Here is a 72089-nt window from a genome sequence, read left to right as displayed (position 1 = left end):
TCTGTAGCAAAATCCCTATGGATAATTAGAGAAATCTTGATAGTCTGTCTCAATATATCTTTAATAGAATAAGACCCTTTATGAGTAGTTAGAAATGGAAACTTTCTCTATGTTGCAATTTGATATAACTCCAAACTGAGTCTCTTTCTAAATTATGATCACATTATATAACTTCACCCTACTATTAGAGTTTACTTTGTACTTTAATGTGTTTTGCATATCAAGATTCTCCTTAAAGAGAAAGTAATTACTTTAGGACACATCATATTTTATGTCTGCCATTAGCGAATACAGGAATGCAGATTGGTTTATAACTGAAACTTGCAAGACAGAACATAATATACACATAGGGCTAGAGCCTTGCTTTTAAGGAAGGGAAGGGGATGAAAGAAGTAAAGAACAATTCCTAGCTGCTAATCTATTTGGTATACTAAATAGATTACATATGCCAAGGATTAATGTGGTTATGAGACGACTTGAATTTTAACTACATGAGGTAAACAATAATTGAAGGGAGATTTAATTTGAAGGGAAAAAATAGTAGAAAATGGAGCCTGATTTCTTTAAATATTAGAATAACTATAGTGGGATTGAGAGAGTAATATCTAAGAATTGTAACCAATACAAATGGGTAGAAATTACAGGAGGAAATTACAATGAAATGTTGGCATAAACTTCTTTATATTTGTAGTTATTTGAAGACAGAATCCTGTGTTTATAGAGATAACAGTGTCTTCATTCTTGGAAATTTTATATAAACTTTGAAATGTCTTGGTCAGAAATTTTTGTAGACAAGATGCTTGCCCAAAATGAACATTTAGATTAGTATTTTGTAAAAATAGTTTTTAACCTGGTTCAAACTAATCATAACCTTTATTGGAGTGTGATGTGGCAATTATAATATAACATACTTTTATCTTTTATTTATAGTATTTTTTTCTAAACCACATCTCATAAATGAATGCCTAGCTTACCTATATGAAATATTGACTTTACCTTCATAGAAAGTTAAATTTAGTACAACCTTGTCAGGAAAGCAATGTTCCTATTATAAATACATATAAACTCTACTTGAATTATAGCAATTAATTCTTGTAACAAACATGAGGATGTACTGTCATTGTCATTTTACAGATGAGAAAACATAACATCAGAATTGAAATAACTTATCCAAGACTATAAATTTAGAAAACAGTAATAGCCCAGTCTTCTATGACTTCAGAATAGAAGTCTGAAAATTCTTACCATTGTCTGAAAATTCTTACATTTCTTTCCTTATGATGTCAAATATGCATGGTGTTTCTTCAGCAAGCTTTCAAGCAAAGATCTTTAAAAATAGAATAGACAACAAGCTATCTAAATGATTCAGTTACTTTCTTATATGAAAACACTGGAGTGGATAAATTATCCCTGAAATTTCTTTCTGCCTTTATGATGGTAGAGATAAACTGAAAAAAATTTAAATACAGTGAAGAAATTTGCACACTGTCATTAGATAAAAAGGTTCTTGCAGTAACTTGTTACAGAAGTCTGTGAAAAGAAGAATTGATTTTTATCAGTCTGATATTGCTCAGAGGAAATAGTCACTGCTTAACACAGAAGAATGAGCTGAATTGCCTCTAAGCTGCCTTCATCTATATGAATATAGAAGCCAAATTTTAACTACTTTTCCTGGAAAGGATACATATGATGAACATTAAAATAAAATACACATGGTCTTTCAGAAATTTTAACAATTTTCTTCAAGCCAGCAACTCTGCCAATTTGCTAAGAAACAAGAATTTTAAGAAATGTTAAGTTCTAAAAACAAGGCTAAGAAAAAAAAGTCTAGCATTATCATACATATCTCAAGATGATTTTGGATTATTTTAATTTTTTGAAATAGCCAACAGCTTGTTGAGAGATAACCTAAATTAAGAGTTGCTGCTATTAGAATAATTGCATTTTCCCACTCATTGACATTGTCTAACATTAAACTTGCATTCATTGTGGACGAGTGAGATATGCAGTTTTAGTTATTTTTTTCCCATTGTAGAAAATAGTACAAACTATTAAATGTAGACAGAAAAATTCTACCCTCAATGGAATGAAGCACTAATAAATCATAGAGTAACAGTGTAGACTTAGTCTTATCCACTTTTCAAATTTTTGTTCTTTTATTAGTAGCTATTTCATATAAACCTTATGCTGAAATCACATTCAATGGAGTTTGAGGGACTATCAGATTAACTCAAGCTGTCTTTTCCAAAAAGTAAAACATAAAAATGTAGTGTCAATGTTTTTAAATAATTATGCGGTCAGAATCCAAAAATGAGGCCACTAATTTCTCTTTTATTGACTGATTAATTTTCTTTTGTTTTCCTTTATGTTATTGGAGAAAAGCTTATCTTCACTTATAAATATAAATAGCAGGCACTGTAAAGCTCTTCAGTTAATTAAGGATTTCTGGTAAAATGCTCATGACTTATGCTTGAAACCCATCATGTTGCTTCTTTCTGCTACCTGAGCTCATGGAGATGTTCTGAGAGCATGGCATATACTTTCTGAACACTCCTAAGTGAAAGCTGCCTAATTACCCTGAAGAAATATTTCCAAAATATTGTTTTTGTATGCTCTTCTTTCCTTCATTACTTTGTCTTGCATATCAGAAATAGAACCAGTATGTTGGAGGAGGAGAAAAAATTGGAGCAAACAATTTATATCACTCCTCCTTAAACTATGTAATGTGAATATTTAATATTTCCAGAATTCCTTAAAGTTTGAAACAATTAACTAGGCAATTATATTATTGATAAATCAGACATCTTCTTCCATCCTACTTTAGTTACATTCAATAAGAACTGAATACTTTCTTTTTCAAAATCTGCAGTTTAATCTGAGATATTAATTCATTTAGGGAGTCAAGTCTGCAGTCAGCCATGATCGTGCCACTGAACTCCAACTTGGGCAACAGAACAAGACTCTGTCTCAAAAAAAAAATAATTATAAACAACATTTTAATATTTAATACATATTTGAATATACCTTAGTGGGTTTTTTTTAGAATAAATATCAAATGATAATGCATAGTCTATAAATACATGACTGAATGATTGCAGACAGTGATAGTAATATCTTGATGGAGAAGAAATCAGATTTTCTTTAAGGTTAACATTTAAAAAACACAATTGTTTACACAAAATTTAGAGAAAATACAAAACTAGCTAAATGTGCACCATCTAGAAGCTAAAGTCACTCATTGGCTACTTAAAACAATGCCATAGATTCCAATAGCTGGACACATGTCAACAGAGACAAGGAACAGCTGATAATAGATGAATCTTTCTTTCTTTTTTCCTTTTTCTTTTTTTTTAGGTTTTCAGCATGTTAAATGAGAGCCATTTCATGTTAGGAATAATGTCTCTTGTTTATGCCATTCCTTCTTTCCTTTCTCCCTCAGTATTTTTCTCACTTCTTTCCCTCCCTCCCTTCCTCTCTCCCTCCCTTCCCTCTTCATTGATGATAGCTATTTCATTGCTAGGCTTTATACTAAGAAGCAAGATACAGCAGAGAATACAACAGTTGTGTCTCTGTTCTTCACAGAATTTAGAGTCTAAAGTGGGAGGCAAACAACTATCAAATTTGCATACAAAGAACTTTACAATTTTGTACATTGTAAATTATATAATATTATGATAAGTATGATGGAGCCAATAGTCAAATATTTTTAAATAGATTAACAGTAGTAGCAACTACAGCAACAGAATTTGATAGGATAATTGAAGAAGGCTTCTCTAAGAAAGCACTTAAATTGACACTTGAATGATGATGAGGAGACATCCATGAAAAAGAATGACTGTGGGTATGGGAGAGAATGATTCATTCAAGAGAACAGCGTAAATAAACAGAACCAAAGACTCCAATATGTGAAAGATTAGCAGTGTGGATAGATGGTAGTCAGTAAGTAGAAGAGTGAATTGGCTTGAAGTTGGAGAAATAAGCATAGGCCATATCAGGCAGGTCTTGCAATTTAAATTAAAGCATTTGAATTCTGGTCTAAGTGCAATGGAGAACAACTAAAAGGCTAGGCAAAGGAATTATATGATCTATTTTATATTCATTTTAAATGTCTCTAATTTTTGTAAGAAAAGTGAGCAATAATGAAAGAGAGAACTACCTAGTGGCCTAGTCAACTCATCCAGGTCGGTGTTGGTGGCTAAGACTAGTGAAACAGAGAGGCAGGAAACTGTAAAGAATGCAAGCTCCATTTTAGAGGCACTTTGGCAGGATTAGCGATAAATGATATGGGCATTTTTTGAGAGGAAAGAGTAGATTCTTCAGTACGTAGCTTGTGTAACTTAGCAAAGCCATTCACTAAAATGAGGATGACTAGCTGGGAGAGAGGCAAGTTGAAATGGGAAAATGAAAAATCTGTTGTTGGGTATGTCTAATTTTAAAATAGTTTTTTGTTTTTTGGATTGTCTGTACATAAAAGAAAGACTTAGTTGATGAAATACATTTAATGGAAATATAGTCTTGGGAAGGAAATGTGTATCTGATAGCTTCCTTGGACTGCCACAATAAATTATTATAAACTAGGGGACTCTGAAAAACAGAAGTTTATACTCTCACATCTTTGGAGACTACATGTCCAAATTTGAGGAAATAGCAAGGCCTTGCTTCCTCTGAAGCCTCAAGAAGAGAATCCTTGCTTTTTTCTTCCAGCTTCTGGAGGACTTGGTGTCCCTTGGTTTGTTGAAGCATAATTACAATTTATGCCTCCATTCTTACATGGCCTGTGCGTTTCTGTGTCTTCATGTGACATTCTGCCCTATGTGTATGTGTGTCTCTCCTTTTCTTGTAAGGATAACACTTATATTGGATTAAGAGCCCACTTTATCCAGTACGACCTCATCTTAACTATTAACATCTGCAGTGACACTACAGTGATGTTTCACTTAGTAATAGAGATACAATCTGAGAAATGCATTATTAGGTGATTTTGTCATTGCATAAACATCATCGCATGTACTTACATAGTTAGTATAGCCTGCTGCACACCTAGGATATATGGTATATCCTATTGCTCCTAGGCTACAAATTTGTCGAGAGTGTTATTGTGCTGAATATTTTAAGCGATTATAACACAATGGTATCTGTGTCTCTAAACATATCTGAACATAGAAAACATACAGTAAAAACATGGTATAATCTTAATGGATCACTGTTCTATAGGAGATCTGTCATTGACTAAAATGTTGTTATGTGGTACAAGATTTTATTTCCAAATAAGGTCACATTTTGAGGTATTGAGAGTCAGGGCTTCAATATATCTTTTTGTGAGACACAATTCAACTCATAATTGTCATCTATCAAGAGAACATAGAAAAGAAACAAAGACTGGAGAGGCATATTTGTGGAATTTCAACATGGAGAATTCTTTTGGTGGAGACAGTGATAAAGGTTGTGGAGTGTTAGCTAGAAGGAAGTCAGCCTGTATTTCCACCACATTAAAATAAGAGAATGATTTAAGGTAGGAATGGTGAAGACCTTCAAGTCTATTGTGAGGAGTAAGAGGAAGGCAGAAATAGTCCTCAGTGAAAAATGTAATCACTGATGTTTATAATTATTATCCTGGTCATTAGTAAAATATTAAATCACGTCAACTCAGCATTATTTAATAAAGCAAGAAAATGTGATGTATCTTAAAAGGATTAACAGATAAATTATTATTAATAATATTGTTATGTAATTTATGTGTTGGTGTGCTCTGGACACTTAATAATGAATAATTGCCAATTTCTAAAATTAAAGGGATTGTCTCTGGCTAATTAGCCTTCTGTTCTCTATGTATATGTTGAAATGGGGAAACTCTCCATCCAGCTAACTCTGTAAGAAAATGAATTTTGACTTTGATTTTAAAGTATGAACAAAAATAAATTCTATCTTCCCTGGTGATATAAATGTAGAAGATAAGGCAAATAAAAATGTGACAAGATAATATAAAAGCTTATCTGTATGATCTAGAAATTGAGGGGTTTTAAAAATAATTATGAAATGTTGAAAAGAATGTAAGAAAATATAGAAATACTTGGATATGTAAAAAAATCTAAAATATGGCAAGAGATGTAAGCAGCCTCAATAGTAAAAAAATTTGCCCTAGTATTTCCAATGCTAAAACTTACAATACATAAGAATTTCTACTAAATTAATTTTATAATAACAAAATATGAAAGGCTTGGGATAGGTATAAGGCAGAGAAAATAATTTAAGACAAATATGTGTATTATAAAAGTAAAATCACATCATCTTATTTAAGTAAAATCATATGTGTAGTATATATGTACATATAAAGAGAAGCATACAACTATATGAATATTACTTAATTTAGGGAGATAAGAACAAGTTTACCTTTTTAACATATTAATACATGAAATTTGAACATAAAGCAGAGAAAAGTAAAAAATATTTGTTGTGAAAAACTAAGCAGATCCAGCTTTCCCAGGTATTTTTTGGGGTGTTCAGTTCACTTTATCTTGTACAAGTTTTTTAAATCTACCAAACTCTTATGATCCTTCTCTGAGCTAGGGTTTAAAAATGAAAACTATACTTGCTCTCATGGGACTGGTATTGTGATGGGTCAAATAGATCTGAAAACAAGTGCATTCTTTTCTACTGTAATAAGCACCACAATGGGAATCAAGAACTTAATAAAGATTTTTTTATAACTCTCTTTTCTTTCTTTTGTCAACTCACACATATCTTGGCTCTAGACAATGTTTATTCCTAAACTGCAAATCTTGTCTTAAAATTAATGAAATAAGGAAATATACAGGATATTTAAAGGTTGTATTAATAAATGAAAGCAGTAATAAAAATTAACTTTCATAGACATGTAAATAAAACATGGAGATCACAGGAAGGTATGTATTTTAATTAATATATGCATTTTCATTGTATTAAAAATGTAACTCCATGTTTCTCATGATATTGCATAAATATGGCTCAATTCAGTAATGGTAAGATGTAATTCATTATGACAGGTTAATACAAGGTTCTACTGAAACCAAGTTACAGTGTATGTCATTTATGTGCCATTGTTTAGGAAAGGAAAAGGTCAAATTAGTTCCTAAGCAAATTGGGTAATTTCTCTAGCTCTCCAAAACAACCAAATGAAGAACAACATTCTACAGCATTGCTTTCTCTGTATTACAAGCAATGAAATAAGCAGAAAAGTAATAAAAACCATGACAAATACGGTTTCACATTTATTCAGTATAGTTCTAAAATACTCCACAAGAAGATCTATAGAACTGAGGAAGTGGAAAATATTCTCCCATCACGTTCTTGTACTCTCTACATAAAACTGGTTTTAAGGAGGAACTGCTCAGTTAATAGTTTCTATAGAAGCAGTTTAACCAGTTTCCTAGGGAGCATAGTTGCTTAGGAAACTCAGATACACTATGGTGCAGAGGCTGTGACTAGACACCTGCTGGTTCACACAGTTTCGCGCTGCCACTTTTATCCATTTCTTCTCTCTCTCCTGGCTGTGCTCTCATATGGCAGAAGTGCAAAGTTGGGAAATCAGTGCACTTCTTGGCGCTGGGTGGAGAAAATAAAATTGCTCATTGGTTTACTATAAAGACTGCCTTTGGTAGATAAATTGTTTTGAGGGCAAATTAGGCAACATTTTTTCTACCCTGCAAACACCTTCTATTGATCATTGGAATAATCTCTGAGGATTTACCATAATTACATTCTTTGGAAGCTCTGGCACATTAAGAAATGGTAATTGAATTTCATGAGAGCCATTTTCAAATCTCTGCCCATTTGAGAAAATAAAATCAAGGGCATAGGTATACGAGGCATACTATAAATGTCAGGTTAGTTTCCTAAAAAAATCACGTGTTTTCTTTGAAATAAATAATTCATAAATATAAAATATAGGTTAGGGTACCCCTTTGAGATATTTGAGACAATAAGTAATTCTGGTGTTATATAACTTTTTTATTTTTATACAAAATAAAAGTTGTTTGAACATCAAGTTTTATATGTGTTTATCTTTCTATCTATTTATATAAATGGGTTTTATAAATGGCTTTTGTAGATTGGCACCTAATTTTCAGTTGATATCCTTTTAAAGTGTGAAATAATGATGGTAATGTGGGAACATGTTCTGGAAACGTGACTTGTGGTCTCTGCACACCAGGCTGCCACATTTAGCAGCTGTTCAGTAGACATGAGGAACTAAGCAACAGAACACAATCCATTAGACTGGGGACCCCTAGATGACACAGCATTATAAAAAGAGACAAAAAAATAAACTTTGCAATTAACCAAGGGCAATCCCTTAGGTCTGAGGCTCAGCATTATCCATGGCTTCTGCATTCTGTCTGTGAAGCTTTTAGACACAGGCAATCACACCTTTCTCTTACAAACATTCTATTGTAGCAGATGGCAGTAAAATTACCGATATTTTAGCAGTCAACAATCTCAGATATTGAGAGAGTAGGAGAAAGAGTGGCCTAAATACTGAATTCACATTACTGCAGAGTTAAAGTGGAGTTTAAATAGTTTTACCTAATGTTTAACTTTCCAATTAATTTTGTGTGCCTTGAAAGTTAATGGAATCCTGAGACCCTATTGTTACCCCACTGCTTGCTTAGAATCCCAATCACACTTCTGATTAGCATCTTCTTTTAGTGTCAAGATTTCCCTGGGCATAAAACACGCATGGGTATTTCCATCTTTCTAAGGAAAAAAAAGTAAAGGTCTTACAGTGGCCTGCATGCCCCTAGGCAATCTGGCCTCTCTTTCCTGCCTCCCCTTTGCACCCTGCCCTGGCCTTCACATTCTTTCCTTAGGTACTCTGCATGTTCCTGCCTCAGATCCTTTGACTTTTTATTCTTTCTGTCTTGAAAACTCATCCCCAAATAGTTGATGGTTCACTTCCTGAGTTCCTTCAGGAGGCTGTTGAAATGTCATCTTAAGAATGCCTTTTTCTATTCCCTTGTCTAGATGCCAATTCTCAGCCCTCTTTATCCCTTTTATCTCCCTTTACCTTTCTAATCATTTTCTTCTTAGCATGCATCACTACATGACATATACATTTATTATTTTGTTCCATTTACCAAATAGAATGTAAGTTGCAAGAAGTCAGAGACTCTTTATCTTATTCACTGCTGTACTCTAAACATCCAGAAAACGTCCTGGAACCTAGTAGATGATCAACATAATAGGGATGAATGAAGAGATCTCTAAAAGTAACAAGCAGGATATTGTTCATAATCCTCTGGAGTTACCTTAGATAACCTAATTACTTTCTCAGATTTTCTGGTTGTCTCTTTTCGTGAAAGAGAGCAGAGAACAAGCTTACAAGTATTTCTCAATAACAGATATTCATCTTTCAAGTGACTGCAATGGGGGATTGAGAGCTGGGATATTAGTGATAAAGGGAGGAAAAACGCACCCTGCACTCAATCCATATGCACCCTGCATTAAATCTTGTCAGTTACTTAGCCTTCACAGTCTCTCCAAATGGCTTAATATGCAATTTTTGCTAGCAAAATAAGCTACAGAAGCTATAGTCATCTTTACTGCAACTGATCCCCAGATTTTTAGTGATATTTTTCGTCTCACATTTCCACCACCAATTCTAGATATGCCACCCCTTCAAGCAGTATTTCATCTACTCTTTGTTGCTTGCCTCATGGAGTTACCCAGACCTTCATCTCTGAGAAGTCTAAACCCTTGAGATTCTTAACCCTAGCTTCAATTGCTCCAATTGTCTTTTCACCATTACACCACGCATGGAAGACCACCAGAGGCCCAAGAGGATGTTCTGATGTCAACATAGTCTCCCTGACACTGTTATGTAATACAGAGCCCTGTTCTACTTTGTCCCCATGACAAATGTTTCTAAACCTTTGAGATACTTAACCCTAGCTTCAATTGTTCCAATTGTCTTTTCACCATCATACTAGGCATGGAAGACCACCAGAGGCCCAAGAGGATGTTCTGATGTCAACACAGACTCCCTGACACTATTATGTAATACAGAGCCCTGTTCTACTTTGTCCCCTATTACAAATGTTCTCACTTCTCATGCCTCAGAAACCAAGATGTCTAATCCAGCAGAGCCTAAGATTTCAGAAGAAGGAAGAATAAATTCCTCACAGGTGACTGGCAGTGGTAGTGAAAAAGGTCAGTCTTCTTTCATCACTAAACTTGTATGTTCTACTACTGGATTCAAAGTTCGTATTTCAAGAAATCATTTCAATGCAGAAACTGTATTCTTGTAGACAACACTGCAACCCTGAGGAGTGTTTTGTTAGACATCCCATTATACCATTAGCCAGGTAGTTCTGGATAATATTACATAGGACAGAATCAGTGGATCTTACAGTCATGTTCTCATTGTCACCCTATCTCTCTTCTATAAAATGGAACTTTTAAACTGAAGTGCTGTCACATATAAGTCTTAAATGTTGGTGTTGTCAGTAAAACTATGGGCAGGGAAGACAAATCAGTTCTAAACTAAGAGCTAATTCTGTTTTGGATGAAACGTTTCCCTCCAGGATACAAGGTCTGGAAATAATTACCTTGCCATGAGTGACTGAATTAGTTTCCTTGGAACCATCAGCACCATTTCATGGGCTCAAGCATTGTTATCTGTTTTGTAAACTTTAAACTTTCAAACATCAGTAGAAGGTAGATCTGGTTTTTTGGAAAGAAACCTAAGCCATTGGGCCCATGCATAGCTTGCCTTCCTGCTACCGCATTTACTGTATTCATGGCTTCTTCCACAAACACTGGGTGGTCAAGAACATAAGCTGGCTGATGTCCACTGAATGAGTCATCCTGTCTATATGGTTTTTGAACATGTCCTATGTGATGTATGAACTGTAGTGGTCAACTTGAGACAGAAAAATATTTTTTTTTCTTTTGAGATGGCGTCTCACTCTGCCACCCAGACTGGAGTGCAGTGAAGTGACCTAGGCTCACTGCAACTTCTGCCTCCTAGGTTCAAGCAATTCTCCTGCCTCAGTTTTCCATGTTGCTGTGACTACAGGCATGTGCCATCATGCCTGGCTAATTTTTGTACTTTTAGTAGAGACAGAGTTTGGCTATGCTGGCCAGGCTGGTCTCAAACATCTGACTTCAGGTGATCCACCTATCTTAGCCTCCCAAAGTGCTAGGATAACAGGCATGAGCCACCATTCCCAGCCTTGAGGCACAAAAATCTTAGCTACCATAAATCTGAGTACCCCTCCTCCAATCCTCTCTGATTCTGAACTCTTACTCTCATTCCTTTCAAGGAGCTCATCAACTGACTAGACAAGTGAGTGACCAAGTTACTCCTCAAAGGTCTACTCACAATGAGGATTCCCCTTCTCACCAGCCTTTAGTGTCAATCCTTGTTTTGTATTGAATGTAGCTCCCCAAATTATTAAGTTGGTGAAAAATTATTGCAGTTTTTTCAATTACTTTCAATGGCAAAAGCCACATTACTTTTGCACTAGCGTATATATGTTGAAGTTATAACCCTTGGGACCTGTGACTGTGACCCTAATCCAGTAACCGGTGTCTTTATAAGACAAAGGAAGGAAAGATTTGGACATGGAGACACACACAGGTATTATGTCACATGACAACAGAGGCAGAGACTGGAGCAATGTAGCTGTAAGATAAGACATGTCAAGGATTTCTGACAACCACCAGAAGCTAGGATGAGGCAAGGAAGGCTTATTCTCTACAGCTTTCTGAGAGACAGTGGCCCTGCTGATGCCTTGATTTCAGAGTTCTAGCTTCCAGGACAATGAGAAAACAAACTTCTGTTGTTTTAAACCACCCAGACTATGGTACATTTTTACAAGAGCCCTAGCAAATGAATAAACATCTCATTGTTCTGTCTTGCAGTGGTTTTACATTTTCAGCTTGTATTAATTTATCAGGCCAACCCATCTGTGAATTAAGCTTATGTCAGCCATGAAGCCAGAGACATGAACTGAGAAAGAGACTTCTCAGCTCACATCTCTGGCTTCAACAATATCTGGGCTACAATATCTGGGCTACCTGCTTGTGTAACTTACTTGTGCTCTCTAGATGTGCTCCGGCCATTTTAATTGGACAATTGATTACCTCTATGGCCACCTGACCATAACACCAGGATAACAATGAGGATAGTCATTCCCCAGTATCTGGTGTTGGGCAGAGTTGCAGCCAATAATCTGATTACATAGCCACTTGATTTTTTGTGATCAGGAATTCATTCGCATAGCAGGAACTATTTTAAACACAAAGAATACTTCTCTGTGACTGAAGACATGGTCTTGCCACAGTACACTAGCATGAGTTGCAACCTCCAGTTGGAGCTTTCTAGAGACCTCATATAGCTGCTCTGTCTAATACAGATAGCTTTAGCATCATTGCAAATGCTGAGTCATGCAACCAAGGTCAGGGCTTCTTGTACAATACCTTGAAATTGTTTGCAAACTCTTCTCTGCTCCTTGAGCTAAATTTTACTAAAGAGAATTTTTTCTATGCTTTAAAGTCAAGAATTTATTCTTTTTCTAGAGCTCCATGCCTCTATATAGAAAACAGATCTATGAAAAGCTTCAGTCATTGGGCAGTTTAGATTTTCAAGGTCAAGTTTGTTTCTCTCATCTTTCAAATTCTGTAGTCACCTGGGTTTGACCAAGTCGGGCCTTCGCTGTAGATTCCTCTATCTATATCCATGAGTTTTCTGATCACTTGTGTCCCAAAATACTGCTGAGAGATAGGGGACATTTTGCTGATTAGGAGTCTCATTTAACTTTTGATCGTAACTCAGGAGCTCCAGTCAGACTTTTTCTGAATTCATAAGTGCTATTAATAAAGTGGTAGCATGACTCATTCTCTGTAAATATTACTTTTGGATGAATCTCCATCCACAGAAAGATGTCCTTGCATCTATGGACATAAACACCATAAAATCCCAAGAAAAGTTAACCTTTATCTTTAACAATGCAGTTCTATCCTCTCCTTTAAGATAAGTAAATCTTTAAAGTACTCTAAAGAGATGTGTATGGTTTCCTGCAACAACTAGTTTTTTATCATGTAAATATATGCATATATATATATCATGCATCATATGTGTATATATGATATAAATGTATATCATATATAATCTGTGTGTGTGTATATATATATATATGAGGCAAATATTAAATATTTGGTATCATTTTTCAGAAGAAAACCCTGAGGAAATTTTTTTATAATTAGTTTTGAATTTGTAGTATATTAAATCCATTCACTTTGGCAGCATGTTTCCCAAAAAATTCTAAAGTAATGATAAATAATTAAATCTATATATGTATATGTTGGCATAATTCACTCTGAATGGCAAGTATGTATCATGTGGAGTCATACATATATATGGATCTCTGGAACTGAGATCCAACTCATGATACACACACACACACACACACACACACACACATACATATATGTGCGTATTTTTATATAATACACATGTGTATTTTTTATATATATGTATACATATAAATACATACATATATATAAATACATATGTATATGTGTGTATTTATATATAATGTATATATTAAATAAATTATATAAATTCATAGATTATTGAAGGACTATATATAATATAAATATATTATATATTACGTAATATATAATATAAATATATTATATATTACGTAATATATAATATATAGCACATCTATAATCTATTACATAATATATATAACATATAATATAATGTAATATTGTGTTATATATAATATATATTATGTTATATTATGTATATGATATATATATAATATATATATTCCTTCAATAATCTATTAATTTTCCATTTAATGTCCCAGGGGTATTAGTTTAAATTCTCTAGCCCCAAGCAAATTTGCAGAAAAGTTTTCCTTTCCTTTTATTAAGAAAAAGCATTCTTAAAGTTCCCATTTAGTTCTTAGGCTTTGCACTCATATATGCTCCAGCACAATGCAACCTTCATGTCATACGTTCTTGCTGTTCAGAGTGAAATTATGCCAACAAATACATATATGGACTTAAAGCTTTATCATAAGTTCAGAGATTTTTGGTAAAAATGCCCTCAAAATGAATGCATTTGGTATACTACGAAGTCAAAACTAATTATAAAAATAATTTTTCCTCAAGGTTTTCTTCTGAGAAACGATACCAAAAAATGCAATATTTGCTTTTAATCTATTTCTGCATATTACTTTAAAATGCATAACAAATATGTCTGTCATTTGTTAGTAAGAATGCCATGTTTTCTTCTAGAGTATGTAGGCAGTAGCTCGGCAAGGTGTGATGTTTCTAGAGTTTAAAAATAATGGTGCAAAAATTTTATGATATAAGCTTTTAGGTTGAAAATATATGAGTCCTTCAAATTGGTTTTTAGATCCTAAAGAAATATAGTTCTTTTTGAATACTTTCCTCTATAATTTTCAATATAATTGTTTGTATATATTTTAACATTTTGGTTTTAGTCACTTTCTTCATGCTTATTTTTAATCTCTTTTTGTCTTTACTGCTGTCACCCAAAAATATATTTCCAGTTAGAGGGAAGGGTATGGGGTACTTTTTGTCCCCCCGTTCTCACCTCTGTCTTCCTTTCTCTCTCCTTTTACCTCCACCCCACTTCATTTCTTCACTTAATTCTCTTGAAACACTGTTTTTTATTGATTTTCATTTTGTGCTATCGAGGTACCACTCAAAGACCACAAGTCTTCTCAACCAAATTCAACACCTTTTTCTTACCACATCAAATTTTTTTTTAAACGAGATTCCTCTTTGCTTACTAATTAAAAGAATAGAACATTAGTTTGTCTTTATCCTAGGAATACATGACACCTAAACAATACTACTTGCTGTGATTATAACTATATATTTTTAAAGTAATAAAATATGCTTTTACACGTTTCTGATTCTCATTTCCAGAGTTCCAACTCATTCACATGCAAGAGTTCCATTAAGATCTTCAGAACACTTTACTTGATATATCCCAAGGCAATTGCTGAAACCACATGTTCATCCATACACAAAGCTACACTGCTAAAATAGTAACTACAAATGTGCATTTTCTAACTTGCTGTTATTAACTTGACTGTAATAGGCAAGATTCTCTAATGGCCTCCCAAATTTTCACCTCTGGACGTTCTGTATAATCCCCTTTCCTTGAGTGTGGACTTAACGTATGGATGAGATATATCTCCCTTTAGAAAGCTACTAATTAGCTGATTTTGAGTTAATCAAAAGGAAAATAATCTTGGATGGGGTCGACATAGCAAGGTAAGCCTTTAAAAAAGGTGAAACATTAAAGACATGCTTTCCTGCTGCCCTTGAATATATGGGCTCCATGAGTTCTGCAGTGGTGAGGAGTTGAATTCTTTTAACAATCAGAAAACTTGAAGTGGACCCTGAGCCTCAGATAAGCCCCCAGTCCTGGCTGACACCTTGATGCAGCTGTTTGGGAAACAAAGTAGAGAATACCACAAAGGCTTGCAAAAACTTTTGATGTACAGAACTTTGAGATGTGAAAGGATGTTGTTTTAAGCAACTCAATTTGTGGCAATTTGTTATACATCAGTGAAAAATGAGCACACTGAACTGTGGAAGGAAGAAGCTCACAAATACATATGACTGTATTTTTTCAACATTCTAACTAAATTGATTTCCATTAAAAAGCAATTATTAAAATATTAATAGCAGTTGTAACATATGGAATACATTAGTTTTTTATATATGTTGTCTCATTTAATTGCTAAAAAAAAACTCTATGAGGGAGGCATTAGACATCTAAATTTATAAGCCATACAGGGAGGCTTAGGGAATTTAGGCATCTTATTAAAAGTGGCAAAGCTAGTGTGTGATGTTGACTGGGAGGTGTGTGGAAAATCCCTCAGACAGACAAAATCCTTTTCTGCGGTTTCCAAGTCCATATTATTTTCACTTGAGTACATTGCATTTCATTATTTATAGGAAATTACATGCAAGTTGTCCTCTCTTGCACTGAGTTGCTAAGATCAATAAAGTAGTTACCTATAATGAAAGACCTTAAAATCAAGTAGAAGAAGCAGATATAAATTCAATAACATTTTCCAAGGTCTAAAATGAAGTAAATGCTATATTTTGGGGTTATATGCTGGTGGGATTAGAAAATACTTAGAAAAGCCATGACAACTGAGTTAAGCCTTAAATACTCCGAATGATATTTCAGGTAGGAAAAATTGGAGCAGTGATCATTTGGGTGAAGAAATGAAATGCTGCATTAGAAATGATGAATGTACAGAATATGCTCACTGAATGTTCAATAGACAGGAGCAGTGGGAGTCAAAGATAGAAATAAGCTTTATTTCCTCAATGCATGCTTCCTATATTGTTTACATGTTCTCTGCATTTGCCTTGCTGTCTGGTTCTCTCTTTCAATCTCTTTGCTCTTTATTCTAACTTTTTTTTTTTTTTTTTTTTTTTGCATAGCCATCTGAAAATTTTTGAAACTTGTGTCAGCATCGCTTTTTAGAAAGCGCCTAAGCGAAATCTTTTTTAAGATCCAGTTGCACACACACATTTTTACTTTACTGTCAGACTCATAGCTGATGCTTAATATATGTATCACTTACTTTCCTTTTGTTTTTAATATGAAAAGGTAATTTTTGAGTGTTATTCTTGATTCCTAGTGGTACAAGTCATACTGCTAAGTATAGGAAAAAAGAAATAAACAAGTTTTGCAAGGATACTAAGCTTGTGTGGAAATGATAGTAGTTCCATATATATATATGGAAAAAATAAGTGAAGACAATATGTCAAATAATAGTAAATCCAAGACAGAGAATGAAACAGAATGATATACTAAGAAGTAACTGAGGAGACCATGTCAGAGCAGGTAGTCAAGAAGGGCTTTTTCAAAAGATAGCCTCTGAGCATGTACATTGCCATTTCTCTGATTTACCAAACATATAGCCTAGAAGGAGTTGTCTCTGCTATGAAGGTCTTTTGTTTAATTAAGTAAAGCTTTTAATAAAAGGAAAATATTATAGGAAAACCATACCTCTAAGAAAAAATTCATTTCTAATATCATATGAGAAATAAAATATTTCTAATAATATAGTATTTCAAATATATGAGAAAGCTGAAAATTAAATGTTACAGAAATCCCTATTAATACATTATAGAAAAAAAGCTCCCTAAAATAAATATGTTATCATAGACAAGCGGAAGAAATTTATCAAATTCATTTTCCTGTTGTATTCATATTATCAACAACAAATAAACCAGATGTGAACTGAAAGGCACCTAAGAAATTTCCAAAATTATCATCCAGAGATTTGTATAATTCAAACATTTTATATGGAGGAGGTATCATTTTTACATAGACTTTAATTTTACAAACTCAGTCATGTATCCTTTTTATATATATTTTTTTCTTTTTTATCCTTAGCAGAAAAAAAAATGAAAGAGTAGAAAGCCCCTCACAAGACAATCACTTCACTTGTGGGAAAAGTCAGAGAACTACACATCTTGTGGCAACTGAGAAGAATGCAGGATAGGCTATTTTTGTGCTCACTAGAGAAATACAAATCTTTTGAAATGTTCCTACTTATTTTTGTATTCTATCTATTTGGTATATTAAATTCATATATAATAAACTTGAAAACCACTCATTTTACATGAAACTAATTATGTTCTATAGAGACCCAGAGGACAGATTCACTCTAACAGAGTACTTTCTATACCATTTACTTGTAGCTTGAACGTAGACTGAAATATCTTAGCTGGAATCACGTGTACAGCTAGTGACTGACACTTTCTAACTCACCAGCAGTTATTTCTTATGTTGATGTTAATTTAATCCTTGTTTGGGACTTTTGAAAAATGCTTCTCAGTTTTATACAGATTAAAGGAAGCACAGATTTAAAAACTATAATATACTCTCAGAATAATAACTGATTTCACAGTTCATTAATTCAATTGATGAACAACAATAAAAGAGAAATGCTTCAAAATATAAATGTGTGATAAGGTAGGGGAGAGAGTATATAATTTTACTCACTCAATATTCAAAAGAAATAAATGATTAAATGCACCTTAAATAAAATGGCAAACTCATTGTAGAAAATAATTAACTTTAATTAAGACACCCTTGAGAAAACTTACTTCAGGTATGAAATCAAATGGATAATTTTTTGGAAGGATATAATCCTAATGTAATTTCAGATGCAAATTTTGTTGTTGAAAATAAAATCTGGTTTATGTAATTAATTACATAGACTTTGTTTTTCTTCTGTGTTTATCTTTGATAGTTTCAGAAAAGAAAAATAATATATGAACTATATATATTGCATTTTATAATCAGAGTGGCACTATACATTTAAAATGCTTACATGTTTTTCTGTGTTCCCCCTTCAATGAAATTTTTACAAATCTAGTTTATATTAATGGAGAATATGGCATATTTTTCAAAAACTGTTGCCCAGATAAAGCATTTTTCACTATATATATATGTGTAAATATATACATATGATGAATACACATATTTGTGTGTGAGAGTGTGTGTGTGTGTGTGTAATATGGTTAGAATAAATATATGTTAAATAATTTCTGCATTTAATCACTTTACCATTTTGTAAATCATCACTAGTCTAAACAAATCTAGTGGTATTGATGGATTTAACTGTACATGGTATACATGTATATATATGATAATGACTAAGCATTGTACTTGAGACTGTCATATTATTTTAGTTTTCTTTGTTGACAAATTGTTAAAAATTCCTTATGTTAAATTGCATGTGAATATGTAAATAAAATCCCTACTCTAATAGCCTATAAAATGATAAAAGGAATATTCTTATTTTTTCTGATCATGGGAAGAAAATTTGGAAATAACTTTGCAAACGCCAGCAAAAAAGGAGCCACATATAAGCTAGTCCAACAAATGATAATCTTATCTTTACTCTACAATTAGAAAAGCAGTCCCACAACCAAATCTTTATTATTTCCAAATAAATGCTTAAAAGCATAAAATGAGTTTATTTTGAAGGTTTACTGTACATAAGTTTGAATGCTTGTAGTATATAAACAGAGATTAAAGATGGAGGCTCTGCCACACCAAGGCTTCAGAATTAATATAACATGACCAATATAGTAACAGATTCAATGAGTCACTGCCTACTCTGAATAAATGCTCAAAGTAGCTAAAGAGAAACTGCCAAGGTCAAAGCTCAGTGCTATTTCAGACAGATGTTATTCTCTCTACAGCAGTCACTCTCTCTTTCTGCTTCCAAAAGGAACTGGTACACTGCAGGCACTCAAGATGAATCTGCCAGATTTAATAATAATCAAGAACACTCTTAAATAAATGTCTCCAGAAAGAGAAGCAATTGGAAAATTTCAAAGTAAAGACTACTTGAACTGTGACTCATTGCAGGAAGTATACCTTTCTTGCCTCATTTCAGAACAAAGATACTAAAGAAGAATATAGAAAAAGTACATGGAGATTCCCTCCTTGAAGCTGAAGAATCAACACACACCTATAGAAACCATACAGAAAATGTTCTGGGGAAATGGAAACTTGAACAGAAGCAAGTTTCTTTGGGTCAATATTCATTGGTGGAGATTTCTTTTCAGTTTCATACAACTATAAAGCACATATTAAAACATTCTAAAATTTAGAGTGAAACGTTTAGCAAAGCTGTGATGTTGAAGGGAAAGTAGAGGACAAGTATACTCAGTACAAGGTCTGAGTACTTTATAGTTCTAATGTTTGCGATGTTTTTTTGTTACTGTGTTCTTGTCTTCTTTTGAGATTGTAATGTGTATTCTTATCTTTGGCTGTCTTTTAGCCTTTACATAAAATGTTTTCAAGTGAAAAATGTGACACTTCATACATTTGGGGGCTATAAATACAATTTTTCATTGCAACAGAATTAATGGAATTTTAGAAAACTTCCCAAGTGATGAAAGTTAATCAGGAAACACCCTAAGTGTAGGCAACAAGGTTAACACCTCACCACTTTTCATTACTGCAAAAGTTACCACTTCTCAGAGTGATTTTCATGCAACATTATTAACAATGTCTGCAATAGATGTAAATATTTTATTGAGTACAATTTTAATCACATCAGTCAGTTGTAGCTTACAAGATATTTATAAACTAACTAAAAAGTAAAATTGCAGGCATCTGAAATAATAGGCATGTTCTAGTTAGTCATTATGTGTAACAAATCATCCCAGAATTGTGTAACTCCGCGTTGACTTTTCATTGAATGCGGGTTGACCATAAAAATGGGTCATGGCTTTGAACATAGTGACTGTCTTCTAAAAGGTAATTTCCAGGTAGGCAGTCAGTTGAGAGCTGTCAGCTTCCAATAACCCAGCAGCTGTGGGAATGATTGCTTCATTTCTGAAAGGAGTGGCAGTGGAATAGGATGTTGCACAACAGTATCTTCTTTCACTTCATCTTAAATTTATTGAAAATACCTCTATTTCTCTTCAGTCTCACTGCCACCATTCTAATCACATCTCACCTGATTATTGCAAGGCTCTCCATTGTTCTCAGTCCATCTATTTTTTACATTGCATTGAGTATCAATCATGCAAATAACAAGTGTCATCCCATCTTAGATCTTCTCCATCCCTCCAGTGTCTTCTCATTGCTCATACGTAAAGTAAAATATTCTATGACTTTTTATTAACAAGGCTCACCATGGCATCGCTGTTTTTTTTTTTTTTTTTTAACTTTTACATACTTTTTCTTGCTCTCACACTTTTCCTTACTCTTTGTCTCCAACTGAATGGGTTGTTTAAACTTCTAACAGACCTTGATATTTCCACATCAGGGCTTTTATTTTCTATTTCTTCAGTGTAAACACTTTCTAACTTCCACTTTCCTCCCCTTTTGCATAGCAAATGCTGACCATTCTTTGGAATCCATTTAAACAATGCTTCCAGATTTGCTTAGGTACTCATAACATATTTTTCTAAAGTCAGGTCATCAGTAGAATGTTGAACATTGTAAGACGAAAGATAGAGTCATGAAACACTTTCTGCAAATTAATACTGATGTATAATATAATCTCATATTGTTTTTGACCCCAACGCCAGATATTGTGCCTGACACCATGTAAATTTCCAATAAGTATTTGTGAGTAAGTTAATAGGCCAGATAACAATGAACTTACTATTAGGAACTCTTCAGTTTACATTTGTTCATTTTATCTCAGTAACACAATAGATGTTGTCAAATGCCTGGAAAATTTTCAGATATCTTGTATCTGAAATAAGGATGAAATAAGGATTCTCAACCAAATGCATGATTTTGTTCTCCAGGGGGGAAAGAAACAGGTGGTCACAAACCAAGGAGAGAGGTAAGGAGGGAAGGACTGAGGCAAAGCAGCAGCTTAACATCCCATAGTATGCAGACAGCCCCTCCCACCAACAAAAAAATCATCAGGACCAAGATTTTGAAAATGACAATGTTGAGAAAAGTGAAACTATATTAACCCCCCACCAATTAACTACTTTGACAAGTGTGGAAAAAAAAGAAGGAAGGGAGGGAGGGAGGGACGGAGGGAGGGAAGAAGGAAGGAAGGAAGGAAGGGAAGGAGAGAGGGAGGGAGGGAGGGAAGGAGTCAGGAAGGAAGAAAAGGAGGGAGGGAAGGAGGGAGGGAAAAATGAAAGAAAGAAAGGAAAAAAGAAAATGAGATGTGCTTATTAAGATTTGTTCTTTGCACTTTTATCCTGGCTCTTAACAATGGCTTCCTCCTTCCTTTTTCTAAATTCTTACAGGTATTTCCTTGATAAAACCTTTCCAAACCATGTCTGTGGTTTTCCACAAATATGTCAGGCTGACAGATCTTAGGACTGTGATATTTTCAACATAGTTCTTCAGACATCATTAGCTGCGGTTCAGTGATATCAGTGCATATCTTACTGTACTTCTGTAAGTAATTTGTCTGACTGGGGACTCCCAAAGTTATTTAGAGTACCTAGGTGCTCACTTGTTATCTCCTAATGTATTTTTGACTTTGATTATCTTCTATCAGAGATGGTTCTGCCTTCTCTCATCTGATAATCACTATCTCATCTGATAATCACTAGACTTGAAAGGGAAGTCAGAAGAGGTGAATTTCTCATCGATTTCTAAATTGGATGGTCCCTTTCAAGTCTCTGTACTTGCCTATGTTATTTCTTCAGATTTCAAAGACATTTCTTCTTACATATTATAAAGATACCTCCTTACCATACAGTCTATCTTAACCATAAAACAATTACTCTTAATTCTGTATCCCAGCACCATATTGTATTCTGGTCCTTATTTCCCACACAGCCAAACACAGTTTGTTTCACAGTGTTTTATAGTATGACCAGAATCAAAGAAGCAAAGAATTAGAGACACTAAAGAAAATTTACCTAAGTATATTTTGGGTTTTTGACTATGTCTAATCACACTTTATTTGTACTTTATTATTGCCAACTTTGTTAGGTCCCCTTAAAACAATAAAATATATTTTAATTATATTCTTATCATTTCTTCATTTTATTTAGTAAATGGACTTTCTATTAATATTTACTCTGTTAATGTTAATATTTCATGAGCAGTGATTTCTTTATGCTTCTTAAATGTATATTTCTCCTCTTTTTATCTTAAAAAATCTCAGTTATATTCTCTTAAAATTTTACTTCCTTTTTTGGATAATATCTCCTGTGATTATATACAACTTTGTCCCATAGAATGGCATAACAAACTCTTGTTTTAGTATATTTGATGTATACCTTACTATTTAACAAATAACTTGCTATGTATTCTAATTTTGAATATTTTTCAATATATATTAACCAAGTTTTTCTATTCTGCATTTGAAAATATTCTGTGCATTGTTCTGAATGTAATATCTCATGTCTTATGGTAGAGATGCTGACAGGTATCCTGGTGTCATTTTTTTGTGGAAAACATCCCTTTCATTCCAATACTCCAAATGTAGATGGAAAAGAAAAGTGAATAAATCCAAATGTTAGCATCTATAAGTCAGAGGCTTACCTTGTCACATTGCTCTTAGGACTAAATCAGATCTTATAGGATGTATTAGAATGGAAAGATGTAATGGACAGTGTGGAGCCAGTATGGATCACGAATAGCACAAATTATATTTAGTAAAGGATACAATAGTTTTGCCTTGAAGATGGCAGAGGTAGGAGGTTAAACAGTGAAAGCAGTGACATGCCACAATGAAAAGAGAACTTGGATTTTTTTTTTTTTTTAGAACAAATAGCCAGAAAAAAAAAAGAAAGACAAAAAAATAAAAGAAAAGTGTGGTATAGAGAGTTATAGTAACAAAATGGCAAATGGCAATAGGAAGTAAACAGTGTAAGCTAATGCTACACATAATTGTGCATGCGCCTAGAAAAGGCTATGTAAAACTGGCAGCAGCCACAAGGCCAACTGTAGCAGCAGCTGAGAAATATTTATAACAATGACTGGAAACTTCACTGTAATTTCTGTGGTCATGTTTAGCAAAGTAAAAGTCATTATCAGAAGTCTAACAATGGATATTTTTTAACTTGTGAAATCATTTATACCAATAGTCTTTCAAATAATTTAAGAACTTCTGTTAAGTAATTTATAAAATTCCATAAAATTGAGCAGACCATCATGGTCCCTATCGTATAATTAGTTTAATTATAGCAGCAGGACATGGAGAATCTGCAGAGGAAATCTTTGAGACACTGAGTTAATGGATGGGCATATTCATCATCAGGTGATAAAATAAATAATTACATTACAGAGATAAATGGAACCTGGTACCAAACAAGAATTTTTTTTATTAAAAAATAGCAATTAGTAGTGGTTTCCTTTGCAGCATTTTGAAAAATTAAGTCTTGCATAACTTTAGGGAATGAATAAATCCAGAATGAAGAAAATGCCATTAGTATTATAAAAGCATATGAAGATTGAGTTTTGAGAAGCTGCCACCTCCCTACTTCTGCTCTTATACTGTTGGGTAAAATCTGGTATTTATATTATTAGATAACATCCATTCACTCACATATTTTTAAGTTGATTAAATTGACTCAATTAAAAAGGAAAAAAAAAACTCTTAAAACCTGTCAAAACATTATATCAGTGTTCTCATAACTCACCCTAATGGAGTTACATTTTTTAAAAATCCAAACACCTAGATAATCTAAACATAGATCTCAGTATTATTATATGAAATAGATAGTATCTTATTTCCTTTTCTATGCCAGTGAAAATGAACTCAAACAAATAGAAAACATTTTTTCAAAAAGAGTTTTACCGTCAAATTGAATGAAATTGACCTTAAGCCCTAAGTTCTTTAAATAACTAATGAGAATAAATTTAGTATTTTAAAAAATTAAATGTACATATTATAAGATAAATAATAGATAACTTAATGTGGTTATGTACAATAAATAAAAGATTCTAAGAGAATTCATAGTTCTTTTACATACTGACATTCCAAATATTTGACAAACAATTTGGTAGAATAAGTATTCACTTCAGTAAACTATTAGGTTGGAGCAAAAGGAATTGCAGTTTTTGCATTGTTGGAATTTGCCATTTGATACTGGAATACATTCTTCAATAAATGTGGTTATGTTATACTTCATTTTAATGGGCATTTATTTATTTTTGCTAATGACTTATTACTTGCTATTTTATGTTTATTGTAGACTATGGAAATTATGTTAGACAAAAAGCAAATTCAAGTGATTTTCTTATTCGAATTCAAAATGGGACATAAGTAGCAGAGACAACTCACAACATCACCAACACTTCGGGCCCAGGAACCACCACAGTGCAGTGGTGGTTCAAGGAGTTTTGCAAAGGAGATGAGAGCTTTAAAGATGAGGAACACAGTGGCCAGCCGTTGGAAGCTGACAATGACCAACTACTGATCATCAAATCTGATCCTCTTACAACTACATAAGAAGTTGCCTAAGGACTCAATGTCGATCATTCTGTGGTCACTTGGCATTTGAAGCAAATTGGAAAGGTGAAAAAGCTCAGTAAGTGGGTGCCTCATGAGCTGAGTGGCAATTTAAAAAATCTGCGTTTTGAAGTGTTGTCAACTCTTATTCTATACAACAATGAACCATTTCTTGATTAGATTGTGATATGTGACAGAACACTGATTTTATACACTAACTAGTAATGACCAGCTCAGTGGTGTGACTGAGAAGAAGCTCCAAAGCACTTCCCAAATCCAAATTTGCACCAAAAAAATGTCATGGTCACTCTGTGGTGGTCTGCTGCTGATCTGATGCATTACAGCTTTCTGAATCCCAGTGAAACCATTATAGCAAATCCATGAGCTGCACTGAAAATTGCAATGCCTGCAGGCAGCACTGGTCAACAGAAAGACCCCAATTCTCTATGACACTTGACTGCACATCACACAGCCAATGCTTCAAAAGTTGAACAAATTGGGCTGTGAAGTTTTGCCTCATTTGTTATATTCACCTGACCTCTAGTCAACCTACTACCACTTATTCAAGCATCTCAACAACTTTTTGCAGGGAAAACACTTCCATAACCAGCAGGATGCAGAAAATGCTTTCCAAGAGTTCATCAAATTCCAAAGCACGGATTTTTGTGCTACAGAAATAAACAAACTTATTTCTCATTGGCAAAAATATGTTGGTTGTACTGATGCCTATTTTGATTAATAAGGATGTGTTTGAGCTCATTATAATGATTTAAATTTCACAGTTCCAAATGTTACTTACGTTTGCACCAACCTAATATTCGAACACATATCTAACTGTCTTCTTAGTATAGTATCAAGGCTAGACTTTCCACCATTAAACATTTATCATGAATATTAAAAGTTTTAATCTCTAAAAATTTCCCAATTAAAATACAAATATAATTTAAATGTGAAAATCTTTGTCATCACTTAACCCAATAGATTTATTAGAAGATAATCAGTGAGTAGAGGAAAGAAGGACACATATACTAGGAGAGTTCTCAAAGAAAAAAATATACAGAGGAAGCAAAGTGTAACTACACAAATTTATCTGCTAAATTATTTTACCAAATACTTATTTTGTTTTTAGACACCCCCAACTTAGTTAACAAAAACCGTGTGCGTGTGTGTGTGTGTGTCTGTGTGTGTGTGTGTCTGTGTGTATTTTTAGGGAAGAGTCCAAAATGTGGTTGAGGGAAAATACAGGGAGTGAGGCTTTGAAGAAACTTTATTTTCTGTTTTCAAGAAAAATATGCATTTTTCTTGAATAAGAATTTATATGTATTTAAATATAAATGTCCCATTCTAAATAAACAATGACAACAAAAACATTTGATATTGCATATTTAAAGTGGTAGGAAAAAACTAGAGGAAGCACAATTAGAATAATTCTGTGTTTTGTTACTATGAAAACCTAGGTTTTAAAGTATCTTTTATAAATACTTAAGAAAATAAAATAGACATTTCAAAGGCAGCTTCCAGTTCTGACCTGTCATGCTTTCTCTGTCAATAGCATGTCAATTCATTTTGCCCTTGGATTTATCTATTTAAGTTATATAAGGAAAAATAGAAGAGAAAATAGTGCATTAAATAAAGCAGGAAAAAAGTATAATTTCACATGGCAAGTTTTTGTGTTCTGCTCAGCTTACTTATTCAGAGGGCACAGTTATTAATCCTATTTCATCCATTGTCTTGAAATATTTACACTGTATTTAAAAAGAGCTGGCTCAATTTTCCCGATTATTTCCTCATTTCCTTTCTGTTTTTATACTATCTTAAAATTTACTCCAAACGTGGATAGATATTTTGACTTATTTATCACTGGTCAAAACTGTAAAGAGGCAAATTTTCACTCTGTAGCCCACCTGTGGCTTTTACTCTCAATTCTGGTTGTTGTCTGAGATTCAAGCCTTAAAAATAGATTCTAGGCAACAAGAATGACTTAACATCTTGTGAGGTTTCATTACCTTAACACAAGGAATGTCCTTGTTCCAAGGAGCAGGTTTAACAGTGACATTTTAATACAACATAATAAAATGATATGTGTATTACTTAAGACATCTTAGGTTACAAATGACAGAAAATGAACTCAATCGAGCTTGATAAAAAATGATTATATTGGCTTAGAGTACATTCTCCAATTATTTAAATTAATATGTATACACACATGCTTATGTTTGTATTTAACAAATATAGATAGGAAAGACAGTAATGAAGGTTGATGTCAAAAGAATAGCAAGGATAATCTTAAAACTCTACCTTTCTTATCTCTGCTTCTCTTTGAATATTGTTTCAGCACTTTGTACTGCAGATTAATTTTCTTTAGAAGGCCAAAAACATAGTCAAACCAGCGTCAGTGCATTCCTAAGACTGACATTCAAAGAAAAATTTATTTTTCTTCTCTCTTCCTTTTTCTTTTTCTCTTTTCCTCCCTCCCTTCCTTTCTTCTTCTCTATCTCTCTCTCACTTTTTTTCTTTCTTTCTTACTTTCTTCTCTTTTTCTTGCCTAGCTTGAGCCAATCAAATATGAAGGATTAATTTGTTGATATTTTTCAGGTAAGAATAGGAAGCCTTAGCCTCATAGTGGTTGGCCAACATTATGAAATAATTTTGCTGAAAGGAATTACAAGACATGCATATAAAAGTTTAACTTCCCTTAAAATTTGAGAATGGAGTCAAAATGTATGGGGACATATATTTATGACCAGATTTATGAAAAGACTATGCTTCAATACAGATATCATAACATGTTAATATTATATATATATATGTGTATATATATGTGTGTGTGTGTGTATATATATATATATGTAGTGGACCAAATATTGCTTCTATTCTTCACATTTTAACTAGGAATATGAAATCACTCAACAAATGCAGAGTAGAAAAAACTTAATGAATAGGATTTGTTGTACTGGCGATGGAAAAGCTCAGCAAGAAAATAAAAACAATGAGATAATGCAAATTTCAGCAACCATGGGGAGCAGCCAATTCATTTTAGCTAGAGCTAAAAAGGAAAGAGGTCATCCCATTCTGCTAAGAGGTCTGTCTGCAATAGCTGGATTTAGGCAATCCTCTCTATAGGCATCAGACCACAGAGAAGACATAAGCATTTCTAGAGAGGTCACTCTGGCAGAGCGCTAGAAATACGCAGGAAGAAGAAGAAATAACTCTGCTGCTGCTTTTCTTTCACTCTCTGTCTCTCACCAAGGCCTCTCATTGGCCAAATGCAGTCAAAGTTTTCTGACCTGAGAGCTCGGGAAATCCCTAGGGTCAGGAACCGTATCATATAAGCAGAGAAGGCAAATAGTGGGTAATGATCTTATGAGACTGCGTTTCTGTTTTTCTTATCAGTCTGGGTAGTTTTTGATGAAATGACTTTACTACTCGTTTTGTTTTGTTTTCCACACAGCTTGTTTTTATTGAGATCTTACTAACTATATAACACTACTCTAGGTATTCTTAATATTGTTGTTTTCAGAGTTCTGTGAAAATGAAATCTAGTTTCTAAAGGTTGTAAATATTGAAACAGTCAAATTATATAAATCTGCTTCAGATTTGTTCAAATTATTTTCAGTGTTTGCATCATATCTATTATTTCAGGAAAAGCAGTTGTCCTTGGTATACTTAAGATTCTAAAAGTTTACAATGGCAGCAATATAAAAAAAAAAAACAGACTGAATGTGTACGAGACATAAAGACTTGCACTGAAAGGCGACATACAAAGAAATGAGCATTGAAAACATGACAGTCCTTGAGGATAGTAGAAGAATCCAAACAGCAACCCTGTTGTACTTGATGATATTTGTTTCCTCTGCCTGGGGCTGAATAATTTTCCTGCTGATGTGTTCAGTGAAAAAGACAACAATAATCCTTTCAGGATTTTTTCATTTATAATACAGAATGTTTGTTTACCAGTTATTGCCTATCTAAATTGCTCTGATACGAGAAATGCATGTTACAGAAATCATTTTGCTTTAAACATAGGTTCAATTTAATCTCTGTCCTCCTTTTCAGCAAAATATTTTGTACTAACCTTGGTTGCTTAATGAGGCAAGGTTCTGTTCCTTTTCTTTCTTGTCTTACATTTTTGTGATCTATTTATTTATTTTTTACTTCATGGAGGAGGATCAATGACCAGCAATAGTGAAAGCTTTTTTTTTTTTTTCACATTTTGAAAAGTGCAAGCATTTTTATCCTTCTGAGCTGAGGTAAACATCCTTCTGAACTGAGAAAAGTAGCCATTTGCATTTTCCTGATAAAGTTTTCTTAATACCTCACTTTCCCATTGCCTTCCAGAAACATCTAGAAGCTGTGCTAAAGAAGAGTACTCTCTTCTTTTTAACCTCCCCACCACCCTATCTTTTCACCATGTTTTATTTCTTCATAGAGCTTAATACTATCTACTTTATCTTGTTCATTTGCTTATAATCCATTTCTATCCTGTCTCACTCAATGTGAGCTCCTTGAAGGTAGGAAATTTTTCTTATTTATGCTGTCTTCAAGGCCTAAAATTGTGCCTAACACATTCCATGTGCTTTTAAAATATTTGTTGATTGGGTGATGAGGAGAAAATTAACATGCATGTTATTTGCTAGTTCTGTGAGAGAGACATTAATCTTTCATTTAATTCCTTTAACGTTCAGAAACCACATATTCTACCAATTTGGGACCTTCTTAAAAATAAGGACTTGGTTTCAATCAATTGTATCACATAACCAGGAACAAGCAGAGTGACTGACATATAATATAATGGGTATTCATCAGATGCTTACTCAACGAGAGAATGCATAAATGAGGAACAACCTACTAAACCACTTCCAAATATTCATTGATTCATTGATTGATTTATTCAGCAAATATTAGAATGACCACTATGTGCCAGCAAGTGCCTAGAAACAAGGGCTACATCAACTAATAAAATAAATTGTCTGTTATTATGTATCTTACAAATAGAATTTAGAAGAAAAAAACAGCAACTAGATTTCTTAATAATATTATAATTGTCCAGTGAATTGATGACCAAATGGTAGTAGTTCATGTGCGTTTTACCCGCTGTTGGGAGGTATGAGAATGTATTTAAACCTTGGTCAGAGGTCTCAAATCTTGATGCCAAAGACTTTGGGAGCCTGGTGAGCAGCCATTATCTTTTGGGCAAATGTTTTCCTAAGTGAAACATTACTAGCCAGTTATAGCATTGTTTCTCAGATGGTGGATCACGACCTGTTTATTAAATTGTAAATCCATTTTATTTTATTTTGATAGCCCTTTTAGGTGAAATAATAGAAAATACTAGAATAAAACAGAATAGAATAGAAAATTTAGCATGCTTGCACTTGCCAATTCAGTTGACAAATTCACTTGCCAAGAATTAGTATTGTATTATGAATCCTGCATTTAAATGTGTGTGTATGTGTGTATTTTTGTCCTGGCTTATTAGGGTATAAATTATGTTTATTGTAGGCTGAAGTAAGAAAAAAAATGGACTGAAAGTCATTAGGTGCTAAAGAAACAAGAACAGAGTCCAGATTGTAGGATAAAGAATGTGGAGGGAAGCAGGGGTAGGCACAGGGAGGGATTGCTGACCTTGGTGGTAGCTCTGGCTTAAGTAAGTCTCTCATCCACCAAGCACATACACAAAATCTAAATGCAAGGAAGTGAGGCAGAGATGATGTAGAGGCAGCCAGTCCTATTAATGGGGGAAATAAGATGATACCTAAATGTGTTATGTGTGTGGGGGCAGGTGTACAATCAAGGTGACAGATTCAGGTATAGGGGAATATGCTCAACCCCAGAGTAGCTAGTTTACAAAGGAGTAATAAAGGATGGGTAATTACTTTTGTAAGGTAGGGTCTATGAAGATATTCAGACCTTGCTGTAGATAAGGTGAGTCTATCATGGGATCCTTAGGGTGTTGCTTCAACCAGCCAGAAACCTCTCTGGCCATTGGTGCTCTGCTTGGGTTTTGGTCGTGTCTGCTGGGCTTGTTCTGACTACCTGGCCCGACAGGTTGCACTCGGCTCATGCTACCAGCCCAGATCCCATGCCTGCCAAGGGCAAGCCAGGTGCAGAGGGGTGAGGTGTGTGTGAGCGAATGAGTGCAGGATCCAGCCACTGTGCACCGGCTGCAGCAGGGCAGGAAGCTCCAGGCACCAGCACAGGTGCCAGCACTGTGCAAGGCTGCAGCTGGATCAGATGTACTGCATGCAGCTTCAATTGCAGGCACCCGCATCTGGACGAGAGGACCACAGTGGCACCTTGAAACTTGGAGATGCCAGGAACCACAGAGTCCAACTACAGGTTTGGCTCAAGGAGCACCTAGGTGTGGGTTCCCCAAAGGTCCACAGCTCTTCTCTCCTCATCACCCACAACATGGCAAGTGGGGGTGTGTTTCAGCCCTGTTTGGGTTACAGCTCTTTCAGTCCACCATTCAGCAGGTCCCAAGTTCTTGTCCTGCATCCAGCAAGAATGAGGTTTGCAGACAACTGGAAGTTGAGCAAGGCAGAGAGAACTTCACTGAGCAACAGAACAGTTCTCAGGAGACCTGCAGTGCGTAGCTCCTTTCCATAGGCAGGTTGTCCTGGTGAAAGTCCAGTTCTCAGTGGAGAGGAGACTCACAGTGGGTAGCTCCTTTCCATAGGCAGGTTGTCCCAATGTCTGTGTGAATCTAGATGAGTCTGGGATTTTTATAAGTTCGGAAAGGAAGAACTTGTGCTGATTGGTCCATGGGTGGCCATGGGCAGGCCCGGAAAAAGCACCATAAGTTTTCACTCCAGATTTCAACTCCACCCAGAATTGGCAACCCTGCCTCCAGGCTTTATGTAGTCAAGTTCCTGGCTTGAAGGCGGCATTTCCCCAGGGATCTGTCCCATTCTGCCCAAAAACCTGTCTGCTTCCTGCCATCAACATGCTGTCCATGGTGCCCAGGTTGTTCATGCCAAGGGGTGCCTGTAGGCCCACACCAAACTGCACTCAGTCCCCAACCCCTGCCTCCTTTCCATGCTCATGGATGCCCAAAGTTCAGAGGGGGCTGAGGAGACAGGAGGCTGGCGTGTCAGCACTGCCCCAAGCACACACAACTGGAAGGATCACAGCAGCACCCAGGCTTGGCCACAACTTTGCTCTGCACTGAAGCAAGTGCAGGCCAGGAGAGGCCAGACAGTGGGAGCAGGCACTTCTGAGCCTGTGGGAACAGTGGCTTTCTAAGACTCCAAGAAAGCAGGGATGCCAGATCCAGAGCTGTGGCTGGGCAGCTGCAGCTGTGCTTGGGAGTATGGGGCTCCCACCTTACCAACTCAGTAGGGGGCAGGGCTCCCACCTGTTCTCATTCCCATGGCCCCGCAGAATGCACAACCCCGGTCACACATCTCCTGCTGCAGACAGTGTCTTCACAGTAGCTGCTCTAAACAGGCCACTGCTGCCATCAAATCTGAGTGTCAATTACTTAAAAACAAGAGATGGATGATAGAATAAGCTGGCATAGAAACCTTATTAGAAAAAAAGCAAAGCAACGTTCTACCATATTTTTTTTGAAATGGGAGGTAAGAAAGTGATAAGGTTATAGGAGTAGGTGCTATTGTCAATGGATTGCAATTGACTCAGAAACTGGTTGGCAGGGAAGATCTGGACTTTCTACATTTGTGGGAAAGGAGTTTCTATAAATTTCACTTAGAATGGCTGGAAAAGCCTGAGAAGCTGGAAACAAGTTTGGAAAGGGCAATTCACAAACTGTTACCAAGTAATTCACTAATATTGCAAGTGAAAACAAGAATGCTGACTTACCTACCTCCAGGATTTAAGAGCATCAGATGAGATAACATATGAACAAAGTATTGGTTGTTTTAGGAGTAGATATTAACATTATTATTATTGCTTTTTCCCTTTGTGCTGATGACTGGTAAGCTAGCATACAGCAAAGATTGGGTAAATAGCAGTAAGAGATTATAAAGCTCTAATTTGAGACAATATGATAGAGTGGAGAGTTTGCAGTAGAACAAGATTTCAGAACTAAAACTGTGTTAGAAGAAACAATAACAGCAACATCAGAGGAAGAAAACATTTAGTTGAAGGAATTTTTTTTTCAAATTTTTTTGGTAATTGCCTCAGGTCTTCAACAAAAAGGATAGATAAGTGATCTGGGGAAATACTTTTTGTACTTTGGGAATAAATTATAATTCACTATCTTTATATCAGGCTAAATTCATCAACTCAGTTTCTTGGCTTTCCTAAGCTTGGTTACATTCACATTAATTTTATCATTTTTAATACTGTATCATTATCATAATTTAGAGAATGAAAAAAATGTTTTTCTCTGAAATGTATTATTTCCTTATATCTTTTTTCTTTAAGGTACTCAAGAGAGAATGTTGGCAATTGTTTTACTCAGCCTGGACTGCTATAACAGAATATCATAGACTGGATGGCTTATAAACAACAGAAATTTATTTCTCATAGTTCTGAAGGCTGGAAGTCTGAGGTCAGAGTGCCAGGAAGCTCTGGTTCCGACGAGGGACCTCTTCCAGGTTGCGAACTGCTGAATTCTTACTCCTCACATGGCAGAAAAAGGGCAAGAGACCTCTCTGAGGTGTCTTTTATACAGGCATTAATCTGTTTCCTGAGGGCACCTCTGTTATGACCTAATTACCTCCCAAGGGCCCCATCCTCCAGCACCAATACTTGGTGGGTTAGGATTTCAACATACGAATTTTGGGAGAGATACAGCATTCAGTTCATGACAGCAATGGTAGTGTTTATTTTGAATTTTCTTTACCACATGCAGAAACAACTTTTAGCCTCACAGAAGATAGAATGAATTTTTTAAAAAACATGGGCCGGGAGTGGTGGCTCACTCCTGTAATACCAGCACTTTGGGAGGCTGAGGTGGGTGGATCACGAGGTCAAGAGATCGAAACCATCATGGTCAACATGGTGAAACCCCGTCTCTACTAAAAATACAAAAAATTAGCTGGGTACAGTGGCACGTGCCTGTAATCCCAGCTACTCAGGAGGCTGAGGTAGGAGAATTGCCTGAACCCAGGAGGCGGAGGTTGCGGTGAGCTGAGATTGCTCCATTGCACTCCAGCCTGGGTAACAAGAGCGAAACTCCGTCTCAAAAAAAAACAAAAAACTTATGATGTGCTTTCTCTTAACAGTGGTGTCAATGTCTATGTAAAGATCCAGGTGAAGAGCCTCTTGTAACTTGTGATTTGAATTTTTGTAATGCACCAGCATGCATTAGTAAAAACATAAAACTTAGAATTTGTCTTTGTCTTTTCTTTGCTCTAAGCTATTTTACGATGGGCATACCATTTAGTCGTCTTTTTAATTATGTGCCCTGCCTAAGGGAGTTAGTTGCAATTAATAAATATCTGTTAAGTTGAATTACATTGATGTGACAAAATAGTCCTACTAAGTTTTAAAATTTGTAGTTTTCTTCTAAAGAAATCAAAATCAGAATAATACTTCTGGATATTTATGTTAAATAAATAAAACCTTGGCCTCCTTGATACTTTTAAACTCCTTTTCTTTTAAAAGTATTTCATTGATGTCTATGGAATGGTTCACATTCCATAGACATCAATGAAATACTTTTAAATGAAAAGTTGGACCACAAAATCAGCCTCTGTTTATCAAGTAAATATTTGGCAAGTATGACTTTCACCCATGCAAAGAGAGTCACACTGACATTTTTATAGTGTTACTTTTTTCAATTCTAGTTCATGTGCTGCCAAAGGAAGCTAAACTCTACATCCAGTTGGACAAATTTTATTATAGCTGGAATAAATTACATTAAAATAGTACTTTAATATTATCTACAAAGTAATGGAACAACAATGACAAGGACAACAGCAAGAAAAACCTCTCAATAGTTTCATCTTTTAAATTTGAAGTGAGAATGAATTGCTAAGAATAACCTTCTAAATTTGGGTTCCATAGACCTTAACACTTCTTTTGTTGTGTTTAATATACATGTTTAAGAGTTGTTTCTTTGGAAAACTTCTAGTCACATTTAAATTCTATTAATTTCCTAAAGATAAATGTGTAGATGCATCATATTAGCAACATATTTGCATTAAACAAAACTCCCTGAAGATTTGAAAACAACTGAAACTTCAAAGTTTCCATTTTGAAGAGGAGATTATTCTGGGCCCTCAGTGAAGCACATTTATTGAGATCTTCAGCAGAAGACATTTATTAATTTTATTATACAAATCATCACCCAGAAAGATAGTTCTTTCATGATATCCCATTGATGCAAAAAAAAAAAAGAAAAAAGAAAATTTAATTTTGAAGAGTCACAAGACTTCCTTAGAGCTGCATCACATTTTTGAACTCCTGATAGAGATCTGGATAACATTTCCTCTCTGAGAGAATGCATTTAGTAGTCTACAATGGCAGCACATTTATGTGGATCTTTTAAATTGTCATCATCTGCTGAACTCTAAGAAGTTTAGGTTCCAACAGTGATCCCATTAAAGTTCTTTTTTCCCCTGAGGATTTTCAATTCTGGAAAAAATAAAAAATCACCCCATGATTTTGCACACAGGACAACAACCTGAGGAAAATTTAATTTCAACCATTCTCCATGTAGCTTTGTGCACAATGTTAGGTTATTTGTATCTTATAGAATGTAAAAGAAAAAATATCTCATATTTTTTTCCAAATATGTGGGAAACGTTACTAATATGTAGAATAACTGTTTCTTGATGAACAGTGCCTAGTAAATGGTTTATTATTTAAATTACATATTGTATCCTACAGGTAATAAAAATAAACTGATGGGAATTTCAACCATTGGATATTTCAAGGTTCAAAATATACTTCAAAATACAATAATAATATTTTATTAAATTGAGGAATTTATAGTTTAAAACTGTACATAATTTCATGATTTATTTCTTACTAAACAATACATGTTTGTATTAGAATAACTAAAGACAAAGTTAAGAAGTTGAATAGCCAGTAATTTTCTTAGATTGAAAATATATATGGCAGAATAATGTTTTCAGATATTAAACTAGTTCGTTTACCATATTCCCAGGTACCCCATGACCTTTTCCAAAATACTCCATTTCAAAAATCAAGGCAAAATATTAGACTTTAAAATACCATTTATTTTCTAAACAACAGATTTAGAGGAATAGATTAAAAGTTTAAACTGAACTACAGATGCTCTGAATTGATAAAATAATTGAATCAGAAGCTAGGAAGGATTTTTTCCCAACTCAACTCCCAGGAATATTGGTGTTAGAATACCCAGATAGGACGGTCAGTTGAGTGAAGAATCCTCTGCTTGAGGCTTTTATCTCCCAAGTGACCAAGTGTCCCTGCACCAGTGTGGTAGGAAATAAGCATAAATGAATTTGTGAAATGTCTGCATAGATGTGTGTGAGCCAGCCTATAGAGTATCCCCTAGCTTTAGTGTGCTTTCATTACCTAGGGGTATCAGTAACAGGGTGCCAGGAGTCAATGAACTCGACAAGTGTTGCTGTCTGGATGAGGAGAAAATAGCCATGAAATCTGTGAAGCTTTAGAGACAAGTTGCAAAAGTAGACTTCAGTAAGTGAATCAATAAGACTAGATGATTAGAGATTAAACCAAAAATATGATAGTCTTTTAATACCTCAGGCCCTCACAACTTTACTTAACTTTAAAACACTGAAACAATGGGGACAAAAGAGGGATGGAAAAAAGTTGAATTGACTGACAATAAACATCTACTGTGTGGATAAGACAAAGCAATTTACATTATTGAAGGATGACAATAAATTTTTCATACAAGAATTTATAGAATGTGATGTTTATTGGTTACATATGTGTGAACTATACTCTAGTTAACTCTATTCATTTTAAACTACATGTTTCATGCAGAAATAATCATTTTTTTTAGTTACATCAAATACTATCATGTATCACATTGCAATTACACCATAAAGATGTGACTGAGTTGTCTGGGGTCTAAGTAGGAAAGGGCTCTGGCTAAATAAAGAATGATACTGTAGGGCTATTCAAAAAACAACAGACTAGGGTCCTTGTTTTGTCATTATCTAAGTATTTTAAAATGTCCTCTATAACCTGGCTTAGTTTCCTCACACAATTAGCTCTGACAGAGAAAAGTAGACACCAACAGCTGGAAGATGCTCTGACACTATCATTTATGCCTTAGTGTTGCTAGGAGCTGGCTCAGCACTCACAGCCAGGCCATGGTGTTCTATTCTACTACTTGACAAAAACAACTTCAAAGTACATGCACATCAGAAAGGGTACTGCGATTACAAAGGAATAAGACAAAAACAAGGCTCCTCCACAATTATATCTGAGCACAGAATAAGCCAAGAACAATATCCAAAATTAAGAGGTGACCAAATGCACTGTCTATTCCAGCTAATATGTATAACAGCTGCTTCTAGCCTCTATTTGCTCCTCTTAACTTGTAGGTTAAGAATGATTAAGGTATTAGATAATTAAATTACCTGCATTATTGGCATTATTGAATCCAGGGCAGACCTCACTTCTTTAAAACCTCCCTAAAATCTCCAATTTTAAAGCAAAAATCGATTTTTTTAAAGCAAAAAATCGTTTTTGCAGTTATATCGTTTGGGTCTGTGTCCTTGTCCAAATCTCATATCGAACTGTAATATCCCCAATGCTAGAGGCAGGACCTGGTGGGAAGTCATCGAATTATGGGGCCAGATTTCCCCTTTGGTGCCATTCTCCTGATAGTGAGTGAGTTATGATGAGATTCAGTTGTTTAAAAGTATGTAGCAGCTCCCCTCTCTCTTTCTCTTGCTCTGGCCATGTGAAGACCTGCTTGGTTTCCTTTGCCTTCCACCATGCTTGTAAGTTTTCTGAGGCCTCTCCAGCCATGCCTCCCATACAGCCTGTGGAACTGTGAGCCAGTTAAACCACTTTTCTTCATAAATTACCCAGTCTCAGGTATTTATTTATAGCAGTGCAAAAATGAAACAATACATGCAGTAATAGCTTTTTACACCATCTTAATAAAATACCCTAAAATTTTCCATGGTGTGCAGTCTTCCTCATCACAAGTAAATGAGCCCAACTTTGTGTGAGTACCAGTATGTTCTGGTAAGTTTTGTCTGGAGGGCATTAACAGCTCCATAAGGGAGGTAAAATTCCTTGATCACCATTGTATCTCCAGCATCTTGGCAGTCTCTTGGAACACAGTTACTATCCCACAAATACCTGTTATAAGTAACTAATAAACATATGTGTTACTAATTTTATATAACTACTATAAAAATATAGAATTGATTTTTATAAGAAGCTCTTCAAGAGATGAGAGATCATAATTTTTAAGTTTCCAGTGAACTAGCTGATATTTGGAAGTGTCTTCTCCAATACTGCAGATTCTGAAAGATGTATAAATTCATAATATCCAGGCATAAAAGAAATCGAACTCTTTAAAATGCCAGTTACAAAGTCTGAGTTATTGGTGAATTAAATCTTTATTAAAAATAAATTTTATTTATAATAAATCTTTAATAAATATTTAATCCACCAATATTTATACCTCAGACTTCATTATAGTATAGCTTAGAGAAAAATGCCCGTTATTTCACATAATATGAATGTCTGGAATTCAGTTTCACCGATTCCTCCAGATCATGGTCAGTATTAAGAATAAAATCAAAGCAAAACAAAACAAATGAATTTAAAAGAAAACAAACTATAATTACCAAAATGTATTTCTCTTTAGTAAAGATTTGGATGCAAATGCAAAATTAATTATGTACTACCAATGATAAATGAGGATTAACTTTTTTATAAAAAGCTATACGATTTACTCTAATTAAGTGATATATTCCATACCAATATGATCTGGCTAGTACTGTCAGTCAATTTGTAACTGTATTTTATTTTCTTAGTAGTGTCTTTCTGGCAGTACTTCTCATAGTACTTGTGTACTATCCACTTAAGTTTCAAGAGCAGTATCGGTCTCATTCTGGTTTTATTATCACATCTTATCATTTAAGAAAACCAATAAAGTTTATTATATACTGAATATGAAACGGAAATGCTAATGATCACATTTTTATGTATTCGGCCATTTCATGTTAACTATAATTTATGAGTATTTTATGTAAAAGTGTGTGGAAACTGAATATTAAGTCAGCTGTGGAATCATTTATGTATTATGGTTGCTGAAAAAGTACCAATTTTTTTTTATTTTTGCTATGTTTGGAGTTCAAAATAATATACAGACCAGTATCATAAGCATATTAGTGACTAGATACACATTTTTATTTATATCAGCTACCTTTTTGCTAGCTTTTCAAAATATTTGCTGATATTCTGAATAATTTTTTTCTACCTTAAAGAAAGTTTTGGAGAATATTTGTGGCTTTACCAGCTTTACCTTACTTTCTTTCAATGTATAGTTGATGTTTATTATCTTTTGCACAATGGCACATAAAATTTCTGAATTGGCCAGTATGTAAGCTATTATATAGTCTGTAAGTTGAAGGTAACTGCATTGGTTGTTCGGTTTTTAAATCTATTAACACAGCTCTATTTAAATTATGCAAAGAGCAGTATGTTATCAAACTAAACATTTGAATAACTCGATTAAGACAAATTATGTTGAGTATAAAGATATATAGATGTTTACTAATACGCTATAATAAAAAATGAGCAAAATATTGGTCATTATGTTTAACCTTGGTTTTACTTAGCATCACAAGTAGAAATATATTTACCAACACAAAGTCCTGGAACACAGCCAATGCAACAGTGGTGAAATTATTATTTGATACAGTGCAGCTCCACTGGACTAAACAAGAATAAAAAATGGATGACAGCAGCACACCTGGCCAGCTGTTGTATGGTGAGCTGAACTGGGGGGGATCTCAAATAGGGCAGGCTGAAGGAACATGTGGCAGACACATTGAAGAACAATTTCAAGTAATGAAGCATGGCTGCAGAAGACTTGGAAATAATATCAGGGAACAGACTGACCCAATGTGGAGCAATTGGAGCAGCAAAGCTGTGCAGTCAGGAGAAGCTGCAGCATTTCAGCTTGCAACAGCTTTTGTAAAGAGCAGTCACTCTCCCAATCAAAGAGCCCCATCCACTTGTATTATCTGAGTAAACATGACAAATTTCTTACCATACTTTTTAGTAGTACTAAAATTTTTAAAATATTTTTTATGAAAAATAGTCAGTGCTATTTTCAAATAGTGTCAAGTTTCCGAAAGTTCTTGCATAATGACTAGTACTATACACAAATTAAACACACAGTATGTTTGGACGCAGGTGTGTCCATACAGAAAATAATCATGTTAGGGAACTTTCACATATCTGTTTGCCTTCACAGCTTTCTTGAAAGATTAGTTAATCCATGGCTGTCAGGATATAGTGAAGTAGTTAAAAGCAGTTTCAGGAGTCAAGCCAGCCAAGAGTTAAAATCATGTCCAAAAAAATTAAAACAATTAAAACAATTTTAGCCCTGGGCAAGTTACAAACCTCTCTTACCTGCCATTACCATATTTGTATAAAGAGGCACTCATAGGTCTATTGAAAGTATAATGTTCAGAAAATGATGAGCACTGTGCCTGACTACATACTTATTACCAGGGAACCTATTTTTTTTTTTTAAATAGCCCATATAAAATAAACAAGAATTCAATAGCTCTAATACACAATATTGGTGTTTCAAGGAAATGTATAGAATCTGTGCAAAATGAAGTATGGGTTTTATTCAACATTACAGTACCTTTTTATGTGAAAAGAAACTAAATGATAATGAAAAATATTACTTTCTGAAGGAATACTTTAAAAAGTGGATAAAATTTATGTATGAATTATATTTGAAATGGACTTTCAATTGAACTCTATGTGGTCTTTGTATTTTCCATCTTTATCTATCTGATTACCACTATAGTGCCTGAGAGAATGGCTTAATAGCCAAGTGGTTATAGAATGGATTAAAATATCAAAAGATGTGCTGTTATATAAGAAGAATAACTTTTTTTGGCCCCAGATAATTAAAGAAAACTTAGCTTTATTTTTAAATTATATATCTGAAGCCCAGTACTACTTAAAATAATCAAATTATTCCTACTTTTTCCTTTAATTTGGGTAGAATACCACTATAGAATTTTGTTATCATTTATCTCTTTCAGCAATTTTCTTTGTGCGCTTGAAAGATCCAACTTTGATCTGACCAAATTATTTTCAATTTTATACCTTTGTATTTGCATTATCAAAATATCTAATAACTTTATTTCATATTTATCATTTAGATATGTAACAAATAATTTATAATTTTTAAAATTGATATGTCTATGGTTCTTTAGCTGCTATTTATAAACTTACATAATTTTTACATAAATACCACTGAAATTTAAAACCTGATTCAAGTATATGATTAGAATAATGATCTGTCCCTGCTAGACAGCAACTTTTTATAGAGATATATTTTGAGTTGTACCTTATGTTGTATAACACATCTTCCATCTGATGTTTAGAAACTATGATAAATTTGATCATGAAGATTAAATAATTCACTTTAAATTTTTCTTAGGTTCGTTTTGTGTGTTCTAATTTACCATTTTAAATTATGTGCTCATTGCAATAAAGGCTTTCAATCTTTGACTACATGATTTCCACTTTTCTTACAAGTGGCTCCTGATGCCCTTGGATAGACAGAAAGATCAAGTTCAAGGGCTGTTATTGAAGATGTCAGTTACCTGGAGACTGGTAGCCCACAGAAAAATTTTAGGTAATCAGGTTGAAAGTAAATGTAATGATTGGAAGAAATGTCTAATCCGAACAAAGTCTCTCCTATCCTTTCCACAAATATGGCTAAGCTTTATTTAAAGATATTTAGTGAATTTGCCATAACTACCTCATTAACAAAATTTTTCTACAGTTTGATTGACCTTACTGTCAAAAAGTTTGCCATATATCTAAGATAAATATAACTTTCTTCAACTTAAGTCCAGCATGTTTAGTTTAACGTTAACATCCAATGTTAATATTTCTCCTAAATTTTACCAGATTCTTATAATGTCACCAGAAACCTTAATTAACCAATCATATATTGTTTCTGAGTTAATTTTCTGATTTTTAAAAATAAAAAATCTTCATAGCTTTGTGATTTTATAACCATCTTTTAATTGGTTTCTATTTTAGTGAATTCAATTTTTCAATGGCCTATAATGATTCAAAATTAACAATAGGTGTGTCTTTCAAAGAGCTTAGTGCTTATTACAAAAATTATCCTATAGGTCTCTACTACTTTCCAGTGAAGAAAAAAAACAATTTAAAGCACAGACCCATCTAGAAACATAAGTTAAAATTTGAATTCCAAACTACTTAAGGAAAACAGTTTTTCAAGCCTTCATATATTTCTTAGGGTTGCACTTTCTTTAACCAATATTTATATCCTACAAAATTTACTTTATCCATTGAAATAAAGCATTTTTTTCTGACTATTTGAGTTAATTGCTATCTTTCATATTTCAATATTATATAATTTTTAGGCATTATATTTTAATATCAATAATGACTACATCTCAGATTCAAAGTGTCTAGAAAACAGGTCCTTATAATTTCTTCTAGGCAATATAGGATGCCAGTGCACCCTGACAGCTACCTTAGGCAAGATGATTAAACAGGGTTGGGAGAAAACAATATTCATAGTTATTTTGGAATGTTGCTGAAAAGTAGATTATACACATTTGGTAACCAAATTATATTAGTTTATTTTCTAGGATACATATATTCAAATAATTTTATTTATTTGTGTCAAGACATTATCAGCCTTTTTGTTTTTTTTTAAGATGGATTTTCGATCTTGACACCCAGGCTGGAGTGCAGTTGTGCAATCTTGGCTTACAGCAATCTCTGCTTCCAGGATACAAGGATTCTCCTGCCTCAGCTTCCTGAGTAGCTCAGATTACAGGTGTGTGCCATGATGACTCGCTAATTTTTTGTTTTAGTAGAGGGGCGGTTTCACCATGTTGGCCATGCTGGTCTTGACTCCTGACCTCAAGTGATCTGCCTGCCTTGGCCCCCAAAAGTGCTGGGATTACAGGCATGAGCCACCATACCTAGTCTATTCTGTCTTTTTAACAGAGTTAATATATGACTTTTAATTTTTTTCTAATAATAAAATAAAATGTAAAATTTTTAATAACAGCCAGGAATTTTAGGTCTGCATCCATGTTAAGAAATTCCTTTGGTTGTTCTTCATAATGGAAATTCTCAATTATTCTGCCCCTAAATCATTTGAACATTTGCTAACAGCTATAAGAAAACCGAAGGCTGGAAGCAGTGGCTCATGCCTGCAATCCCAGCACTTTGAGAGGTGGAGGCAGGTGGATCACAAGGTCAGAAGATGAAGATCATCCTGGCTAACATGGTGAAACCTTGCCTCTATTAAAAATACAAAAATTTAGCCAGGCATGGTAGCACACACCTGTAGTCCCAACAACTTGGGAGGCTGAGGCATGAGAATCACTTAAAGTAGGGATGGGGAGGTTGAAGTTAGCCAAGACCGTGTCACTGCATTCCAGCCTGGGCAACAGAGCAAGACTCTATCTCAAAAACAAAAACAAGGCCGGGCACAGTGGCTCAAGCCTGTAATCCCAGCACTTTGGGAGGCCGAGGCGGGTGGATCACAAGGTCAAGAGGTCGAGACCATCCTGGTCAACGTGGTGAAACCCCGTCTCTACTAATACAAAAAATTAGCTGGGCATGGTGGTGCGTGCCTGTAATCCCAGCTACTCAGGAGGCTGAGGCAGGAGAATTGCCTGAACCCAGGAGGCGGAGGTTGCGGTGAGCCAAGATCGCGCCATTGCACTCCAGCCTGGGTAACAAGAGCGAAACTCCATCTCAAAAAACAAAACAAAACAAAACAAAACAAAACAAAACAAAAAAAAAAAAACAAAAACAAAAAACAAACAAACAAACAAAAAAAACTGGAGTTGTGGGGGCAGGAACGGGGGAAAGGAATGAAAAAAATCTAAAGAAACACAACCTACCAAAATACCATAAACATTTAGTAATTCTTCTTTAAATGAGAAATAATTGTTAAAATGTTGTTTGAAATTGAATTTTAGTGATAGCAGTCTTACCCACTGAATTCTTACTTTTATTTCCACTTAAACTCCTTCTACTCCCATAATTCTAAGCATTTTGGAGATATTACCTTGCTTTTAGTTTCCTTGTCTATAATCCACATTGCTAACCAATTGCTCCTAAATATCCATCTCAAACTTTGGCTGATTTCCTGAGTAATATTCTTTAGTTTTCAATGGTCTACTACAATTTTACATAAATGCCTTATTCAATATTAATCTGAAAAATATTTTTTGAGAATGTAGAACGGGTGAAGTTTGGAGCACTGGAGATAGGTTGACATTTAATAGAAAATAATCCTATCTTTTTGAAGAAAATATTCTACTGAAGGAGGAACTTAAAATAAATATATTTAGCAAGTAATTGATATCATATAATACAAAATAAAAATTATTACTTTTTTAAATCAAGGTGGATAAGAGAGGTAGGAAACTTCAGAGCATTGTGGCAAGCCTTACTGAGAATTTCACATTTGATCAAAAACATAAAAAGGTGGGCAAGAAGCCTGTGCAGAAAGAATGTTCCAGGCACAGGTAACAACCAGTGCAAAGGTCCTGTTGCACGAGTATTCCTGGCATAATTAAAGAACAGCAAAAATGTCCAGGGGAGTAGTAGAAGAGGAGATGGATAAAAGAAGATCATAACATATAAATCTTTAGAAGCTATTGTAAAAAAACAAATAGCATTACTGTTAAAGAAAATGATGGTACCATTAGAAAGTTCTGAGAAAAGCAATGCAATCATCTACTTCATGTCTTAAACAATCTCTCCAATGCCTTTATCAATTTTTTAAAATATACAAACACCCAGAAATTAAATTAGAGTGGGTTAGACCAAGGTGGTAGCAGTGGTGTGAAAGTGGGAAGTGGTTGGATTCTGAAGTAATTCAATCATTGCACCAGTAAAAAAGAGAATACACAGATTATTTCATGTTTTTTTGGCAGGAAAAACTGAAGGATGCTGTTGACGTTAACTAAAATGGAGATGACTATAGGAGGAAAAGATGTGATGAGGAAACCAGGAGTGTGGGCACTTTAATTTTAAATGTCCAAATGTAATGTATCTCTCGTTATCCTGCTATTTTTTCATACCCTATCTTGATTTACTTTTGCCATCAACCTCTGCCAGTGCTATTTAATGTTTCTTTTTTACATCCCTATTATAATTGCCTACTGTTATTGGCATTGCTTAGACAAGTCATATCATTCTATAAAAAGTCTTTTATTCCTGACGATTTCCAACATACAAAATTAACCACTATGTATGTGTTGTGGGATCTTTGGGGTGTCACTTTGCCAGTCAGAAATTTCTGTGGCTGGGGACATCTTCTGCCTGAGTACTGCTTGTGCCCACTGGGCTTGCTTCACATGCTTGGCCCTGCAAGCTGCACTTGGCTCCTGCTACTGGCCCAGATTTCACACCTGCCAAGGGCAAGCCAGGTACAGTGTGGTGAGGGGTGTGTAGGCAAGCAAGCCTGGGGATTGTCCACTGTGCAGAGCCAGGTGCTCCAGTTGTTGTGGTGGGGCAGGCAGCTCAAGGCACTGGCACAGGTTTGGGCTCTGTGCAAAGCTGTGGCTGGACCAAATGTACCACATGTGGCTTCTGCTGCAGGCACCCACATTTGGAAAAGGAAAATGCACTGGCACTTGGTGAAGCCAGGAACTGCAAAGCCCCAAGGAGGGTGACACAGCCCTGGCTCGGAAAGCCCCTAGGTCTGGGTTCCCTGAAGAACTGCAGCTCTTCTCTACTTCTCATCATCCACAACATGGTAAGCTGGGAGATATGTTTCAGCCCTGTTTGTATTACAGCTCTCTCAATCTCACCATTGGGTGTGTCCTGAGTTCTTGTCCCATACCCAGAAGAATGAGGTACATGGACAACTGAAAGGGGAACAAGGCAGAGAAGAACTTCTTTGAGCCACAGAACAGCTCTCAGGAGACCTGCAGTGGGTAGCTCCTTGCTGCAGGCAGGTGTCCCAACATCTGTCTAGCTCTCATTGGAGAGGAGCCCTGCAGTGGGTAGTTTATTTTTGCAGACAAGTCATCCCAATATCTGTGTGAGTCTGACTGAATCTGGGGTTTCTAGGAGCTCAGAAGGGAGCAAGTATGTGCTGACTGGTCCATGGGCAGCCATGAGTAGGCTCAGAAAAAGCACTATAATTTCTCACTCTGGGAAATGCGGACTCCACCTGGACGTGGCAGCTCCACTGCCAGGCTTCAGGCTGTTGTTGGCTTGAAAGAGGGGTTTCACCTCAGAACAGCCCCTATCCATCCAGGAACCTGGCTGCCTCCTGCCATAAAATGCTGTCCATGGCACCCAGGCAGTTCATGCTGAGAGGCATCTGCAGGCCCGGGCTGAGCTGCCAACATCCCTCAGTGAACTTCCTCCCACACTTGTCAGTGCCCAAAGTCTAAAGGGGGCGGAGGTGGCAGGGGTCTGGCACATCAGTGCCATTTAGAGCATGTGCACACCCAGCCAGGTTGCCATAGTACCTGGTCCTGGCCACAAGTTTACTCCACACCAGACTGGGCACTAGGAGTGGGGAAAGTCCAGACAGTGGGAGCAGGCACTTCCAAGCATAGGCAGGCAGAGACTTACCAAGCCTCCGAGAGCAGAGGGATGCCAGGAATTGAAGCTACAACTGGACAGCTGCAGCTGCACCCAGAAGCATGAAGCACACAACCCTGGCCACACCTACCTTATGGAATCTTTACAGCATCCACTCCAGATGGGCCACCACTGCCATCATATGTGTGCCTCAGCTTGGATCAACAAAATTTGACAGTTCTACTAGCTACATCTAGTCCCTTCTCCAGCATTTCCTTCCTTTTCTTTCCTTCTTTCTTTTTTAATTGGGGCATTTGTTTCTATATGTCTTTCAAAAAGAGGATATTGAGGCCAACAAACATATGAAAAAATGCTCATCATCACTGGTCATTAGAGAAATGCAAATCAAAACTACATTGAGATACCATCTCATGCCAGTTAGAACGGCGATCATTAAAAAATCTGGAGACAACAGATGCTGGAGAGGATGTGGAGAAATAGGAACACTTTTACACTGTTGGTGGGAGTGTAAATTAGTTCAACCATTGTGGAAGACAGTGTGGCGATTCCTCAAGGACCTAGAAATAGAAATTCCATTTGACCCAGCAATCCCATTACTGGGTATATATCCAAAGGATTATAAATCATGCTACTATAAGGACACATGCGCACGAATGTTTATTGCAGCACAGTTTACAATAGCAAAGACCTGGAACCAACCCGAGTGCCCATCGATGATAGACTGGACAGGGAAAATGTGGCACATATACACCATGGAATATTATGCAGCCATCAAAAACAATGAGTTCATGTCCTTTGTAGGGACATGGATGAACCTGGAAACCATCATTCTCAGCAAACTGACACAAGAACACAAAATCAAACACCGCATGTTCTCACTCATAGATGGGTGTTGAACAATGGGAACACATGGAGACAGGGAGCGGAACACTATACACTGGGGTCTGTTGGGGGGGAGTGGGGGGGACAGCAGGGGGTGGGGAGTTGGGGAGAGATAGCATGGGGAGAAATGCCACATATAGGTGAAGGGGAGGAAGGCAGCAAATCGCACTGCCACGTATGCACCTATGCAACAATCTTGCATGTTTTTCACATGTACCCCAAAACCTAAAATGCAATTAAAAAAAGAGGATATTTTTCTTAAACAACTATAATGCTATTATTGCATCTCAAGAATTAAGAATAATTACTTAATATTTTCTAATGCCTTCTCCATAATAAAAGTCCTGATTATTTTTTAAAAAACAGTTTATTTAAAATAGTGTTCAAATTAGGTCCAATCATTGTAATCATATGTTAATGAATTATCTTTTAATCCTGATGGAGTAAAGCTAGAATACTTTTTTTTGTTTTTTTACATATTTCCTTCAAACAGGCAAAACTTTGCTAAAGAAAAAAGTTAGATATTCTGAAGACTGTATCTCATTTTGGACTTAGCTGATTGTTTCTTGTTGGTGTTGATCAATTTATCCCTCCTTTACCTGTACTTTCTATTGACTTCCTGTTGAATCATAACTCAATATAGGGTTGATTATAGTCAAGTTCAATTTGCATATGTATGAGGGGTGTGTGAGCAAGTTCGATGCACATGTGCTTGTGTAGAAATACTCCATAGGTGGTGCTGTCAAAAATAGTCTCTTAACTGTCTCTACTTTCTCTTTCTTTATATGGCTGGCAGAATTATCTATTTGGAAAATAGATTTTCTAAAATTCTTAATGCTTAAATAATAAAGCCTAAAGTTTTAAGCCAGCAATTCTATGCCTTTCACAATGTGGCCATAAAGTCTGTGCTCTAGCAGCCTATGATCACTGACTGTTGGCTCCTCATCACTGTAAAACCCATAGTGAGTTTTAAGAATTACCAGAAAGGATATTTTGAAGGCACCTTGAATGGCATTGGTATACAAAAGAACTAAAAAAGAAAATAGTAGTTTTCTTTTTTTTAATACACTTTTACATGTTATTCCTTAAACTCGAAATGAAATGCCTGGCTCTCACAAATCTAACCATCTTTTACACAGCCCTAAGGATATTTCACGTCACTTTCTCAGACTTCTTTTTTTCCCAACTCCACCCTTTCACCACAGCATGTAGAATGAATCTCTCCTTTTCCAGTTCCATGGATTTTGCTTATGGTAACACATATTTTATCTTTTCTGGTTTTATGGTTATTTTCATAGATTTTTCTCCCAAATTTTTAGTTTTTTAGGAAAATGTACTTCTCACATATTTTTTTTTTTTTTTTTTTTTTTTTTTTTGAGACGGAGTTTCGCTCTTGATACCCAGGCTGCAGCGCAATGGCGCGATCTCGGCTCACCGCAATCTCCGCTTCCTGGGTTCAGGCAATTCTCCTGCCTCAGCCTCCTGAGTAGCTGGGATTACAGGCACGCGCCACCATGCCCAGCTAATTTTTTATATTAGTAGAGACGGGGTTTCACCATGTTGACCAGGATGGTCTCGATCTCTTGACCTCGTGATCCACCCGCCTCGGCCTCCCAAAGTGCTGGGATTACAGGCTTGAGCCACCGCGCCCGGCCACTTCTCACATATTTTTAATAGGATTGTATATTCTGGGCACTCAGTATCATTTTTGGAAAATAAATGTATAAAGATATGCATCTTTTAAATTTGGATTCCTTCTTTTTTTTTTTTTTTTTTTTGAGACAGAGTCTCCCTCCGTTGTCAGGAGTGCAGTGGTGCAATCTTGGCTCACTGGCTCACTGCAACCTTTACCTCCTGGGTTCAAGTGATTCTCCTGCCTCAGCCTCTAGAGTAGCTGGGACTACAGGCGTGCACCACCATGCCCAGCTAATGTTTGTGTTTTTAGTAGAGACAGGTTTTCACCATGTTGGCCAGGATGGTCTTGATCTCTTGACCTCATGATCTGCCTGCCTCGGCCTCCCAAAGTGCTGGGATTACAGAAAAAGCAAAGTGAAAACTAAGAGCTATTACTGTGTGATTCATGAATTAGGCTATTTTATATTTCAAAGGCAATAGATAAGACATACGTAAAAGGCAATATTAGATTAGATCCTAAATAGAAGGAGTAGAATGTAGTGACAAATGGTGCAAATTATTTCCTTAGTATTTTTTAAGAATTATTAATGTTTGTTCTTTCTTATATGAATGCTTTTCAAATGTAAATCTTTATTTTATCAAAATGAAAATTACTATAATACTTATCATTTACATAATTTAACTCTAATAGTTACTAGCAAAAATTGGTAATTCAGAAACTTTCTGATTTTTACTTTTTTATTGCATTTTAGGTTTTGGGGTACAAACCTATTCAGGTTTTTAAGAGGAAAAGCCTAGATATGAAAATAACTTACCTTTGGTATTATTTCTTCCACTGCTGTCTTCTTTCGATCTAAAAAGCCTTCAGTAGCTATTATAATCCTTTAGTTTTTACTGTAAATACATGTCACTGTATCATTTTAAGAACAGCTCTCCATATGTATAATAAAATTGCATTTTTGTAACTCATACTTAAAATAATACACATTAAACTTTACATGAGATAATCTAAAGAAATCAAAATTTGTGTGACCAAAGAAATGCTAACAAACCACTTCCGCTCAATTGTTGACAGCTAAACATGCTACTCATTTTCAATGCAATCAGCAGTCTATCATTTTTTCTATTTCTTCCTACTATGAGACACACTAATGAAATTCCCCTTTGCCCGATTTCTTTTCATATACCACATGAATAGCAAGTAAAGTCAATTTGTGAACTTATTGTCCTTGACATATTGTAGAAGTGTTTCCAGCTAGAACTGATTATGTTTAATCTTCTATGTTACCCAGGTAAAAAAATAATCCAAAAGATAACAATAAATAATTGCAGTTCTAACTTTATTTAAATTTGTTCTGCTACTGTTTTGGAACAATGCAGATAAATAGCAAAAGATCTTTCACATTGTCCAAAGAATGTTTCCACAGCCGTAATTATTTCCTTGCATGAGATCATGTGCCCTCTGCAGCAGGTGACAGATAAATGACTTTAAGATACAAGAAAACCGAATTGAAGCACTCATTATTCTTTGAGGAAATGGAATCAGGACTAGAATGTGCAAGTCTTATACTCGATCTTCCTGAGCAAGGCAATAGCACAGACATTTTAGAAAGTAAGATTTTACATATATCTTAAAATCATTTGGCCTTTCTCCTATAATATACTCTAAAAAATGTGATATTTGCAGTCTTATTGTAGAAATTATTATCAACAAGAATAAAAGGTTGGTTTATAAATATGACAGAATCTTTGCAAATTATACTTTGGAAAACTGTGACTATATATATCTACAACATAAATACTATTAAAATAATACATAAATATATATAAGATACATTATATATATATATATATATATGTTTACATACCACATCTACTTTGTAATTTATATGTATTTTAAATGCCTGAGTAACAAAACTACTTTATAAGTGCCAAATTTTATAAACTGAAGTTCTTATTTTTAAAGGAAAATGAGCTAGACAATGCCATTTACATGATATTTAAACTTTTAGAAAAAAGTACTGAATATCTAAGAATCGAACTGCCTTTATTAAGATGAAACAAAGTGTACTATGAACTTGTGAATTTTAAAGAAAGAAATTTTAAAGAAAGAAAAACAGATCTTTCTTTTACAGCAAAATCTTTAAATGTAAACACAACTCTTACGTATCCTAAATGATGTTAACTTGATATGTAAACATAATAATTGTCATTCCATAAGAAATATATTAATGTCCAAAATGCTGTCTTTCAAGCTCTATTGAAGGTTTATAAACTTTAATTGGTAAATCATTTATTTTTAATAATAAAGTTATATTACTTTTGTTTTTTAAAAAAATCAAGTGTTGCATGTTATATGAAAACATTTTAATTATAATCTGTACTTTATTTTATTATATAAAAAATTTCTCTTATAAAAAGCTCAATCAAATCTGTTTTATTTTACTAATTTTTATTTCACAGAAAACTGCATACAATATAAAGGAGAAAACAATACTGTGTGAAAAAATAGTTATGTCAAAAATATTTTAGCATTTTATCAAATACAACAAAAAGACAAACTTTTCAGTGTAAAATACAAAATTAATCCAATTATTTATATCAAAGTTTCAATATACTAACACTACAATGGTTCTATAAAAATTTAAAAAGCTTTTGCACGGCAAAAGAAATAATTAACAGAGAAAATAGACAACCTACAGAATGGGAGAAAATATTTGCAAACTAAGTATCCAATCAAGGGCTAGTATCTAGAATCTACGAAGAACTCAAATAACTCATGAAGAAGAAAACAACCCCATTAAAAAGTGGGTGAAGGATATGAACAGACTTCTTTTTAAAGAAGACTCAGAAGCCAACAAACATGAAAACATGAAAATTAGAACTACAATGAGATACAATCTTCTACCAGCCAAATGGCTACTAAGAAAATTCAGAAAACAACAGATGTTGATGAGAACTCACAGAAAAGGGAAAGCTTATACACTGTTGATAGGAATGTAACTTAGTACATCCTCATAAAAACCAGAATGGAGATTTTTCAAGGAACTAAAAATAGAACTATTACCAATCCCACTGCTGTGTGTATACTCAAAGGTAAATAAATCATCATATAAGAAAAACATGCATGCATATGTTTATTGCAGCATGATTCTCCATAGCAAAGTTATGGAATCAGCCTAAGTGATCAACAGACAATTAGATAAAGATAGGGTGTGTGTGTGTGTTGAGGGTGGGGCAGGCGTATTTATCTAGCTGTCATCTATCTACCTATGTCTCTCTCTATATATATATTTGTTTGTTTGTTTGTTTATTTCTACACACCATGGAATACTACTCAGCTATAAAAAAGAATAAAATCATGTATTTCACAATGGAACTGAAGGCTGTTATCCTAAGTGAAATAACTCAGAATCAGAGTGAAATACCACATAGTCTCACAGCTGGGATCTAAACAAACAGTACACATGGATGTCAGGAATTTGAGGGGATGAGGGGACAACACACATTGGAGATTACAATAGGTGGAAGGGTGGGAGGTGGATGACCATTGAAAAATTACCTATTCGATACAATGTCTACTATCTGGGTTATGGATATACTGAAAGCCCAGACTTAATTTCACTTGTACCCTCTAAATCTATTTAAAAATTAAAAATAATGAATAAAAAATAAAATACATGGATCAAAATGAATATATGAACTCAAATTCATCTCTATGGAAAATCTCATTTCATGTTTTGTTCTCTTAATCTTGTTTGACAAGTTTCTCAGTTTTTAATACTTGTGGAATCACAAACTGTGATACCTTGCATTTCCATTTTACTTTGACATGCATAATCTCAGTAGTTCTTAACAAATTTGTGTGATTTGTAAATTCACAAATAAAGTACTGCTACACTAGTTAATAAATGTTTGTGCAAGACAGAATAAGTGGATTCATACAACAAGGATGTTGCATACTTGAATGCATAAACAATTTTCTCCAAGCCTGTAGCCAACCTGATTGTGGATTTCTTCCCCTTGGCACTTATGAGAAATCATTTAAAAAAAACTCATTAAAATAGACTACTAATAATCCTACAACAGGAAAGATTGAATTCAGAATTAAAGTTAGAAAAATGAAATATGAGATATTTGTAGGAGGAAAGACGGTTGCTACATGCTCTAGTCTTTTTATATAACTGCTGATGACTATAATGAATTGACGTTTGATGGTTAAATGTAACTTTGTATGTATAAGTATCTTGGGGATCTTTGGCACATCTTGAAAGTATTTTTCCTGGAGTTTATTTTCCTAGTCAGTAAGACTGAAGCAACACAATTTAACATAATAAATTATCTTTATTATTCAACTACTATCGACACTTGCACTTGGACTCAAGGCCTTGCCCTGGACTTTGCCAGTATCTCTATCTTAATCCTTGAAATAACTTTCTTTAATATCCCAGGCTCCAATAAAGCTTCTTTTTCCCTTGCTGCAAGTATAACTAGTTTTAGGTCTCACTGTCTTTTGACCCTGGTATTTCTATCCAATTTTTCTGTTACTTCTGTGTTTCTATCCTTATCTCTTCAATCTGGAAGTCAGAATTCCCTCACTTTTATCATTTTCTTCTTAGACACCTGAAAGTCTCTGCCCTGTTTTCTGTAAGCTTACATACTGTTTTCTGTATAACTCTGCCCTGTTTACAGTATAACTCCACCAGTCCTTCATCTGTCAATAAATTTCTGATTCTGCAACTGAGTTTCTGAGTGTTAATGAAGAAAATCAGTCAGCTGTATAGATTGGTGATAATATGGCATACCTTATCTTTATCCTCAATAATGCCAGCACATTATTCTGTTTTCATTATCTGTTTATTCTCCAATTCTTTCCTGCAGTAATTTCAAATTTTGCCAATGTCTTCAACCTCCTACATCTGCCTTTCTTCTTTTTGAGTACACTGACTTCTATTTCTCATAAAAAACAGACTTCAAGGTAATAATACGTTTTTGGTCCTATAAGTCCCTGCCCCACATAAACATGTATTTATATCCACTATTTTTACATTTTTCCTTCAATATCATTGGAAAAATGTTTCTGCTTTTACCCAAGGCACAGGTGAAATATGTAGCTACTTGTGGCCTGAATGTGTTTTGATTCTTCATAGGAATTGCTCTCTCCCGTTCTTTCCTTTATTTTGAAATCCTACTTTCCTATCCTGTTTGCCCAGCAACTGTATGTAACCAAGACTCTTCTTTTACAGCCAATCAAGTTAAAATATTCACCCCTGTAAGTCTATACTCAGTGCTTTAGTAGTATTACATTTCTATTTATACTTTAACATTTTTGCTACAAATTATATATAGCAAAAAGTCTGTAAAAAAAGACAATAAAGAAACATACATTGACAATTTACCTAGCTTATGGAAAAATCACCAAGAAATATGTAGCATCCTATATGCTAGTACAAAATCACATCACTTTATATTTTCAAAGAAATAAAAACCATCTTGTACTTTATATGTTTTTCTTGGATTTCATCGTGTGTGTGTGTGTGTGTGTGTGTGTGTATGCTTATGTATATTTATATATATATAATATCTGTTGTATTTTACATAAATCATTCTATATAATGTGCATTGTTACATGATTTGATTTTTTTCAAATTGTTACTTTGTGATCTTTCAATATCGGTATGTGTTGTTTTATTTTATTTCTTTTCACAACTGTATAATATTCATTTTATGAAAATGCCCTAAGGCGCAGTGGCTCATGCCTGTAACCCCAGCACTTTGGGAGGCTGAGGCAGGTGGATCACCTGAGGTCAGGAGTTCAAGGCCAGACAGACCAACATGGTGAAACCCCGTCTCTACTAAAAATATAAAAAATTAGCCGGGTATGGTGGCGGGTACCTGTAATCCCAGCTACTCAGGAGGCTGAAACAGGACAATTGCTTGAAACTGGGAGGTGGAGGTTGCAGTGAGTCGAGATCATACCATTGCACTCCATCCTGGGCAACAAGAGTGAAACTCTATCTCAAAAAGAAAGAAAAGAAAAAAAAAGAAAAGAGAAGGAAGGAATGAAAGAAAATGCTCTAAGGTGTTTAGCCGTTCAACCACTGCTTTTGAGAATGTGGCCTGTTTCTAAATTGTTGTTACAATAAACAATGAAGATACATATTCCTTCCAATGTATCCTGGTAACATTTTTAAGGCTTATATTATCTCTTTTTGTAGTAAATTTTAGTGGATATAATATTAATTCTAATATGTTTCTAGTTATCACTGTTATAATGCATATTTTGGCTTTTGTCCTACTTAGAGAATTCTTCTTCGTTGAAAGTTGATGAAAATATTTTCCCATACTTTCTCCTAAATGCTTTAAAATTTTTGAAATGTTGAATTTCACGTGTAAGCCCTTCATAAAACAGTATTTGTTTTATAAATGCTATAGACAGAATTTAAAATGTATTCATTGAAAAATAGATTCTATACTGATCTAAAATGCTAGTTATATGAAAAGTCAGGTTCTCAATTAAGGTCTTAGATACCCTTTGAAAATTTTATGTTAGTGTCAGCTAAGTATATGTACACAAACATACACACACATAGGTATACACTTTTTCTTATTTAATAATTTTCTTTCTTTTATATCTGAAATTGATGATCTTTTGTTATCATATTATTGTACTAATGTGAAACTCTTAATATTATTTAAAACATTCTGTATTCAATACAATAAAAATATTCAGTTTATCTTTATAAATATAGAAGTTTTGAATATTAATTTGATGTGTTAGGTATAATTTATGTTCTGATTTTTTAATAAAAATCTTTGGAATTATCTCTGAATTTGTAAAACTACCACTAAAACTTGATAGCCATTCAGGCACTGATAATATTAAATATGTTACAATGTATTAAATTGAAGTCATTAAGATTAAATTTTCTCCTTCCTTTTCTGAGGAACTTTGTTCTTCTACATCTGCATTCTATTCTTGCATGGCATCATATAGAGTTCATGTACTTGAAGTGTTTATTTTCTTATTAATTTACCCACTTATATCTCTAACCATGATCTATTTTTTGAGCTTATGAATTTCAACTTAAAATTTTAGATGTAACTTTCATGTCTAATATACATATCAACTTCCTTCTCATATTCCTTCCTACCCTCATAGCAAACTCAATCCACTTTTCTTTGTGGCTTCCACAGCTCTATTTATGGAATCATTATCCACATAGTTACTTAAGTGCTAATGTTAGGACATACTGTTAATTGTGTTTTTCTTTTTAGCCCCATAGTTAATCCAAAAATAAGTCACATCTACATACAACTAATACCTTCCTATAACTAAGTCTAGCTTGAAAATAAAACTTAAGTAATCACACTTTCTCTATTCTGCTACCATTCATAGTCAAGTCATGTTCGGCTCTCAACAGGACTGCTGCAATAACTTACTGATTTCCTTTATCCTTAATTAAATCCTTGCCCAACAAAATTTATTTTTCATGAAGGATCTAGAAATATCATGTTAATTCTCTGGTTAAAATATTTCATTTGTCTGATATTACACTTAGTATGAAATCTAAACACTGTCTTAGAGTCAGACTATGCTTATCTTCTATAAACCCCCACCCATTTCAGATCTTCTTTAGCTAATTATACTAAAGACAAATTCATCTATCGTTTTTTCTTGAATGATCTGTTTTTTCCTACCTCTGGACTTTTACAATTTTTTTCTTTCTGCCTTAAATGCTCTACAACTTAATATTTATATTCTGCTTTACATTCTACCTTCTCTTCTCTGCTAAACTGGCTTTGCAACGTGGCTCCTGTGTTCACACTTTTTGATATTATCCCCTCCCACAGTCATTTCCTTCACATAAATCTGTTCTTTTTATTTATAGTAGTTAACAGTATTGAAAATTATATTATTTGTTTGTTTACTTATTAATTATCTATCTTGTTTCAATTAGCATGCTCTGTTATTTTCTGTTTAGTGTCTTATCCCCATTAACTTTCAAAATGCCTGGCATCAGGCACTATTGAACAAAATAGGTTGTCAACATATACTTTTTGAATCACTGAATACATGAAAAGTACACAACATCCATATGCACACTTACAATTTTTAAAGAATTATTTACTTTTGCATTTCATTATGTTGCTTGGTTTTCCCAAATCTATATGGTAGGTTTTGCTTTGAATAAGTAAACTGTCTTAAATGGCCATAAACTGATGAAGTGAAGAAACACAACAAGTAATGATTCAGAATGCAGCAATAATATATTAAATAGAATAATTAGTGATCTAAAATATATAACACTTTAATTTGATGAAAAGTATGGGCTAAATGCATTTGAAAACTTTATATTACTTTTAGATAATACATATTACACCTTAGATGTAGAAATATATGTACACAGAATGATATATTATTTTAGTGATGATGCACATATAGTACTTAAGTTTTTTTGATGCAACAACTTTATGAAAGTCAGTGCAATGAGATATTTCTTCATTATATATTTTTTTACATATAATGCCCAAATGAAAGTAAAGTGCAGTAGCTCATCCTAATAAAGTAGCAAATATAGATTGGATAATATGGATTTTGAACATTCTGTAAAGTGGTGTTGAGAGACTACAAATTATTTTATTTCAAAGGAAGTTGTCACTATATTAAGTTTATGAAGACTGTGTGAATAGTATACACAGACTTAGAAAAATTTGCTATTTTTCTAAGCCTGCCTCCTACCCAATTTTAGTCAGGAACAGCCATTTTTAATGACAGGTGCATGGTCCTAACTCAAATGGTAACATAACAATCCTTGTTGTGAGCAATTGTTTCATATCAAAATAAAACAGATGTAATATTTATATCACTGATTAAGGTTGTTGAATACAATTTAGGATGAGATACTGTTCTGGGTCCTAATATTTACTATAGAATCACCAAAAAATAGAAACATTCTTGTAGTCCATTATTTAGAGTAAGTCAAATTTTTTTAGAAGGGTAAGATACATAAAATTGATTATTATTGAGTAGAATTTGGTAATATTTCTATTTTTATTCAATTTAGAAAGGTAGGAGAATCTATGCCTTAGCAGAATGATTTAGAGACACAGAAGAAAAATATTTTGTTACATTTTACTGATTTTCTAGAGAAGCTGGTACCAAGTGCTGAATTCATATAATTCAGTAGCCCCATTAATATGAAAGGTCAATAATATTAATGGCTTTCCTCATGATATCATATAGATTATAAACTGAGTGAGGATAAAATGTGTTGCATGCATACCATAAATATATCTTTTGAAAATCTTTATCTGTAAGACTTTAAGGAAGATATTGTTGAAGAGTTACAGCTCATGAATTATGTATATTGTCATTATGGTTCTTGAAAATGTTGACTTTAAACAACTGTGCATTAATTAAAAGATACTAATATTTTCTTGAAATATGTGCAAATTTTTCAAGTTTTTCAAAATTTGTACGGAAACTGTCTTTGACTCTATCATGACAGTGAATTAATACATATTAGAGAAGAAGTAATGGCAAAAGTTATTTACAATCATCAGAAATATATTAGATTTAAATGATTATCATACCAAGTTTAGTTGAACTTTGGAGAATTGTCTAGAGTGGTCTAATATGTGCTAATTTGAAGAGATTATTTGAGTATTTTATTATAAAAGATTGGGAATATTCTTAGTCAATTAATTTTTCTTTCAGTAAGAAAAATAGTACTTAACAATAATTACCGCTATAAGAAATTATTTACATGTCAAGAAGGCTGTTGGAAAAAAACCATCTGGAATATATGCTTATTGAGATAGTTTGTCCTTCAAAGAAACTTACTCTAGAAAAGAAAAAAAAAAGAAAAATTTGGCGATTTCAGGAATCTTTAGTAAGTGCTTTCTTCAGCTAATAGGTAAAGAAATTTTATTGAAGTTGTTACCTGTTGATACAGGGTCACACTGCTAACTTTAGGTGAGATTCATTTCAAAATCTCTTAATGTCATAATCAAATATATTACCATGATTTTCATATGTGACTGGCAGTTCTTTTTGGTGTTATACCTTACATGCCATGTATTCTAAATGTCAATATGGGTGTTCATATAGTCAGAAATTGGTATGTGTGATTTAGTAGAAAATAAAGTATAGATAAAAGTATAAAGTGCAAGGTAAGAACTTTTGGTAAGAAAATTATAAACTTTCTCCTTTTTCAATAATTTAATCCTTTATGTTAGATTCATGGGTACATATGCAAGTCTATTACGTGGATATACTGCATAAAGTTAAGATTTGGGACATGAATGATCTCGGTACCAAGGTAGTGGGCACAGTACTCCATAGTTAGTTTACAAACCATTGCCCCGGCCTTCCTCCACTAGTAGTCCCCAGTGTCTATTGCTGCCATGTTAATATCCATGAATACCCAGTGTTTAGCTCCTACTTGTAAATGATAATATGCAGTATTTGGGTTCTGTTTCTGCATTAATATTTTAGGATAATGGCTTCCAGCTACATACATGTTGCTGCAAAGAACATTTGTTTTTCTTTTTTATAGCTGCCTAATATTCCATGGTGTTTGCATACCACATTTTATTTATCCAATCTACTGCTGATGGACATCTAGGTTGATACTATGTCTTTGCTATTGTGAGTACTGCTGCAATGAACATACAAGTACATGTGTCTTTCTGGTAGAATGATTTATTTTCCTTTGGATATATATCCAGTAATGGAATTGCTGGGTTGGATGGTAATTCTGCTTTAAGATCTTTGAAAAACCTCCAAACTGTTTTCCACAGTGGCCACCAACAGCATATAAGCAATTCCTTTTCTACACAACTTTGCCAGCATCTGCTGTTTTTTGAATTTTTAATAATAGAAGTAATTCTGACTAGTGTGAGATAATATCTCATTGTAGTTTTGATTTTCATTTCCTTGATGATTAACGATGTGGAGTTTTTTTTATGTGTTTGTTTTCCACTTGTATATCTTATTTCAAAAAGTGTCTGTTTATGTTTTTGCCCACTTTTTAATGGAGCTGTTTTTGCTTTTTGAATTCACCTCCTTGGAAACTCTGGATATTAGACCTTTGTCCAATGCGTAGTTTGCAAATATTTTCTCCCATTCTGTAAGTTGTGTTTTCTCTGTTCACAGTTTCTTTTACTGAGCAGAAGCCTCTTTAATTTAATTATGTCTCACTTGCCAATTTTTGTTTTTATTGCCATTGCTTTTGAGGACTTAGTCATAAATTCTTCCCCTATGCCAATGTCCAGAATAGTGTTTCCTAGGTTTTCTTCTAGGACACTTAGAGTTTGAGGTCTTAAATTAACATTTTTAACTGGTATTGAGTTAACATTTGTGTATGGTGAAAGGTAAGGATCCAGTTTTATTCTTCTGTATATGGCTAGCCAACTATCCCAGCAGCATTTATTGAATAGGGAGTTCTTTCCCATTGCTTATTTTTGTCAACTTTGTCAAAGATCAGATGATTGTAGGTTTGTGTCTTTATTTCTAGATTCTCTATTCTGTTTCACTGGTCTGTGTTTGCTTTTGTATCAGTTCCATGATATTTTGTTTACTGTAGCATTCTAGTATATTTTGAATTTGGGTAACATAATACCTTGAGTATTACTCTTTCTGCTTAGGATTGCTTTGGCTATTCAGGCTCTTTATGGTGCCATATGAATTTTAGCATTTTTTTTCTAATTCTGTGAAAAATGACATTGGTAGTTTGATAGAAATAGCATTAAATTTGTAGATTACTTTGGCATTGTGGCCATTTTGATGATATTAATTCTTCCAATTGATGAGCATTGAATGTTTTTCCATTTGTTTGTGTCATCTATGATTTCTCTCTGCAGTGTTTTGTAGTTCTCATTGTGGACATCTTTTGGCTCCTTGGTTAATGTGTTTCTAGGTATTTTATTGTTTTTTCACTATTAATTGGATTTTGTTCTTGATTTGGCTTTCAGTCTGAATGTTATCAGTGTATAGAAATGCTACTGATTTCCATACATTGATTTTATATCCTGAAACTTTACTGAAGTCATGTATCAGTTCTAGGAGCATTTTGGCATTGTTGTTAGGGTTTTCTATTTACAGAATCATATCATCAGCAAAGAATTTATTTCTTTCTCTTGCCTGATTGCTCTGGCTAGGACTTCCAGTTTCATATTGAACAAGAGTGGTGAGAGTGAACATCCCTGTCTTATTCCTGTTCTCAAAGTGAATGCTTCCAGCTTTTGCTTATTCAGTATGATGTTGGCTCTTGGTTTGTCACAGATGGCTCTGTAAACTTTTTCTTATGGAAAAGTTTTGAAGAAAAATTTAGAGAGTGTATAAGAAAGCTAGTTTCAGGCCCAATTAGCAAATTAACATCAGTAGCTAAATCTTCAAGTTTTAAAAACTTACGCATATAAGCACACACACATCACATGCGCACACATACATACACAAAGGGAAGAAGAAATAAAATGAGAGAACTTCATTTATACTTAGAATAAATAAAATACCTTAGTTTAATTACGATTTGAGGAAAGACAGTGAATAAAATATACAATTAATCATAGGCCTTATTTGTGTATTCCATTAATTGAAATATTTGATTCACAATATTTAGTCTACATGTAATCACATGTCTTAATCACTATATATAGATTGCAAAGATGATAAACAAAAAAGCAATGGCATATTGGTTATTAGTAAATGAGGCTTATAGGTCTAAAACAGTGCTCAGGTATGAAAATGTATATATACATAATTTTTTTTCTCTAAGTAGTATCAAGTATTTGAAGAGAAGTGTATTTTTTGTGTATACATACTAGTTGTATATATTTATGGGGTACATAAGATATTTTGATATATACATACAATGTGTAATAATCACATGGGGATAAATGGGGTATTTATTACCTCAAGTATTTATCCTTTGGTTTACAAACAATCCAATTATATTCTTTATTTTAAAAGGGACAATTAAATTATTATTCACTCTAGTCATCATTCTTCAGAGAACTAAAACAAAAATTCTAAAATTCTTATGGAACCAAAAAGACCCCATATAGCCAAAGCAAGATGAGGAAAAGAACAAATCTGGAGGCATCACATTACCTGACTTCAAACTAAACTACAAGGCTATAATTACCAAAACATCATGGTACTGATATAAATATAGGAATGTATATCAACAGAAAAGAATAGAAAATCCAGAAATCAAGCCCAATACTTACAGCCAACTGCTTTTTGACAAAGCACACAAAAACATAAAGTGAGGAAAGGAAACCTATTCAACAAATGGTGCTGGGAAAATTGGCAAACCACATGTAGAACAATGAAACTGAATCCTCATTATCTCACCTTATGTAATGATCTACTCAAGATGCATGAAAGATTAGAACGTAAGACCTGAAACCATAAAATTCTGGAAGGTAACATTGGTAAAACTCTTCTAGACGTTGGCTTAGGCAAAGAGTTCATGGCCAATACACCAAAAGCAAATGCTATAAAAACATAGACAAATAGATGCAACCTAATTAAACTAAAATGCTGCACAGCAAAAGAAATAATCAGCAGAGTAAATAGCCCACACAGTGGGAGAAACTATGCATCTGACAAAGGATTAATATCTAGAATCTACGAGAAACTCAAACAAATCAGCAAGAAAAAAATCCAAGTAATCCCCAAAAAGTGGGCAAAGGACCTGAATAGACAATTGTCAAAAGAAGATGTATAAATCACCAACACACACATGAAAAAATGCCCAACATTACTAATTATCAGGAAAACGCATATTAAAACCACCATGTGATACCACCTTACCACTGTAAAAATGGCCACAATTAGAAAATCAAAGAATAATAGATGTTGACATGCAATACTTTTACACTGCTGATGAGAATGTAAACTAGCATAACCACAATAAAAACTGTATGGAGATTCCTTAAAGGGCTAAAAGTAGAATGAACAGTTGATCCAGCAACCCCACTACTGGGTACCTACCCTGAGGAAATTATTAATAAGTCATTATATAAAAAAGACACTTGTATACACAAGTTTATAGCAGTACTATTCACAATTGCAAAAATATGGAACAAATCTAAATGCCCATCAACCAAAAAGTGGATAAATAAAATGTGGTCTATATATATCACAGATTACTACTCAGTAATAAAAAGGAACACAATAATAGCATTCACAGCAACCTGGGTGGAGTTGGAGACAATTATTCTAAGTGAAGTAATTCAGGAATGGAAAACCAAATATCATATGTTTTCACTTATGAGTGGGAGCTAAGCTATGAGGATGCAAAGGCGTAAGAATGATATAATACATTTTGAGAACTTGAGAGGAAGGTTAGGAGGTGGTTGAGTACATTGTACACTACTCAGGTAACAAATGTGCCAAAATCTCAATATTCACCACTAAATAATTTATCCATGTAACTAAAAACCACCTGTTCTCCAAAAACTATTAAAACAAAATTTAAAAAATGCTTCAATCTTGATTAAAAAAGAAATGTCTGTTCAGATATTTTGCTCATTTTTTTTATCAAATGGGCAAAAGTTCATAAAAAGTTAAACTATTAGATTTGTTTCCAATACAGTTTTTTAAGCTTCTTCACTGTTCTGGTTATTAATAGCTGTCGGTGGGTAGTTTGCAAATATTTTCTCCTATTCTGTGGGTTATCTCTTCACTTTGTTAGTTGTATCCTTTGCTGTGCAAAAGGTTTTTAACTTGATGTGATGATCTCTTTTGTCTATTTTTGCTTTGGTTCCTGTGCTTGTAGGGTATTATTCAAGAAATTATTGCCCAGTCCAATGTCCTGGAGAGTTTCCTTAAAATTTTCCTTAAGTGGTTTCTTATTTCAAGGTCTTAGACTTAAGTCTCTAATGCACATTGATTTGATTTTAGTATATAGCAAGAGATAGTGGTCTAGTTTCATTCTTTTGCATACGGATATTGAGTTTTCCTAGCACCACTTACTGAAGAGACTGTCCTTTTCTCATTGTATGTTCTTGGCACCTTTGTCAAAAATGAGTTAGCTGCAAATGTATGGATATTTTCCTGGACTGTCTCTTCTATTCCATGGGTCTATATGCCTGTTTTTATCGTAGTAACAAGTTTTGTTTAGGATATCTCTGCAGTATAATTTCAAGTCAGAATATGATTCCTCTAGTTTTATTTGTTTTGCTTAGGAAAGCTTTGGCTATTCTGGGTCATTTGTGGTTGTATTTAAATTTTAGGGTTTTTTTTTTCTGTTTCTGTAAAGAATATCATTTGTATTTTGAGAGAGATTACATTGAATCTGTAGTATTCAGATAGAAATACTGAATTCTTTGGGCAGTATTGATGTTTTAACAATATTGATTCTTCCAATCTATGAACATAGAATGTTTCTGGTGTTTTTTTGTTTTGTTTTTTGTTTTTTTTTGTGTGTGTGTCTGCTTCAATTTATAGCTATTGTAAATGGGATTGTTTTCCTAATTTATTTTTCAGATTGTTCACTGTTGGCATATAGAAGTGCTACTCATATTTGTATGTTGATATTGTGTCCTGCAAGTTTACTGAATTTGTTTATCAGTTCTAACAGTTTTATGTAGTCTTTAGGTTTTTCAAAATATAAGATCATATCATCTGCAAAAAATGATAATTTGACTTCTTCCTTTCCAATTTGGATGCCTTTTCTTTCTTTCTTTTGTCTTACCATTCTAGCTAGGATTGCCAGTACTGCATTGAGTAACAGTGATAAAAGTGGGTATCATTGTCATATTCCAGATCTCAGAGGAAAGGCTTTCAGGTTTTACTCATTCAATATGATACTAGCTGTGGGTCTGTCATATACAGCTTTAACACATGTTGAGGTAGGTTCCTTCTTACTCATTTTTTGAAGGTTTTTATCATGAATGATGTTGAATTTTATCACATGCCTTTTCAGAATTGATTGAAATAATAATATGTTTTTTACTTTTTATTCTGTTGATATGATATGGCACATTGATTTGTGTGTGCTGAATTATCTTACACCCTTGAGATAAATCTGACTTGGTCATGATGAATAATGTTTTTGATGTGTGGTTAAATTTGGTTTGCTAGTATTTTGCTGAGAATTTTTGCATCAATGTTCATCAGAGATATTAGTCTGTAGATATATTTTTTGTTGTGTCTCTAGTTTTGGTATTGAAGTGGCATCATTTGTCTGGGGTAATACCCAAGGTTCGTTGCCTCACACCAAAGAAATCAAGGATATGGACACACCAGAGTAAGGTTAAAAGCAGAAATTTGATAGGCAAAAGAAAGAGAAGAACTCTCTGCACAGAGAGGGGTCCTGGAGAAAAACGGGTTGCCAGTTCTGCGGTGAACTGCATGAGGTTTAAAGGGCTAATCTGAGGAGGCAGTGTCTGATTTACATAAGGCATGGAAGATTGGTTGGACCAGGTGTGCCATTTGTATCGCATGCAAAGAAGCTGGCAGCCCCACCCTAATTTGCTATTATGTGGATAGGTTCTCTACCTGGCTGGTGTCATGTTGCCTGCTTTTTAACTGTACACATGGTGACAAAGAATAGGGAAGATGGAGCCTCCATGTTGAACATGCCTGGCCCTCAGGTAGCCCTTATATACTGGCACAGCTTCCAGCATTCATCTATGCAATCTTCCAGTTTGCTTATCTATATCTGCAGCTTGATATTTCAGGCTGCTCTTTGTTAGAAAATAAATGATTTGGGGGCTGGTTTTTGTTAAAGGGAGGCCCTGCTGAGGACATTTTTACCCTTACTATCTGCCTAATTAATTTATTTTTAGCTCCTGTTTCAGTATCAGGATACACTAGCAACATAGAATGAGTTTGGAAGTACTGCGTTCTACTTTATTTTTCAGAATAGTTTAAGTAAGATTGGTATTAGTTATTTCAATTGTAAAACTCACCAATAAAGCTATCAGGTCCCAAGCTTTTCTTTGCTGGGAAACTTTTTATTATGGCTTTGATCAAGTTACTTGCTATTAGTCTGTTTGGTTTTTAGATTTTTTATTGTTCAATTTTGGTAGATTGTATGTGTATAGAAGAATATTCGTTTCTTCTAGATTTTCCCATTTATTGGTACAGAGTTACTCACAGTATTCTCTAATGATCCTTTGCCTTTCTGCTATATTGGTTGTAATGTCCCATTTCTCATCTCTGATTTTATCTATTTGGGTGTTTTCTCTTTTTTCCTTAGCTCTTCTGACTAAATGTTTGTCAATTTTTTTTATATGTCCAAAAACCACCTTTCCATTTTGTTGATATTTTGTGTTGTTTTCTGCATTTCAATTTCATTTATGTCTGTTCTGATCTTTATTATTTCTTTTCTTCTACTAACTTGGGGTTTGGTTTGTTTTTTTCATGTTCTTTAAGATATAACACTAGGTTATTTATTAAGTTTTTCTGCTTTTTGGATGTTGGCACTTACTTACAGTTTTAAACTTCATTCTGAGTATTATTTTCATGGTATCCCACAGGTTTTGGTATGTTTTCTTCCCATTATTATTTGTTTCAATAAATTTTTAAGCTTTCTTTTTCTTTTCTTTCTTTTATTTTTTGAGATGGGGTCTCTCTGTGTCATCCAGACTGCAGTGCAATGGCATAATAACAGCTCACTGCAGCCTTGACCTCCCAGATTCAAGCAATCCTCCCACCTCAGCCTCTCAAATAGCTGGGACTATAGACATATGACACCATACCTGGCTATTTTTATTTTTTTTTGTATAGACAGGGTATTCCTATGTTGCCTAGTCTGATCTCAAATTCCTGAGCTCAAGCAATCTACCTGCTTTGGAATCCCAAAGTGTTAGGATTACAGATGGGAACCACCTCACCCAGCCCCAACTTTCCTCTTAATTTACTCATTGACCCACTGGTCATTCAGGAGCATATTGTTTGACTTGCAAGTCCTTGTATAGTTTGCAAAATTTCTCTTCTATTGATTTCTAGTTTTAGTCCATTGTGGTCAAAGGAGATCTTTAACATAATTTCAATTTATTTTAAAGTTTTTAAAATTTGTTTTGGACATAACAAATGGTCTATCCTTGAGAATAATGCATGTGCTGAGGAGAAAATTTGTATTCTGCAGTCATTGGATAAAATATTCTGTACATATTAATTAGGCCCATTTGGTCTTTAGTGCAGATTAAGTCCAATGTTACTTTGTTGATTTTATTTCTGGATGAACTGTCAGTGCTGAAAGTGGGGTATTGAAGATTTCTGCTATTATTGAATACTTAAGTATTGATACCTTTCTCTAGGTTTGGGAAGTTCTGTGTTATTATTCCTTTGAATGAACTTTCTACACCTATTTCTCTCTCTCTACTTTCTGTTTAAAGTCAAGAACTTTTAGATTTACCCTTTTGAGGCTATTTTCTAGATTTTGTAGGTGTGCTTCATTTTTTTTTTCTTTTTTCTTTTGTCTCCTCTGACTGTGCACTTTTAAATAGTCTGTCTTCAAGCTCACTAATTCTTTCTTCTGCTTGATCAATTATGCTATTATAAGTCTCTAATGCATTATTCAGTATGTCAGTTGCATTTTCAGCTACAGAATTTCTGCTTCATTATGTTTAATTATTTTAATGTCTTAAATTTATCTGATAGAATTCTGAATTCCTTCTCTGTGTTATCTTGAATTCTGTTTACTTTTCTCAATACAACTATTTTGAATTCCCTGTCTGAAAAGTCACAAATCTCTGTTACTCTGATATTGGACTCTGAGCCTTATTTAGTTTGTTTGGTAAGGTCATGTTTTCCTAGCTGGTCTTGTTACTTGTAGATGTTTGTTAGTGTATTAGTCCATTCTCACACTGCTAATAAAGACATCCCTGAGACTGGTTGATTTATTTAAATTAAAAAAATAAAAAGAGATTTAATTGACTAAAAGTTCAGCATGGCTGGGGAAGCCTCAGGAAACTTACACGTATGGCAGAAGGGAAAGCAAACATGTCTTTCTTCTTGGTGGCAGGGAGAAGAAGAATAAGAGCCAAGTGATGCGGGAAGCCCCTTATAAAACCATCGGATCTTGTGAGAACTTACTATCACGACAATAGCATGGGTGAAACTGTCTCCATGATTCAATTACCTCCCACCACGTCTCATCCACAACACATGGGGACTATAGGAACTATAATTAAAGATGTGATTTGGGTGGGGACACAGCCAAATCTTATCAGTTGGTGTCTGCGCTTTGAAGAGTTAAGTATTTATTGTAGTCTTAACAATCTAACTTTGTTTGTACCTGTTCTTTCTGGGAAGGCTTTCCAGGTATTCAAAGGGACTGGAATGTTATGACTTATTTTCATCACTACAGCAGTATCTCAATAAGGAGGCACTTCAAGTAATACTGTAGCTCTTGCAGACTTGTGGAGGTACTACCTTGATGGTCCTGGATAAGATATAGAAGAATTCTCTGGATTACCAATCAGAGACACTTGTTCTCTTCCCTTGCTTTATCCCAAACAAACGAAATCTCCTCTATCTGTGTTGAGCTGCCTGGAGTTGGAGAAGGGGTATACGAGGATCCTTACAGCCACCACTACTTGTACTGTGCGCTGTCTGACCTGAAGCCAGCATAGCACCTGATCTGCCTAAAGCCTATAACCACTATAACCACTACCTGGCTACCACCTAGGTTTATTAAAGGTTGTAGGGTGTCACATCAGTAGGTGGCAAAGCAAGCCAGGCTTGGTTCTTTCCTTCAAGGTGGTGGGTTCTCCCAGATCCCAAGCAAGTCCAGAGGTGCCATTGGGAGAGAAGGACTAAAGACAAATACCTTAGAAGTCTATCCAGTGTTCTGTTGTACTGCAGCTGAGCTGGAATCAAAACCACAAAGGGCAGAATTTGCCACTCTTCCCTCTCCTTTCCAAAGACAGAGGAGTCTCACCCACGCCACCATTACCACAGGCCCATGGGAAGTACTGCCAGGCTGCTACCAATGTTCCCTAAAGCCTAAGGGCTCTTCAGTCAGATTGTGGTGAGTGATGCCTGGTGTGGGACTCACTTTTCAGGGCAACAGGCTCCCCTCTGGTCCAAGGCAGGTCCATAAATGTCATCCAAGAGCCAAGGTCTAGAATTAAGAACTTCAAGAGCCCATTTGGTGCTCTACCCTCTTGTTTTCAAGCTGGTAACTAAAGTGCAATACAAAGTCCTCTCTACCTTTCCTTCCATTTTTCTCAAGAAAAAAGATCCTTTCCCTATAGCCACCAAAGCTGGGTTGTGGTGAGTCTCACCTTAAAGCGGAGAGTCTCAGAGACTCACTCAGGTTCCTCAATGTAGTACCTGTGTATTGCTGCTGGTTTTTCAGGGCCTAAGAGTTCTTCCGTTAGCAGGTGATGGATTCTGCCAGGACTAGGTCCTTTCCTTCAGGGCATCAGGTTTCCCTCTGGCCCTGGGTGTGTCTAGAAATGTCTTCCAGGAGCTAGGTCCTGGAAAGGGGAACTTAACGACTAGTGCCCTATCCTGCTGTGGCTGAGCTGGTATCCAAGATGCAAGAAAAAGTCCTCCACACTCTTCCCTCTCCTCTCCTCAAATGGAAGAGAAGAAGCTGTTTTGGAGTCATGAACTATGTGGCCTGGGGCTATGCGAGCTGAAGTGCCAACACTCCTTTACCTTCACCAGCTGGTGTCTCAGTAGGTTGCATTCTCCTCAGTTCACTGTCTCTGAGTCCAGTTCAGTACTAGAACTTGCCTAGGATTTGCAGTCTTTGTGGCCTAGATTGCTTTTCAAGTTTATTTAAGGTCTGATAGCACTTTAGTCTACAGTGGCAAGGCTTTTGGGAACTCAATTTCCAACTGCTGGGGTGGGCAATTTCCCTCTGGCTGGAGCTGGTTTAAATGATACCTCCATGGAGAGGTGTCAGCTGAGTTCATTCCAGTTTTGTTTCCTGCTGTAATGGGGTAGCTTGGGGCTCTACCCCTAGTGGGTGAGCTGATACCTAAGCTGATTTTTGGTTCTTATGAAGGTGCTTTGTGTGTACACAGTTGTTAAATTTGATGTGCTTGTGGGGAGGATAATTGGTGGAGGTGTCCATTTGGCCATCTTGCTCTGCCTCTTCCTCTGAAGAGAAGTGTTTACATCTAATATGCAGGCAAATTTGTCAAAATTCAGATACAAGGAGGATAGGTAAAAGTAAATTTAACAAATATAAATTAAAATGGATATTAATATGTTAAATAATTCAACAATACCTTCAATCTAGCAATCTATATTCAATACAACAAGCTATATAAACAATGAATACCATTAGCTTTTTTTTTTTATAATATAGTGTCAAAATGATCTCAGTAATTATTATTGAGGATTATAAAAGACTTCATATATGATTGAATACTTGTACTTTATTTCTATTTTCAAGGAACTTGTACATATTTTCAAGCTACTTGTACACATTAACTATGAATGGTTCAAAGGTAGGATGATTAATATTTTAAATATGGCTATACATAATTTTTAGTTATTTTCTGAAGTAAATTTTTTGAAGTAAAATTATGTTTTCACTAATGAGATCTAGGGCTAATATTTTTCTTTAATGTAATATTTTTTCTTCATTCATTTAATAGTCTTCATTCTTTGTTAACTTTTCACTTTGTCCTACCTGTATCTCATTAGAATAAATTTACTTATGTCTCTGAAGGAACATTTTAATATGATTTTTATGTAAATTTCAATATTCTCATGAATTTACTTGACATTGTATTTAAATTTCTTGAAAAAATGAAGATTAAAATAACTACAAAGCTAGTAAAGACATGAATAGCAAAATTCCTCTATTTGTTATGTGATTGCAGCTGTAGCTATAGCTACTGAATTACTTGCCTTCAACATAAGATTAGATTTGGCCTTCAGATTGATCTCGGGCTTCAAGGTTATGTTATGTATGTATACTATAGGATATCTTGTTTTTTGTTTGTTACCAAATCAGATGAAATGCCTGTAAGATAATATGCATCTGAAGAATACATACTGATAAATTTCAATTTGCATAGGTCCAATAGTTAAAAAAAAAAAACTCTGTAAATAGGGATTTCTGCAAAATATTTTATTTGCAGTACAAGGCAATTATCTACCATGGTGTGAAATAAGTTTTCACCTTGATATGCTCCATTGATAACTATAACTTTGAAGCATCTTCAGCTCTGCCCTCTTTACTGAAATTCTGGATAACTTAAATAAATCTTATCCTGGTAAAATTGTAAAACTGCTAGTTTATTCACTTCTTTATTATTTATAAAACCTTTGACTTAATATATTTATATTTTTTATCATTTGTTTTTAATTACATACATTAAGTTTTCAGTGACTTCGGAAATAATGTATTCAGAAATAAATTAAGGTTTACGTTACTTTTCTACATGCTATAGATGTATTTTGAAGTCACAAGGTATACTGACAATGGCTAACATAAAATAGGACAAATATGAAGCAAAAAATGAATTAATAAGTTTAGAGATAGGAAATGAAGAAATTATAACAATCATATTATATCTTTGGAGATTATTTTTATACCATGTAATGACATACAAGATACGCAAAGCACATCTCAAAGGAACGCCATTCACAAAGATCACAATAAGAATTTGTTCTCCTGAAGTTTTATGGTGTTGTACCCTTGGAATCATTTTTATGAGTAGTTTATACAAAGAAAAATTCAAAGAAGGCAATGAAAAAGGTAAACATGTAAAAATATATATATAATGCTTGTCATAAAATCATATTTGTAAATATACATTTTTACATTTTTAAAGATCATTTATTTTTATGAGTTTATTGCATATGTAGAAATGAAATATATGAGAACAAGAACAGAACAAGTAGGAATGGGATAAATGGAATTAAACTACTCTAAGATTTTTACACTGTTCAGGATATAGAATAAT

Source organism: Aotus nancymaae, unplaced genomic scaffold (assembly GCF_030222135.1).
Source record: "Aotus nancymaae isolate 86718 unplaced genomic scaffold, 86718_ANA_hifiasm-v0.15.2.pri h1tg000088l, whole genome shotgun sequence".
NCBI lineage: Eukaryota > Metazoa > Chordata > Mammalia > Primates > Aotidae > Aotus > Aotus nancymaae.
The sequence above is the reverse complement of the archived record's forward strand: the minus strand, read 5'-3'. Positions refer to the sequence as shown.